The 72,089-nt window shown below is 36.2% G+C and overlaps 1 non-coding gene and 1 pseudogene across 1 annotated transcript; both read left to right on the forward strand.

Annotated features, from left to right (window-relative positions):
• Positions 1 to 20,670: 20,670 nt before the first annotated feature.
• On the forward strand, positions 20,671 to 28,347 carry LOC134478388 (prolactin-like; annotated as a pseudogene).
• Positions 28,348 to 62,956: 34,609 nt separating this feature from the next.
• LOC111756377 (U2 spliceosomal RNA) lies at positions 62,957 to 63,144 on the forward strand. Its single transcript, XR_002790865.2, has one exon. It is a non-coding gene; the product is annotated as a U2 spliceosomal RNA (small nuclear RNA).
• Positions 63,145 to 72,089: the final 8,945 nt, after the last annotated feature.

Genomic DNA, 72,089 nt, shown 5'->3' on the forward strand with positions numbered 1-72,089 from the left:
TTTGTCCAACTTTATAATATCTAATGAGATAGACAATTCTTTTTAAGGAAACAAGAGACAACGTTGATAACCATTGTTGATAACCTTGTACTCTGTTCTACACCATGTGCTATGTCTATCCTTGGTTTTGACTGACAGCTTTGTTTTGCCATATTTGACTGTATTCTCCCCCCCCCAAAGTAATAAGAACTAAGGAGTAATAAAATCCAAAATGTGTAAATTTTGTTGTAAAAAAGAGAGGGGAAAAAAAGAGCTCTAATGGATATAACAGCAAGTGTGTTTAGGGGTGTTAAATAGCTGACTATATTAATGTTTTTGGATCATTGAACACAGCTGTTTGCAGTCTCTCTGAATGTCCACTTTGTATTCTTTGATACTGTGATTTGAGCAACTATTTTCAAGATGATAATATGTAATCTATTAACAGGTGATTTCTTACTGTTATGTTTTTTTTTTGTAGTTCTATATTACGTGTACCCTTACACCGCTTTGTTTTGTTTTGTGTTTTTCTCTTTTCCTCTTAAATAAAATTTTAAAAAATAAAAAAATTAATTTATTTCTTATTATTTTTAATTAAGGGAAAACTAAATTAAAAATAGCAGAATGGTATCAAGTTTGAGGATAAAGGCAACCACTTTAAAAGCAATAAGATTCACTAAGATGCCCATTATTGTTTGACTATTATCTTTTTTGAAATCCTGTAAGGTCTCCAGTGTAGGTATTATTGGTCTTGTTCTGTACTGTTTTGATCAATTCTACTATACCTGAAGATACAGGCAACTTTTAAAAAAAATAGCAAGAGGCACAATGGTAACCATTTTAGATCACCTGATATTCTATTTTTACATCATGTACTATGCCCATCCTTTTGTTCTAACCGACTCTGTTTTGTTTAGCCACATTAGGTTTTATTCTCTCCAAAAAAAAAAAAAAAAAATAAGAATTGTGGGAGTAAAACACCCCAAAAAGTGTAACTGTCATTAAAAAGAGAGGAAAGGAAGGTGGTCTAAGGGATATAACTGCATATATATTTGAGTGTGTAGGATGGAAATCCGTATTACTGAACTTTTTTTCGATAATTGATCGGCACTGTCTGTAATCTCATTGTATGAATGTTCACTTTACATGCTTTAATTTTATAATTTCGACAACTATTTCAAAGATGACAATATGTAACCTATTAATTAGTGATATCTTACTGTATTTTTTCCTTGAAATTCTGTATTATTTGTACCCTTTTACTGCTTTGGGTTTTTTTTTCTTTAATTTTATTTCCTTTCTTTTATTTCTCTTTAAATAAAAAAAGAAAAAATAGAGGGATATATTATAGTAACTTTTTTGTTTTCCTATTAATCTGGTTTGAATGGCTGTATTGTTCTCCACATCTTGTTCTGACTGATTTTATTATATTCTGTTTTGTTTAGTAGTATCAAGTTTGAGGGTATAGACAACTACTTGAAGGCAACAAGATATTCTATGGTGCCCATTATGATTTGACTATTATCTTCTTTGGAAGTCCTGTAAGGTCTCCAATGTGGGTTTCATTGGTCTTGTTCCATACTGTTTTGTTCAATTCTAATATAGCAGATGATACAGGAAACTATTTTTAAGATAGCAAGAGGCTAATGGTAACAACTGTTGATCACCTGGTAATATCTTTTTGCATTATATACTATGTCCATCCTCCTGTTCTAACTGACTCTGTTTTGCTTTGTCACATTGGGTTTTTTGTTCTGTTTTGTTTTGTTTTCATCTTCAAAAAAAGTTATAAGAACTGTGGGAGTAATAAAACACAAAATGTATGATTGTTATCATAAAAAAGAGAGGAATAAATTGATATAAAGGTTATAACTGCATGTATATTTGTGTGTATAGGATAGAAAACCATATTACTGAGCTTTTGTTGGATCATTTTGAACAGAACTGTCTGAAATCTCACTGTATTAATGTCCACTTTGTATGCTTTAATTTTGTAATCTGGACAACTGTTTCTGAGATGACAACATGTAATCTATTAACTAGTGATTGCTTATTGTATATTTTTCTCTTGAAATTCTGTATTACTTGTACCCTTTTACTGTTTTGTTTTGTTTTTCTCTTTAAATAAAAAAAAGATACTCATAAGCCGAATTGAACAAATTGTCAAGAAGACTATATACTATGAGCAAATACGATTCATCCGAGAAAAGCAGGGATGGTTCAACATATGTAAATCAATAAATGCAATGCATTGTGTTAACAGAATCAAAGTAAAAAAATCACATGATCATCTCATTAGATGCATAAAAAGCATTTGACAAAGTCCAACAACCATTCATGATAGAAGCCCGGTGAAAAACTACAAGAGATGGGCCTTACTTCAGTCTGGCCCATCAAAATTCATTGATTACAAGCCAACAGCTAATACCAGACTAAAGAGTTAAAAGCTAAAAGCCTTCACTCTAAAATCAGAAACAAGAGAAAGATAACCATTATCATCATTCCTATGAAAATAGTCTCATTATTCTTTTAGGTTTCAAGAGCTCTTAATTTTAGAATCACATTTGGATTATAAAAAATAGTGAGTACAGGATTTATTTTTTCCGATTCCCTAACATTTTCATTTTATGAAGACATGTTAACTTTGTCTTCCCTAATAAAATAGCAATGATGTGACATCCTGTGACATCACAATGTCACAATGATGTGACATTACAGGAGATGTTTTAGTTTCCCCAGTTTTTCTATAGGGTTCCATTTTTCTCAATGATTCAATTTAGGACACCATGTTGCACTTTGTCAATATGTCTTCTTTTCCTATTTTTTTCTTTAACAATTCTCAGTTGTTTATAATTTTTTAATTTTTATAACTACATAGGACAGATATTTTGTTGAATGTTGCTTAGCTTTGGTTTTTATGATATTTCCTCTATTATCATACTGAAGTTTGAATTTTTCCAAGAAGTGGTGTTCTCTACTCCAGTACCATTGAGAATAGTTGCATCAGTGAAAATCCCATCTGTAGCTCCTTGGTAGTGAGCCCTTTCTTGCACTTTCCACTTTTGCTAACCATTGATGCATTGTTTACTGTACAGTTTTTTTCCCATATTTCCCATATCATATAAATGAATGACACATATCTCACATTTTCTTTGACTTCATTCACTCTATAATACATTTATACTGCAATATATCCACCCTTATTTAAACTGAGTTATACTTTCTACTTAGAATTTTCAAGGTTTTATTATGCATAATAGCAAGTACTACTGTTTCTTTCTTCTATTTTTTCTGTATATCATGTAAATGAGTGGCATTGTATATCACATTTTCTTTTGCCCTCATTCATTTGGGAAAATACTACTGCAAATAGTATTGGAAATTTATCCAATAATATAACTACTTTCATTCAACCAAAATTATTTATATCTTTGGGATTAAATTGCTTTTGTCTTTTAATCCTTTACTATTTTCAATATCTAGTAAAAGTGTATATATGCTTATTCTGATTATTTTTCCATTTTTCTAATGATTATCGTGACTCGCAATCAGAACTGTCAGCATAACTGAATTAGGATATTCCAACCAGCACTTCCAGGTATGTTTGTAATATGGTCATAGCGATGGTTCCCATATGGATTAGGGACGCGAAGGAGGAAGGACATCCCTGGTGATAGATAGCTTTGTACAACAAGCTTGTAGCTTAGATGAAATATAAGAGAGAAAAACCAAAAATCAATCTACATTTTTGAACCTTTACTCTGCTTGAAGGGTGTTTCTGTCACTACCATTGTGACCTGTGGACACTGCAGTCCAGTTTCATCAGGCTTTCGAGGCAGACTTAGATCAGAGATTCTCCGTGCAGCTCGAAGATCCTCAGCTTTGAACTGGCACTGGTTCATCAATCCCACCTCTTCTGTGACTCTCACTTCTTGGCCTCGGCAGCCACTGAAACAACTTACTCTTCTGCATGGAGACATCAGAGTACATTCTGCCGCCTGTGATCTTTAAAGCCTCCCTGATGAATACATATATATTTGATCATTTATATTTGTTGTTACCCACAATAATTTGTTTCCAACCTGAATAATGTCTTTTAAAATAAATCTTATGATATATCTACTAACATCTTCCATATTTGCTTATTTAAAATAAACTTATGCTTTTATCTTTTAAACTTGAAGTGACTTTTTTATTATAGAAAGTTTTCAGAGAGTTTAGAAGGTATTTGGGATTTCTTGTACATACGTAAAATAACAGCAAATACACACACACACATACACACACAAATATATTATCCTGTATTCCCTATTGTATAAAATACATATATACATCCATTATAATTTGTAGCCCTCTAGCTCACCTTCCATAATATGGAATTCAATTTTAGAAGTGTTTTGCAGAAAATCAAAGGAGGCATAGTTTTTCTAATTCATTTATTGGAGCCAGGAGCAGGATATTCTTAGTAAATATGTTGCCAAAGCAAGCACAAGCAGGGTATTATTATGAGTCCTGTATTTTGATATTTTTTGCTTCTTATACAGACAGTGAGGACAATATTTGCTGTGAGCTATTTGTAGAAATTTTCTCTAGGTTCACTGGATTTTTCCAGTTTACTAACTCTAAGATTCAAGGGAATCAAGGGATTTAGTGATCCAATACACAATCACTTTGAACATGCTTAGATAATTAGGTAGAGAGTAATATAGAGTTATTTTAGGTAGCAATGACCCAAAAAGTAATGAAAAGAATGAGTCTTAAAATACCATTACCCTGCTTCAGATAAGTAGAAATGATCTACAGTTTCTAACCACATCCTTAATTGAATCTTTTGTCCTGTATCCATAGGGATGCAGTTACCCAAAGCAAAGGTAAACCATCATCATGTGATGAATTATCAGCACCAGTTTAACTATCACCTTAGAAAGCTATCAACAAGGAGTGCGAGGACAATGATAGAAAAACAAAGGGATTCCATATATTGTATTTTAGGTATTTTTTAGAAGCATGAGGATGTTGAATGTTGAGTTTCTAAACTCTGATAAGTTCATTTTTCCAGAGGAAGTGAATTCACTGTCACTGTGGCAGAGGCATTGTTACCCTTGCCCTTGTGGTGTTGAAATATCAATTTCTGCTTGAATTAATTCTGTGTTATTATGGATTAAGGAATGAGATTTCCTGATGCGGTCACCATGAAATACAATGCTAGGACAGGAATCTCTTCAAAGCCCTCATTTCAAATAGGTCTGTAATCAAGCTTAATTTTTAGTACACTCCTAGAAGCGAGATACATTGTGAGACTCATGAGAAGGTATGCACCTTGTGGTCATTTTTCAAGGATTAGAAAGCGTACTTAAGATGGAAATACTCAGAACTGAGTGGATAACCACATTGGTAACCTAACCTGAGGGCTGAAGTTAAATATGATGGAAAGGCAAAACAGAAGCCATGATACCTGTCTCTTCCTGGGAAAGAAGAAGTGGGTCAAACTATGTCACATTTCTAGAGAGACTGCAGAGATTGGTACTACTATGAAAGAGTTTGAAAGTGTAAAGGAAGTGGGTTGCAACACATGCTCATTTAACTCTCTCATTAGGCATTTATAAAAGAGGGGTGGATCTCACATGACAGAGGGATAGTGTGAGCTGTCAGTGGGCAAATACAGCATGCACTTGCATTGCCCTACATTGTGGGTAAATCATATCTCCAGCCTTGTGTCAGAATTCAGTTTGCTGTGATCTTGATCATTTTTCTCTTTCATGAGGAATCATCCTGTTTCCTTATATGCCTGCTACTTTATTGATTAGACCAAGTGAGAAAGAGGTTGCAACCATGCGGGATTTTTTAGAAAAACGTTAGTATAACATGGCAAACAATAGCAACTTAAATCCAAAGCCCTCCAATAAAGATAATTTCTAGTGCAGTTTCTTGGTGCACAAGGAGATATTCTTTAGAGGTGAAAGATAGTGTTCTGGGAGCTTCTTACTTCCAAGTATCTGCCATGACCCTAGTGGACCTAGTTGCATTTTGCATACAACATATTTCTTACTTGGACAGTAACTCCAGGCAATTCACTGAATCAGTGAGCTGTTATTACCTCTTGGATCCTGAAATGAGGAAAGGTTCCTCTGCAGATACACTGCTTTGCCAAAATGGGGGTTATTGTCCAATACATTCAGTGGAACTGGAGAAGTCACTAGGTGCATGGATACTGACCGTATTGCTGGCAAGCCCACATAGGGGAAGGACTGTGGAAATGCTTAGGAATTTTCAACAAACCCTAGCCATCATTTAAAGACCACTCCTCCTTGTTAAACAACTTCTGGGCTCCTGCTGAAACTCAGAACAAACTGAACACTTGGTCATGGTACACTAGGGTCTCAGGCATTGTGTGATGCCCATCACAAACAGGAGTTATCTGACTAACTTCACAACACAAATAGGTTGCTCCAACATCATTAGTTAAAAAGGCACATAGTGGATCAGATTTGAAAATGTTCCTAAAGCATAAGCAAGGTTCAAAACATGTGTTACATGTGCCATGGTTCTTCCATCTGTGGAACATTTTTCTGTCCCTAGAAAAGCACCTAATAGCTCATGATGTTCACACTATTATTTATAGATACCAAACGTGAAAATGAGGACCAGGCCTGTAGGTTTCCTTTGCATTATAATTAACTACTTGCCTGTGAACAGCTGTTGCACTACCGCCCTTATCCAAGATGTCACTGAAGGATGGTGATGAGGGGATGCTTTATGGTGAGGAGAACTCTGGGAAATGAAACTAGTCACGCATTTTGCTTTAAAGTGAAAAGATTGGAAAGAACATTTCATGAACCAGAGCTGATGGGCTGTCAAGAACATCAGGGCTTTGGATGGCATATTATCTGAAAATTGGTATCAAACTTTTCTGGAGTAAATATGTGGGTTGGGTGTTTCCTTTGTGTGGTGGATGTTAAGATAATAGTGTGGTACCGAAACACTCAGGATGCCACTAACTCAGAAGAAGAAGGCTTCAGGAAGAAACCCATGCCGAGAACAGCCTAATGCTTTTAACTCAGCCACTCCTACCACTGCCAAGTGGTAGCACAGTCAAAGGGATACAATGGCAGAGGTGGAGGCCATGAGTGGCCTCAACCAAATGACTTTCATCCATCATGACTGACTCGTGAGAGTTCAATCGGCCATCAGGAATGGCCATCAATGGAGTCTCGTACCGTGATGCTCGCTATGGTGATGAGCGTGTGCCATCATGTCAGGGTGATGATATCTGCCAGCTTTCACCATGGAATAAGCAGAACTTCTACTTACTGTATGTACCTGGTGTGAATTTATCTTTCCTCCTTGCAGTGCTTCTTCTAAAATGTACACGTATAGACCTACAGATGGCTTCCCCCACCATGATCTCTTTCACTCCTCATATTTTTTTTTTGACTCAGGGATCTGCTTCACAGCCAAGAGGATTAACTAATGCTCTGGGCTCATGGAATTCTCTGGTGCTTACGTGTTTCCCTCCATTCACTTCCAGCAGGAAAACTGGAAATATGAGCGTACCTTTGAACAAGCAAGCATATTTATAATGTCCTTGCCTCAATACCTTCAGAGTTGTTACATGACTCTTCAGCAGACTCAAAACTCTTAGTCAGTGTCCAATATATGGTACTGGTATTTCCATACCCTGATACATGGTCTATGGATCAGTTAGATAAATAGCACGGGCTCTTCCCCTTAGGGACTCACTAGTAATATGATTACTTACTGTTTCCACTACTGTTTGCTCTCCTGACCTACAGATTAGTTCCAAAATTGTAAACAATTCTACTGGGAGAAAAAAGCTGATGAGATTTAATTGGAATCTGAGATGTTTTCCAGACCCTTTGGGCCCTCAACGCTTCTTAGTCAACAGACAGACATGGAGTTATGGTGCTCTACAGGTGCTTTATCTCAAGTAACATGGAGACTTAGACTAATTCTCCACAATGGAAGGAACACAATGTAGGACTGGAGAGCAGGACTTTTTTAGGGCCACTTCTAATATTTCCATATCCTTTTATTAAGGTAAATCAGAAACTACATCAACACAATCCAGGTAGCATGATTGTATTCCTTCAAGAATCAAGAGGTGGATTATCCCTAGAAGTGAAGTAGTAGACCTTCTGAACTGATTGTTGAATATGTATAATCTCCACAAACCATATGATTTCATATATGATATCTTTTTCTGATTTGTATTCCAATACTATGTAACATAACAGTGATTTACACAGTACTAGCACTAAAATTTTATTAAATCTATTTGTCATTATTAGTAATGTCATATGAAGTTTAAACATCATCTAAAGTAACTTTGTTTGTTATTGTAGAACAGGAACTGTGCAATTCCACTTCTATGTAGGTTAGTAGTATTATTTTAGGTACAATTGTCAACTTGCTACTGCCTTTATTTGAAAGTTTAGTATGGTTTAAGAAGATGCATCTTGTCAGGAAGTTGGTATAGGTTAACAGTGACCATTAATCACGGCATGACAACTTCAGAGGATTTTGAAATATCCAGCAGATTATCAAAGCCCACTTTTGCATATGCCTGGAATATATGTGCAGATATGATTGGAATGTTATCCACTCCACTGGGCACGTTAAAACACCCAGATTGGGTTGCAGGATCCAATGGTTTTGCAGTCTGTGTAGAATAAAAGTGGTGGACAGAGCCAATCTCCCGCATTTGACAGGAGCTCATCTTCCTCAGTGACCCATATCAGCCTCACTACAGTGGCTCTGCTGTTCTACAACTCCTGTTCTACAACTTCCAGCTTGTTTTGCTGTTTTGTTGTTTTGCTGAGCAGGTCCTGGACACTCCAGCTTCCTTGCCCTCAGACAGCCTTGTGGACTCTCCTGCTGCCATACTGTAAGCCCAAATCATGTAAATCCTTGCATAATTTTACATTTCTGCGTGCTTAATATATATTATGTTGATTCTGTCCTAAGGAAGTCCTATCCAGTTAAGATAATAATAAATTTCCTGATAATATTGATTGATGCAGAGATATACACCATGAGAAAATAAAATGATCATACTTATTTCCAAATTGTATCTAGTTTGATTTTCAAAGCATTTATCAAAATATTTAATTTTTATTTGCTTAATTATAATCAAGGAAAGCTAACAATCTGGTGATCCATCTTAGCTATGTGTATTCCTCCTTATCTTGAAACACAAAAGATTATCATTTTAAATTTTGATGTTTTGATAGATTACTTTATCAAGAAATAAATTCTTCAAAAATATATCCATTTTGTCCTACCATATCAACTGCCAAAGTAGGAAGCTTTACCAATAAATTATCACTGTAGGTAATGTCTATGTATACAAATATTGTCCTAATTTGAAAAGGTATATTTAAAAAATAAGAAATGGTAAATGATAAATACTTTTGACATAACAAAGATATTTTTGACAGCTTATAATAAAGAAATATATTGAAGAGTGTGGTGCCTGCATAATAAAATTAGAGGTAGCATTTGTACTTTAAAAAATCCTTATTTCTCAATCAGAACAATTTCTATGTATGCAAAATTTTAGCAGTATAGGAAGGCAGGTATTTCCATGTGTCAACAAATATACACTTTTATGAACTCTTAAAATACCCAAAAGATTTGTCTGTTTATATCAGCACAGTTTTTTACTTAGACCTCCAAAGGCTTTGATTTTCATAGATTGTTTCAACTTTTCTCTTGAAATGCCATACATGTTGGCTAGTATAAAAAGATACCAGTTACCTCTGGGGACCTCAGTAGCTCTGATCTGTGTCTGTGAATATGCTATTTTGTTAGGTGGTGCCTGTGATAGTTAAATTTTTGGAGTGTAAATTTTAAAGTTTTCTCCTGAAACTAGGCATAATGAAGTGTCTCATTACCAGTTAGAAAACTATAATGGAAGCATGGTAGATGGGTGATTGAATGGATGAATTTGTGTATGACCAGATGTTCAGAAACCTGTAATAATAAATATGCAGATGGGGGATCAGTGGATAAGTAAATGTATCAAGAATAAGGTAGCAACCTGCACACACTACAGAGATACCTAATCTTATAGGAACATAAATAGATGACTTATAGATGTTAAAAAGCACTATAGAATATTTCCAACTGCTTCCACTGAATTTTCACACTTAAGCAACAAAAGCCTTCAAGGTTCTTCAATAGAATAAGGATTTGGGTCCCAAAGAACAAGAAAGTGATGACCTCCTATTTCTTAGCAGAAGTCAAGCTTTGAGAATGGTCATTTCTGAAGAAAATATCTTAAAATGTATTGTTAATCTAAATAATGTGATGTGCCAAATAATTACATTGGGCTTATTTTGAAAATTGCTTATTTTGAAAATTTTGGCAATACTCGATTGAGCCTCTCTCCAGTGTGTCATTTGAGTCTTTCATATTATACTGAAAGTGACATATTCTATTTGAAATTTTGGCTCAGATTCTGAAAGGTGATAATTTTAAATTTGTAAATTAAAATTAAATATACTTCTAATCATTTGCAAATTTTACTTTATTAAAAGCAACTTACTAACAATATAATTTAAGTATTCTTGTGATGCGTTTATTTTGCAGATTTTTAAAACTTTATCTACCCTTTAAAAACTCTCACTGCATCCTACAGTAGACAATTTTTAAATTATGTGATGCTTTTTATATATGAATTATATCACAAAGGATAGAGAAAAATTAAATTATTCAAAATTTCAATGTGAATAAGTAAAAAAAATTATACATAAAATATAAGTTCTATTTTGAACTATTCACGTAATCACATAAACCAATTGTATAACTTTTAGTGTTAAAAATAGAGCCCATATATGTATATATATATATATATATATATATATATGTATGTATTTATGTATATCAGATGACAAAACAACTTATTAATCTTATTTACAAAAATACAATGAGAAATTTACAATAATTTGAGCTACTTATTCAGCTATTTGCAAAACCTAGTCACCAATGCCCCGTTTAATCATGATCTAGGAGATCAAATATGTTGAACATGGCATAAACACCTGCCTTGCAAGCAGGCACTCATGAGTTTGATCCCTGGTACAGATAAAAAATAAAAATAAAAAACATATGGTGAACAAAGGGAGTTCTCTTCATAAAAGCAGATGAAACCCCGCTTAGTGAATTTCTTCACTGTTTTAATTTAACAACACAATTTGACAAAGAGAAAGGTCCAGTAGGGAGCACATAGAATATTAAGGTGAAAGTGGTGAAAACAGAAAAATAGGGCAAATACATCTTATGTGCAAAAATCCTTTGGGTTTGTTTAGACATTTCAATACCCTGTTCACAGGAAACGTGAGCTTCAGAGCATCAAGGAAGCTTATAATGCATTGTACTGAGAATTGTACCTCTGTGGTCCTATGAGTCAACGGACTCCCAAAAATCCTGGGAACACACAGGACTTGAGTTTTCTTAGACTGCTCTTCTCCTGGCTATCTAAAAATGCTGTAACATTTATTTTAATGTAACTGTCGATGTCAGTGTTTTATTTTGTCTTGCTTTGTTTTAATACTGGGAATTGAACTCACAATCTCACACTTGCTAAACAGGCCCTGTGTGTTTAAGCTTCATTCCCAGCCCCTAATGTCAGGCAGATTTTCTTACTCTTGTGATTTTGAGAGGAGGGGATGAAATACTGTATTCATTTCTCTATAACCCAGCTTCTTTTTCTTAATAATTCAGATTTTCTTCATCCAAGGAAAACAGTAGCTACTGATCACAAATGCATACAAAACAATCCTAGGATACAGATTGACAGAGCCCTGAATCACCATATTTAGTGTTTAAGATTTGAAATTCAGTAGTGCTTTGAGGCACAGTGATTAAAAGACCAGGTTACAAAGAGTTCAAGTTTTCTAGTCAGATCTTTGACAATGTAGGTATGTGGTATTAACAATGTTGGCAAAAAGAAATGCCTTAGGAGGAGACTATTTTTTAAATTACCTCAGTATCCATATAATTTCAGTCAATAAAACAGAAAAGAACAGTCATAAATGCATGGAAATAAAATTTACAGAGCATGATTGTGAATTCATGACTATTCAGGGTGCAGATTGATCTATGTTAATTACAGTTTTTCCACCTCTATCCTTGGGAGGAGTGGAAGTAACAGGCTGGCATCTGTGTTCATTACTTCGTTTTAGGTGTGAGTATGTATGTTGCCTGTGTGTCCACCTGACTTTAAAACCTTGCAAAACTCTGTGTTCAAAGGTGATACGGGGCACATCTTAGGGATCTGTGTGCATGAATATATTTTAAAATGTTCATTTAATGCTTGGAGTGGTGGCACACACCAATAATCCCAGGAATTGGGAAACTCAGACTGGAGGATAGCTGTGGTTTTGAGGCCAATTTGAACTCCATAGCAAAACCTTGTCTTAGAAAGACTACAAAAATGTAACTAAAATATTTATTTACTTACCTTGTTGAAATCTATCCCAGCTCTTCTTGTAATCATTCTTGTGGCACCCACCATGAAAATAGAATAATTTATATAACTTCCATTTAATTTCTGTAAACCTGTTTCTTAATCTGTAAGCTAGGGTTGATAACACAAATTTATGTACATGCTAAAATCAAAAGCAACATGAATTTTCAGTTTTTTACACTAGGGAAACAATATGATGTTACATGTGTGATTCTGATTTATGTCACTTTTTAGGATGGTCTCCAGTTACATCCATTTACCAAGAAAAACCTTGAGTTTGTCATTCTATGTAGCTGACTAGTACTCCAATGTACTAAGTAGTACTCCATTGTATTAAGAAAACCCTGAAAGAATAAGTAAGATCCAAAATGCACAACAAATATTTTGAAAGTGAAAGGGGAAAAACTGCTCAAAAAGAAAGAACATGGATGGTGAAAGGAGAAAAAAAAAAGAAGGGGAAAATGTATTATATATATACATATAATATTATATATATATTATACTATATATATATACATATATACAAGGTAATTACATTATTAATCTGTTAGTTCTTCAAAAGAACAGTTTGTGCTTTCATTGTTTGATCACTTTTTTGCTTATGCTTTTTTATTTAGATAGAAGAAAAAAAGACATAAAAAACATTGTAGTAAAAGAGTACAAATAATACAGTATTTCAAGAAAAAATATATACAGTACGAAATCACCAGTTAATATGGTACATATTAACTTCCCAGAAACAGTTGTCCACATCACTAAAAGCACATAAAGTGGACATTCATACAGTGAAATTGGCGACAGTTCCATTCAACGATTGAACAAAAGCTGAGTTATATGGTTTTCCATCCTACACACTTGAACATACCTGCGGTTATAACCCTTAGTCCACCTTACTTTCCCTTCTTTTTTACAATAGCAATTAGACTTTTAGGATTTTACTACTCTCATGGTTCTTATTACTTTTTTGAAGAGAATAAAACCAAATGTGGCTAAACAAAACAGAGTCAGTTAGATCAGAAGGGTGGGCATAGCACATGATGCAAAAATAGAATACCAGGTGATCAAAAGTGGTTACTATTGTGCCTCTTGCTATTTTTAAATTGAGTTGTCTATATCATCAGGTATGATAGAAATGATTAAAACAGTGCAGAACAAAACCAATAAAATCTACACTGATGACCTTACACGACTTCACAGAAAGGATAATAGTCAATCCATACTGGGCGTCATAGTATCTTATTGCCTTCAAAGTAATTGCCTATACCCTCAAAATTGATACTATCAAACAAAACAGAATATATAATAGTCAGACAGAACAAGATGGGGAGAGCAATACTGGGGTTCAAGTCAGGTTGATAGGACAACAAAAAAGTTACTATAATATGTCCTGTTATTTTTTATTTAGTTTTCCCTTAATTAAAAAGTAAGAGAAAATAGATTAATTTTAAAAAGGGAGGAGATTGAGATAAGAGAGGACATTGTAATAGAACAACGCACGGCAGAACTGAGCAATTCAAGCATCATTGTGTTTCACCACCAGATAATCTAACATAATAGTAATCACCATAGTACCTCTGTCCTTAAATTTTTTTGAGTGTAACTTCACATATAATATAATATCAAGCATATCTAGACAGTGTGAAGCCTTTCCAGAGAGTGCAAGAATTACAGGGTATTTAGAAGTTGCTAATAGAAAGTGAACAATGGTTTCTATATTATCTCTTTGCCTATAAAGAATTTTGTTTATACGATAGCATATGGTAAAATATTGTAAGATACAATATGTTAAAACCAGTGGAAACAGATGTACTACAGTTTGATGGGACTTCAAAACAAGATGATATTAAATCAGCACTAGCTTTTACATTGTGTTGCTTTCTTCAAAATAGCTATTCGTGCTATCATAGATACTAAAATCAAACAACCCAGGTTAAAACTATTGCAGGTAATGAGTGAAAACATTATATGGCCTGAAATAAATATGACTGGGAATCATGATTATCACATACTTCTATGTATTCTTATCATTTCTTACACTAGGGACACTATTCGGTATTTATACACGTGAGTTTGATTTATTTCACTTATGAATATGATCTCAAGCTGCGTCCACTTATTTATAAATGTCTCAATGCAGTCATTCTTTATAGCTGAGTAGTACTCCATTGTATAAAACTACCACAACATTTTTATCCATTCTTCAGTCAATGGACACTTAGGTTGTTTCCAAGATCTGGCTATTACAAATTATGCTGCTATAAACATGGGTGCACATATATGACTGTGGTATGATGCTTTCAATTCTTCTGGGAATATGCCCAGAAGTGGTATAGCTGGGTCATATGGGGCTTCCAGTCCTAGTTTTCTGAGAAATCTCCAGACTGACCTCCACAATGGTTGCACTAGTCTGCACTCCCACCAACAGTGCAGGAGAATTCCTTTTTCTCCACAACTTCTCCAGCATTTGTTATTGTTGGCTTTCTTGATCTTGGCCATTCTTTCAGGAGTGAGATGAAATCTCAATGTGGTTTTGATTTGCATTTCTCTAATGACGAATGATGACGAACATTTTTTCATATATTTATTTGTCATTTGTATTTCTTCATCTCAGAATTGTTTATTCATCTCAGATGCCCATTATTGGATTGGGTCTTTGAATTTTGGGGGTCTGATTTTTTTTTATTTTTTATATGTTTTAGACAGAAGTCCTTTGTCTGAGGGGCAGTTCACTAAGAATTTTTCCTAGTTTGTGGATTTTCTTCTCACCATGATGGAGACTTCTTTTGATGTGCAGAAACTTTTTAATAAGAGGTGGTCCCAGTTATAGATTTTGGGAAGTATTTCCCATGCAGTCTGAATCCTGTTCATGAATTCTCTGCCTACTCCTATATCTGCAAGGTTTTTGCCCAATTTGTCTTCCAATAGATTTAGTGTTTCTGTTTTAATATTTAGATCTTTGATCCATTTATATTTTATTTTAGTACATGGTGATAGGCATGGGTCTAATTTTAGTTTTCAACATATGGAGAGCCAGTTTTTTAAGCACCATTTATTAAAGAGACTATCGTTATCCAGTGAACATGTTTGACCACCTTATTGAAGATAAGGTGGTTGAGTGTGTTTGTAGTTGTGGTTCTATCTTCTAATCAATTCCACTGATCTTCAGCTCTGTTTTGGTTCCAGGTCTATCTTGATATTACTCCAGTTGCTTTGTAGTATAATTTCAAGTCAGGGAATGTGATAACTCCTGCCTTGCCTTTGCTGCTTGGAACTGCCCTTGCTATTCTAGGTCTCTTCTCACTACCAATGAATTTTAGGAGTGATTTCTCGAGTTCTATGAGGTATGTTGATGGTATTTTTATCAGGATTGCATTGAATCTTTATAGAAGTTTTGGGAGAATGGCCATTTTCACAACATTTATTCTTCCTATCCATGAGGAAGGGATTTATTTCCATTTTCCGAGATCATCTTCAATTTCATTTTTCAGTGTATTATAATTTTCCCTGTATAGGTCTTCCACTTTTTTCGTGAGAGTAATTCCTAGATATTTCATTTTTTGGTTGCTAGTATGAAGGGTGTGGCTTCTCTTATTTCCCTTTCTGTGACTTTGTTGTTAGTGTACAGGAATGCTATTGATTTTTGAGTATTGAATTTATAGCCAGCTACATTACTAAATTTATTTATTGTATCTAGCATTCTTTCAATGGAGTTTTTGGGATCTTCTGTATAGAGTATCATTTTCTGCAAATAATGATACGTTAATTTCTTCTTTTCTTATCTTTATGCCTTTTATTTCTCTCTCCTGTCTAATTGCTCTGGCTCATATTTCCAGTACTATATTAAATAGGATCAGTGATAAGGGACATCCTTGACTTGTGCCTGATTTTAAAGTAAAGGCCTTCAATTTTTGGCCATTTAGTAGGATATTGGCTGTTGGTTTGTCATAGATGGCCTTTATTATATTTAGGTAAAGACCATCTATTCCAATTTTCTGCAGGGTTCTTATCATGAATGAATGTTGGACCTTATCAAAAGCTTTTTCTGCATCTATAGAAATGATCATGTGGTTCTTACTTTTGACTCTATTGATATGGTGGATTACATTTATTGATTTAGGTATATTGAACCATCCCTACATGCCTGGGATGAATCCCATTGTGTCATGGGTATGATTTTCTTGATGATTTGCTGCATCCTATTTGCTGATATTTTATTGAGGATTTTTGCAAGTGCTCATTAGGGAGATTGGTCTGTAGCTCTCCTTTTTGGTTGGCTCTTTCTCAGGTTTTGGTACTAGAGTAATATTTGCTTCCAGGAATGACTTAGGGAGGATTGCTTCCCTTTCAACTTCATTAAAGAGTTTGAGGAGTGTTGGTATTAGGTCTTCTTTGTATTTCTTATAGAATTCTGCAGTGAATCCGTCTGGGCCTAAGGCTCTTCTTTGTAGGTAAGGATTTAGGTACGTTTTCGATTTCACTAATAGAAATTGGGCTATACAGTAGTTTTACATCTTCATGACCTAGCTTTGGTACTTCCTTTGCTTCTAGGAATCTGTCCATTTCCTCTCTGTTACCAAAACTTAGAGAGTAGAGGTTTTGGAAACAGGTGTTGATGATATTCTGTATTTCTCTAGGGTCTGTAGTGATTTCTCCTCTTTAATTCCTTATTACATGAATTTGAGCTTTTTCTTCCCTTTTTAAAAATAAAGTTGGCCAAGGGCTTATCAATTTTATTTCTTCTTTCAAAGAATCAACTCTTTGATTCATTGATTTTTTGGATTTTTTTTAGTCTCTATTGCATTGAATTCTGCTCTGATTTTTATAATTTCTTCTCTTCTTTTGGCTTAGGCTTGACTTGCTCTTCTTTTTCTAGATGTTTGAGGTGTAACATTAGGTTATTTATTTGTATTCGCTCTGTTTTCCTCATGTGTGAACTCAATGCAATAAATTTTCCTCTTAGGACAGCTTTCATTGCATCCCACAGATTCTGGTAAGTTGTATTTGGGTTTTCATTTTCTTGTAGGTAGTATTTAATTGCTTCTTTGATTTCCACTGTGACCCACTGATTACTCAAGAGTGTGTTATTCAGTTTCCATGTGTTTGTGGGAATTTTGTAGTATCTTTTATCATTAATTTCTAATTTCATAGCGCTATGGTCTGATAGCATGCAAGGCATGATTTCCACCCTTTTGCACTTATTTAGATATGTTTTGTGAATTAATATATGGTCTATTTTAGAAAATGACCCATGCACTGCTAAGAAGAATGTGTATTCTGTTGTTGTTGGGTGGAATACTCTGTATATGTCTGTTAAGTCCATTTGTTCACAGGTGCGATTGCGTTCTTTTATTTCTTTGTTGATTTTCTGTCTGCTTGATCTGTCCATTGGTGTCAATAGTGGGTTAAGATCTCCTGTTAGAATTGTGTCACTGTAAACCTTGTTTTTCATTTCTGTTAGTACTTGTTTTATATTACTGAGTGCTCTAGAATTTGGTGCATATATATTTAAGATAGTTATCTCTTCCTCTTGGACTTTTCCCCTGACTAGTATGTTTTGACCATTTTTATCTCTTCTGATCATTATTGGCTTGAAGTTCACATTTTCTGCAAACAGAATAGCCACCCCTGCATTTTTGGGGTTCCTGTTGCATGAAGAATTGTTTTCCATCCTTTGACTTTCAGTCTGTGGATATCCTTTTGGGTTAGATGGGTTTCTTGTAGACAACATATGGTTGGATTTTGTTTCTTGATCCATTCTGTCAGTCTGTTTTTTTAATTGGTGCATTTAGACCATTTACATTAATGGTTATAACTGTTATATATTGGTTTATTGTTGACATGTTATCTTCTGCTGTTGCAACTTTTTCTTTCAGTTCTGTTTAATTGTCTGCTTTGTTTAGTGGTTTTTTCCTAGATATATCTAGCCTTTCAGTATTCTTTGCAGGGTTGACTTGGTGATCATGTAGTTTTTCAGCTGTTCTTTGTCATGGAAGTATCTTATTTCTCCATCCATTTTGAAGGACAGTTTTGCAGGATACATCAGCCTAGGTTGGAAATAACTTTCCTTTATGATCTGAAATACTTCACTCCATGCTCTTCTTGACTTTATTGTTTGTGCTGAGAAGTCTGCTGTGATTCTGATAGGTTTTCCTTTATATGTGATCTGTCTGTTCTCTCTTACAGCTTTTAATATTCTATTCTTTTGTTCAATTTCTGGGATGACCATTACTATGTGTCTGGGTGTAGTTTTATTTTGGTTATGACTATTTGGAGTTCTTTATGCTTCATTGATCTTGATATCAGTTTCCAATCTCATGTATGGGAAATTTTCAGCTATTGCTTCTCTAAATATCCTCTTGACATACTTTATGTTGTTCCCTTCTTTTTCATTTATCCCTATTAACCTTATGTATTTCCTCTTTGCATCAACTTGCAGGTGTTGAATTGTTATTTCCTGATATCTTGTTATTTTTAAAAGATCTTTCCTTTCCTGTTCAATGCCTGCAATCTTGTCTTCAAGGTCTGAAATTCTATCTTCACATTCATTGAGGCAGTTTTTAAAACTTTTTATTGAGTTTTAGATTTCTTGTATATCTCTTTGCATCTGTTTTATATATTCTGTTTGGTCTTATATTGTTCATCCAGGGTTTCTATCCTTTTGTTTATCTCCTCAAATTTTTAAATTGTGTCTTCTTTAGATATGTTCAGCATCTCCTTCATTTCTTTTATCATTTGTTCTTTTACCTGAGGGGTTATTACTAGTTTGATTTCCTTTAAGGCTTCCCAGAGTTGCTTCTTTATTTCAGTTACTATTATTTTAGGTTTTTCAGGTATGTGGTATATATTTTCTTCTATGCACATGGCTCCTAGGCTTTCTTGAGATCGGCTGGATGTTTGAGACTGAATTTTGGTCTTTCAATTTGCCATTTTCCTATATTTTTGCGCTTCAAGTTTTGTTCCAAGTGAGGTAGAGAGTTCAGCCAGGCTGGGACAGAATTCCCTGCCCCCTCCTTACTCACTGATTTTGACAGGAAGCTGGACCCTGGGCCGCAGGTGAAGAAAACAGTTTGCCAGACATGGGCGGGGTTCCCTGCCTCTTGAACTTACTCCACAGACAGGAACCCAAAGCCTGACCCCCAGACAAAGAAGAGAGTTTCATGCCTCCACTGGACTTACTTGACCCACAGGAAGCCAGATCCCGGTCCCCAGGCAAAGAAAAAAGTTCACCGGGCTAGGGCAGTGTTTCCTGCCTCCTCTGGCTTACTGGACCAACAGGGAGCCAGAGCCTGGCCCCCAGGTGGAGAAGAGAGTTCCAGGCCTCCACTGGACTTACTTGACCCACCTTTTTTGCTTATACTTGTAATTTGAGCAACTACTTACAAGATAACAATACAAAATGTATTAACCATTGTTAATTTCCTATTATGTTGTTTTGAATGTCTATATCATTTTTATTTTTTTCATTTTAAAATAAAAAAGAAACATTAAGATGAAAATATATACCATAAAATAAATTAGCATTAATATGTCATTTTGAATTGAACAACATTGAATGTGCAAAATCAAGGGAAAATGAGAGAAAGCAAAACAATATATGCCAGGCAACAAGAAATTCATCTTTTATAGTATTTATGCAAAATACCTCCTAATGTAAGTGTAAACATGTAGAAAGTTTTAATTCCTCTTGTAATTTTGAATGAGAAAACTTCTAATTTATATTAAATGAAAGTAATTTCTAAGTAATACACTAAGATATTATAGAGATTAAAGTAAAGTTCAAAGTAAATGACTTCAAAAATCCTGAAGATCTTCTAACCAAAACTGGTCCCTACTTCTCTCCTTCATTGTTTTTAACATTTTAATTTAATTTAATTAATTAAAATTTGTTTCTGGCTCACATGCAGTGGTTCCTTGGGATATGAATGTAATTTATTTTATGATTTTGGGAAAGAGATCTGTTTGTATTTTTATGAGGAAGGTGGCTGTGCTTTTTTTGTCACACAATATGGAGTATGTGAAGGGAAGCAAAATTTTTCAAAAACCTTTGTGAAGTGGTATGTGAACAGCAGCATTTGTGATACAGTTATTACTATATCTTCCTGATTATGAAAAGGAAATACAACACTATTTGATGCTGGAAACTAGGGAGGCTATGAGACATATAAAGCACTAGGTATAGCAAAGAGAATCTCTGATCAAATATGTTTGTGAATTCTTCAAAGGTCAAGAATCAACATCTGAACTTGGACCAGGGACAGCCGGGCCTACTCCACTCAAGTGTGCTTCCTGTCCTGATCATCACCATGAATGCCAAGGTGACAGGTATGTGCAGCAGGCAATAAGTGCTGGTATTGCTACCATCCTTCGTGGTTGGTGTGAAAATGTAGCTAATAGCAAGAGTTGCCAGGTTTATATGGTTAGGAAGTACCACCCAAATGTTTTCCTGGAAAGCACTTACACAGGACACAAGAGAAAATTTCTGAGGCCCTCTAGTGGTAGAGTCCTGCTAGTTTTTGACACTTGGCTATCTTTAGAGACTTTTGAATTAATGCAGGAGCATATGAAACAGTGAGGGAGCTTCTGGTGTCTATGAGGTGGAGGACAGGGGACTGCTAAGAACAAATTCCAGAATAAGAAATTATGTAGCTCAAAAGCAAGCAATGGTGAGATTGGGGAACTCTGCACTAGCATAGGACCACAAATTATTGAGTCCAATCCTCTCAACACCAAAAGGCAGAACCTAAGTTTCTGGTTCTCAGGTTCATTATGTGAATTATGTGACTTTGGTCAACCTAATGAAATTTTCAGTTCTGAAGCCACAATCAGAAAGTGATCGCAGTGGTGTACCTTACATGGTTTTGTTAGTTTGTACAATGTCCTTTCAAAAGGAAAAGCAGGACAGTGTTAAGTAATTGCACTGAGTAAGTGACCTTTGTCAGAAAAGTAAATTAGAATTGATCATAAAATACTTATGATATAAAGAAGAAATTTATTAGTCTTCTTTTTGCAGACTGTAAAGCTCTCTGACAACAAATACATGTGCTAATTGGTAAGTGCATGTATTGACTGATGAGCTTCTTAAAGTTCCAACTCAGTTTCCCCATATCTAAGGCACTTTTATATTATAAATCCACATACAATTTTGCATTTGGTTTTGGTCAACCTAATGAAACTTTATTTTATTAACATATTAGTATATCAGGTATACTAATATATTAGTATAACAAGCACACATTTACATTTTTGAATCATTGCAATAAGTGATATTATATATTAAAAATATATATGGAAAACTATAACACGTGAATGACTGTATGTTGTTTTAATTTTATAAATCAGTTGTTATTTATTTCAGCACCAAAAGAAATATATTCATATTTGTCTCGTTATTTCTTTACGTATTTACTTGAGTAATTATTCACATATAAATCTATAATACTTTCCTAGATTTACCTTGCAGAATTCCACCTCCATTTATCAAAGTTTATTAGAATTCAAGTTGTTGATGATAAGACTTTAACATAAGCAATTCTCTTAGAATAACATTGCTGAAGGTAAAAAGTGTTTTTAATTTTGTAGCTGCCTGTTGCCTCTTTCTGTTTGGGTTTGACAAATATTGCTATGCTAGTGCTCTACATCATTCCTTCAGGCCCACCTCTGATCACTGTGAAAGATTGTGATGTGAGAGTTATATAGAGTGGAGAAAGTGGATACAGTTAAACTTCTGAGCATCCCTGTCACTGAACACCCTAGAACAGAGGAGTTTTTCACAAGATATAATAACAATGGTCCGTGTGGCACAGGTGCAGCCTAGAGTCCCACAGTTGTGCATGACACAAGGGCAAGGACCACAGCATCAGTATGCTGCCTCTCCTGCCTGGTAATAACAGAGTGTGGAAAGTCACTTACCTGTGATTCATCTACATAATTTGATGCTGTTTACAATGAAGGCTCATTCTGTCTCCCATGATTATTGTAAAACCCAAATTAAAAATAATATCTAAAACATCTGGCACTTGCTAGCAAATGCATAAGATTTTTATAATGAGTAAAACATTCCTATTCATGCCACCATTTTTATAACAGTATTCTGTTCATTCTGAGTAGTAGCAAGCATATATGTTTTCTTCAGAAGCATGAAAATAAAAGAAGCAAGTGCATTGTGGTGTAGGTATCATGTCAAGGTGTGAAATACAAACATCAGATAGTGAGTGAAAGAACTTTAAGCTCCTACAGTGCCTTACAACTTGAAATTTACAGGAACTCCCTCCAAACTGAGCTATGTTAAGAGGTGACTAAGCAGGCCTGACCATAATTCACCTAAGTTCCTATAGTTTGCAAACCACAGAACACTCCTGGGAGAAACATAAAAAAGCAGAAAGTTCCTCAGTTTTCCAACTCTCTCTCCATGCTTGTGTTTATGTAAATGTAGTGAATGGTGCTAAGTCTTCCAGTTCCAGGAAATTAGAGAGCCAAATTAGAGAGCCAAATTAGTGAGCCAAGAGAGGTTAAGATTCCAAAATAAGGGTTATATGATTATCAAGAGAAGTTTGTGTCTCGGTTTAACCAGGGTAACTTTTAAAGCGGCTCCTGATGTCAAGCCTGCTACTGTGGAAAAATGTAGCCTCACAGTCTAATTATACCAATAGCACTGGCTCCAACATGACCATCTCGAAACTGCTTAATCATGCGATCATTCTGTCAAGCCACATCAGATTCCTCTCTTCAGAACTGCACAAGGAATTTGTAAGTACCTTTCTGTTTGCTCTTATTAATAGGAGACATCTCAATAATGTTGGGGAAAGACTACAATTTAAACAGACAACCTCATCATTTAAATTTAAAATAATAGTGATTAATGTGTTTAAAGAAAGCAGGAAATCAATGAAATGTAGAACACCAAAGAAGAAATGTTCATAGACTTATGAATTGCAAAAAGTGTAATGATTTTTGAAAGAAAACCATCTTTACTTCACTTCATCCTTCAAAATATATTATTTGGACATACAACCTTTTCCCTGGGGGCTTTGGAACATGCTGGTTCCTTACTCTAGTCCACAGAGACAATCCATGAGCTACCTCACTGAGTGCACCACAGATATCTAAAAATGGGAATAGCATAACAGAGAACTAAGTAGATCAAGTAGAATTGAACTAAAATGATTTCTTGTCAGATGGAAAGAAATCTAAATTTTCTGAAATACAAAACACACGGAAGCAGTGAGCCAAGATTTCTGCTTTAGGATAACAGAAGGTTTGGTTTAGTAGTGAGCCTGGTTCTTGTTTCCAGATAAAGTCAGTTTTAACTGTGTGTATTGTGTCCTACAAAGTCAGCACTGCAGTGATGGCAGGTTAGGTCTAAGTACACAAAGCGACTGTACAGAGAAATGGCTCATGTTTGTAATATATTCACATCACATAATTCTGTTATGCATCACTGTCATCTCTTTTGGCAGATTTGACTTGCCTTGAGTATTACTCAAAATCTTCCTAAAATTTCCTCTCAACTTTCACAAAGCTTGCCTATTTCTAGTCTTTGTAATCTACTGGTATTGAATCTCAATTTGTTCCTGAAAATTTCATCTAATGTTTTGTTTGTTTTATGATTTAAATTTTTTACAATAAAATCTTGTACTATTAATTGGTGATAAATTACAGAGTTAGATGTATGTAGAATAAGAAATAACTGAGAGAAAACTATATTGTTTATTTTTACTTAAGGAAAGTATACCAGTTTGGACCCTGGAGAAACAAAAAGTTAAAGAAGTAAATATAGACTCATATGTATCACTACCTTTGGGTTAAATTCTAGAAAAATGTGTTACTTAACAGGTATCTTTAGCAGTTTTGCTGTTTTTCATGGTTGTGTTCCACATTTTAAGTTAAAGGAAGACTGTAAAATAAAGGCATAGAAATTGAAGACTGTAGGACGTCAAAAAACAGTATGGGAATCGAATTTCCAGAGCTAATGGAAAATTAGGTAAAAAAGGTAAGTTCCTAACTCTATTTTTAGTCTTCTTGCAGCCCTCCTTTGGAGCCAATTACACATGCCTTAAATGTAACATTAAGTGAATGCATTCCTATTTTCACTCTTAAACCCAGCTCACTGGATTTCCTGTTGGTTCCAGGCAGCCCGGTACTCTCTGGACACAGACATTTCAGTGTTAAGGAACAGGTGCCACACAGCCTCAATCGCCACCCCGGGTGACAAAAAGAGACCCTGAAGATGAAGGTGAGTTCCTGCACAGCACCACCAGCAACCAGGAGCCAGTGTAGAGCTATTCAGGCTGTAGGCTTTAAGGGGCGCTGTGGTCTGTGGTGACAGGAGCAACACTGCAGAGCAGAGCAGCTGGATAGGGAGCAGTGAGAACAATCACACTGTACCTGGAAACCCAGGGGAAACCCAGTGCTGAATAAACAATGTACAAGATCTGTAAGCTGGAAATGCAGACGATCTCAACCAACACCCACATCTAGGATGTTACATGAGAAACGCATGTGCAGTTTATCCAGTGCAGGGTAGCGTGGCTCCTACGTGGGTGGCGGTCCCAGTACTGACCCTGGTACGCTGCACCATCTCTATGGCTCTGGCCTCTCTTCCCTTCTGCTTCTGCTCCTGAAGTGCCCACTCCTTCAGTACACACTTGCTTTGGACCCTGGCCCTGTCTCCCCTGAGAGTCAAAGCACTGTGACTGTACCCTTTGATATCACGACACCATGCTCACAGGTGCAACTCTGGACTCTGCTCTGATGATAGCAGAGCAACCCTATCAAACCTTTATAATTTATCCGGGATCTATTTTCTCCTGTTAGAACCATACTTTTTGGATTTTCTTCCATAGACACAGTGTTAACAGGATTTTAAATAAAACGTGAAATTATAGAGGGAAAACAATATTGGGAAATTGTTATCAATTCGAAATCCTATTAAAATATTTCCTCTTATCAGCTACTTTCATGTGATTGTTTTACTGTAGCAACTTTGCTTAATTTGAAAATTTTGAGAGCATCTATAAGGTTAGGGTTTAGCTTTGTGGTGTAAGCACCAGTTTAGCAAACCAAACCAATATCGTGAGTTAGATCCCTGGTACTAAAGCAAAAAAAAAAAAAAAAAAAAAAAACAGCATCTATGACCTATAGAAAAAAGTTTATACACACTGGAAACTTCTATCAGTTTTTTAGTTGGCCTTTGTGAGCAAAGGTCACCTGTAACTAACTGGTGTCTCACTTCTCTTATGGAGTGCTCCAACCTGGTGATCAGGAGAGGGACCTGATCATCCTGATGATCCACTTGAAGCTCTCCTGGGAAGACCCTATGTGTCACCTCAAGGCCCAAGCAGTTCGCCTGCCAAACATTCCCCTGAGTTTCATGTAGAAAGCTGAGTTCATCCAGCAAAAAATACAGCAACTTCTACAAGGACTGAAGATAATCGCTAGGCAGATGGGTAGCTCCTGATAATTCCTTGGTTTTCAGTGTCCCTGCTGCATTGGGAAGCAGAGTGACATCCCTTGCTGTGCAGAAATAATATTTAGCCTGAATGTTACACCTTCCAGTCTGCTAATCACCAGAACCAGAGGTATACGCAGCAGTGTAGAACCCAACTTCAAGGGGTCTCAAGACCCTCAATGCTGAGGGGGCCACCCCCACTGCAATGAACAGGAACTACCCTGGACTGTCCCTTCATGGTTGGTTACACATTTCCCCTGAGTAGAAATTCACACAAGGACACCTGAAAGAAGTGTGTCCCTCAAAGTGTTCTAGGACTCCAACACTGAAATTCTGTTTTAATGCTCACAATAAACTTCAGTGAAACTTTCAGTGACCAGGATAATTTCTTCTGTTGTTCACCCAGCAGGGATAAGAGAAGCAGTAGTGATCCGGTGATGTTTGGGGATACAATGATTATATTGCAAGGCATCACTGCTTTATGGGGTTGAAATTCAGCAGACATGTTTGCTCATCTTGCAGAATACTTGCAGGCCAAGCTAGTCACAAGCAAAAGTGTACTATATTTAGTGGGAAAGGAAAATAGCCATATTGGTTGCACGGTAAGTCCAACATCCTTAATACTGAAGACAATGAAAAGGCGATACCATGAATACTTTAAGCCAGTAAGGCTTTTTCCCTGAAATGTGCTTTATTTTATAACTCATACAGTGTTATCTTAAACTATTTTGGGGTTTGTAAGTTAAAACTCATACTGTTGCAGTAAATCACCTCAGTCAATTTGTCATAGCTTTTCTAAATCACATCTCCATTCAAGTAGGACAATTTTAACAGCAGTACAGCAAGCAGCTTTATGAAGTTCTCAGAAAGAATTATTCATGAAATAAAAATTCAGGATTACAGCAATGATAACATAAGCAATGATATATTTCACTGTTTATGTTCTAAGTACTTGATAATAGCACCATGTTGTCAGTATCATGAAAGACAATTACCTACAACTCATAAACACACTATAATGGAATGAATATATTAACTGAGGAAAATACAAACTAAACAATTTTTCTAGTTTATTTCCTTCATTACTATAAATCAAATTCAGTTATCACTAATTTGTTCTGGAATGCTTCATCTTCTGTTCATTCCTCCTCTCAATTATTCATTTGTTCCTGTTTGTATCTTGACACAGTTTGTAAGAAATTTTTCTGTTAGGAACCACACAACAAAAGTAAAAACAAAAGCCCACAGAAACAAAACAAATTTAGGTCATAAACACATAGGTGTGCACAGACACACACTCTTTCAACTGGAATAAAAAGTTTTTGCACACTTTTGGAGACAGTTCAGTAGATGAGGATCTGCCATTAGCCAGATTTGTTCTTACAAGTTTGTTCTTACAAGACATTTCCTGACATTTCTGCAGAGTTATGGATGGACTCAGGTCTCAGAGATCTCTGGGTATTCTCACATTGTAGAGGCTGTGAGTACAGCACTAATTTTATGTTGCACTAAGCTGCATTTTTTGGAAGCAGCATCCTGTCGCCATTCATACAGTGGACTCTTGCCAGGCAGGGCCTATCCCTGCACCCTCCTTCCCTCAGATGTTAATTTCAGTGTCTCAATGGAAAGCAGCTGCTCCTCCTTGAAACCTGGAAGGGGACATATTTGTATGGAGTGAGACATTTATAACTTCTTTTTCCAGATTGAGTGCCTGTACCTTAAAGCACCAAATGCTCATCATCTCTAAGTTCTTTATTTCTGTCGACACTGTGAGAACAATAGATACAGTCATAAGAAACAAAACTACACAGTGAGCTACCAGAAGAGATAAAATACCCCACAGGGTCATGTGGAACAAATTTCACGAAATGTCAGAATTCCTTGAGGTAGAGCATAGCAACTGTCCAATGTATTGTCTGTGTGTCAAATGCACCCGCATTCCACCAGCACCTTTCTGGATGTCCATTTCTCTGCTCCTGCAGAAGCTCACTTCATTTTCCATTACATGCATTGAAGGAAAAGGACAGATGGCTTCTTTTTCTAGCTTTTTGATGGCTAAAAGCTTTGTGATATCCTGTGTGAGATACATGAAAACCAATGCCTTTGTCAAATGTTTTAATTGTCATCAATTTTCGAGTCTTAACTAATAATCAAAAGGTTCAAAGACAAAACGTATCAATATTGTGAGCAATATGTTGTTTCTATCTTTGGTGACTAGATATCTTTGGTGTTCTATCTTTGGTTGACCTTCAATTCAAAACTATGGGGAACATGCTCTCTGGAATGAACTCCTGCTACTGATGTCAACCGATGCAAGTGTTTTAAGGCAAATTTTCACCAACTGTGCCACTGCCTGCATAGGGATACTGACAAAGTTCACACTTTCCTAAGGGTCTTAAATTACCAAATCACCCATGAAAGGCAATCCTAAACTCATATCCATTCCTAGTATTCTGAGATGACTCTTAATGATCCATGTGTTGGAAAGATTCTCATATTTTTACATAATTTCGTGTATGCTTTGGAGTAATGGTGTAAGTTGTCACTTCTCAAAAATAAAAACTAAATATTTCACACTGTCAAAATATTAGAAGTCAGTGTGTCAAAATTGCTTTCCTTTGTTTAATTGAAACCTCCCCAAAATATAGTACTACAGTTGAGAAGTTGATATCAATTGATACTGTTTCTCTGTGAAAAGGATCTACTTCACTACTTCCAATTTTCTAACTTAAAAGGAGGGAGAAAATTGATAAAGGATGAAAAAGAAGGAATTGGGATGTGTTACATTCACACATCAAATACACACAAGGAACCTAGTATTGCACACATGTACTAATAAACTACACTTAAAAGACAATTCTCACAATTAAGAGAAATTAATCTTGCAACTAAGATGATTAACAACTTATGTTACATTAACAGTGAATGAATGTGAGTACATTAATTGATTTTGTGATAATCAAAGTGTGAAGTCATTCCACTCATACCATAAAGCCCAGTTAGCTCTCAAACCATTTGTGAATTTCAGCTAACATTTCCAATATTTTGAGTCACAGTACACGCTTTATTGTAAATGCCCCTAAATAGCATAAGACTTGATGAACAGAAGTTCAATTTGCATGTCACAAATGTGATTTCAGTAACATATGCATTCAGCCATGTTCCACTGCACTCCTAGTTCTTCCACTTCTGCTTGGAAACACTTCATGTGCTCCATTCACTCTGAGCCTACAGAGGCAATTCAGTCAAGTTCTAACTCCATCCTACACTCAGTTATGAGTGTAACTCCCTCTGTGGTGGCTTAAGGATACAGCAGAGAATGCCAATGTAGTTTATTTCGACAAGATTTCCACCCTCGTTCTTAAATTCTTTTTCTCTGACTGAGGTGAAGTGGAGTAGACAGGCAGAAGAAATGAAAAGATTTGGTATCACAGACATGTGCGGAGGTTTCATACCCCTCCCATTGCTGCCAAATACACACTTTGATATCCCTCTCAATGGCAAGTGGGTATCATGTGGGTGGCACTTGTGGGTCTCCAAGGCTCTCAGCAGTAGAAACATCTCTTGTCCAGTATCTGCACCTACACAACTCTGACACCTGAAGAATCCCTTCCAGTCTCTAGTAAAGTGCTCCAAGCCTGAAGATACCAGGCAGAAGACAATGGGAATGAGATCAGCCAGGTATCACTGGACTCCCAGGAAAGTCACCCATCATCTCCACTCCAAGCTATGAAGTGGCATGCATAATGGAACCCTTTCGGGTTTCACACATTCTCCTCTCTCCTTGTTCTTGTGGACATTCAGGGAATCCAGATGTTGAATTCAATCACAGACATTGAATGAGAATGAGATGGCACTCTGCTTTTCTGTCTAAACCAGTGAATAATTATTTCCTCCAACAACTACCTAGGGTATCAGCTTTGAACATGTTTCATTACTAGACTTAACTATATCATGTCCTCATCCACAAAATGCCTGTCTTTTACTGACTAAGCTTGTAAAGAGTTGACTGGAAAAATGCAGTTTGGCTTTGAGTGATCTGATAGGAGGGCTTCACCATGGACATCTCTCCTTGGAATGAAGAGTGCATTGTATCTCTGCTGTATTTCTTAAGTGTTCCAGACAATAGATGATGGGGTTCATCCAATTCAACATCTTCATAGACCAGAAAGTACATAGGGGGAAGAATTACAGGAGAAGGATAGGGATGGGAGGAAGGAAAGCAAGACAGACAAATGAAACAAAAAAGGAAAGCTAGGTTGAGACAGATAAAACACTGTTAGGGATCTACACTGATGGAAAACACAAATCTATATTAATATTATCCCTCAAAGCTAGTACCATCCCATATCTTCCTTTATCTTTTATTCCCTTTATTGTTTATTTCCAAATCTTTTTGTTCATGTTAGAAACACAATGCTAATCAGCTGAGTTTCTACAGCTCAAGAGAGAATCACAACTTTCCACCTTTACACATTGGAATTCAAGGTAATTTTTGAAAAATTATTTAAAAACTGAAAAATGATATTTTTCCTGTAATTATAGGAAGATTTTCTAGTAATCGTTCCCTCATAGAAAAGTTTATTACTACTGAGTTTTGCATCTATCTTTGAATTCTATGGCTCAACGTTTCAGAAAGCAGCAGAATCCTCTGCCCCCACCAAATTATCACCAGTCTCATTCTTCCTGACAGTGAGAACATTGTTTACTTTCTCATATTGTTGTCTTTTTACTTTAAAATTCAGAAGAGGAAGAGTAAACATGAGTATACTTTATTTTTCGGGTTTTTGGGTATTATTTTTCTGATTTTACATCACTCCCATTAATTTGTAAATATTTCCAAAATACAAGAAAGACTTTATAAGGGGCTAAATTAGGCAAGAAATGACACTGTAATAGTACAAAATCTAAGTGTGCTACCTTAACCCAGCTGCAGCATCATGCATTATGCTCTTGTGAAGTGCTCATTTCTAATACAAATGGACAACTTCAGGTAATCCATGATAGGGTGCTGACAAAAGACCTCTACTTGCCTTTGACACAGAAATGCAGCAATCTACTGTTAAGAGATGCCTGAGCAGGTCATGGGACTTCTGTGGAGTTAACATGTGACCAGAAAAGTGAATGTTTGAGAAATGGACAGCAATGACCCTTTCAGTCAAGTGATTGTGTTTTCCTTCTCTGTGGATTTGCAAGAACAGTTAGTTTTCAGCATATGAATCTACTATCCAAGAGTCCCAGTAGTGTTGTAAACAGAGTTAGGGTTACTCCAGAAAATCCATGGTGCTCCAAGAGCAAATCACACCTACTGGGCAGCATAAGGTTTCAAACACAAATAAGCAAAATCTGCTTTCCAGAAGACTGTTCTCAGTCTTCTGGAAACAAGTAAGCAAAATCTGCTTTCCAGAAGACTGTGGCAAAGAAGAGTTACAAAAACATAAATTGCTGGTAGATAAAGTTCGGTGAGATGGTGTAGAAAACCCCTGACTGGTGCAGGGCTGTCCCAGCCATATCCTCCAGTGCAACTGAGAAAAGGTTACAGGGAAGTTGATAAAATTGCTCTGGAACCAAGAGACTCTGCTGGAGATGGGGACCAAAGTGTCAGACAGGGGTGTGAAGCAAGGGGTGGAGCTCGTTGTTGGTGCAGAGCAAGTGCCCAGCCTTCACAGAAACCTCACTGCAGAGTGAGCCAGAGACAGCAGGATTAATCACGCTTAAGGATATTTAGTCTAAACAACAATACAGGACGTTCTCTTCACGGGCAGGTTTTTTTTTTTTTTTTGTTTTCTGCATTTACTATGCTCTCACCCCTGTCTTACCCTTCCTTTTCTCTCCATATATATATATATATAGTGTGTGTGTGTGTGTGGAAATGTGTATGTTTAAATCTACAAGTTTCCTTCTTCAGTATCATAATCTCTAACCTTTTTAGAGATTATGATATGTATCAACAGTAGGTTCTTAATGATATTTAATTTTCCTTTAATATTAGTTGAGTAGTTGGACGGGGTCACTTATTTTCTTAGTCCTCTCAGTTATACTGCATCTCTTACTTTCAACTTCTGGGCCCTCACTTCCATCCATTTCTCCATGTGTGCTTGCTCTTCTGTTTTACAGTTTCCTTTTGTATGTTACTCACTAAAAATACAAAATATCTCAGGATTACACTTAAGAAATTGAATCTAGACTTTTCCTAGCTAAAAGAAAACATGTTCTAGGAAAAAAAAACAAATCACTATTTGGATATGTGTTCTCCCATAGTCAACATGTTAAAGAGTTGGAAGCCAGCATCATGCCATGTAGAAATGTAAGAATTTTGTCTTATTTATGATCTCTGATGCCAGATCCAAGCAACTCCTCTCCACTCCAGTTTATTAGGCCTTTTTTCTCATTGGAAATGTCATCTTGTTACCTGATCTTATTATAGATATCTGTAGAGCTAGGAATTGAAGATTTATCCTAAGTGATAAGATCTTTGTGTATTCATTCAGGCAGTTGACATCCTCCTTCCATGCTCCAAGATCATTAATATTGTATCATCAATACATGAGACGGGTCTGGTAAAAACATCTGCAAAAAGCTACAATAGAATATTCTTTTAAAAATAATTTTGTAGAGAATTTATTCATTTCTCATGGCATAAAACAGGGCTTTGTCCTCTAAGAAAATGCCATGTGAAATTAATACATATTCACACAAGGAGTAAACCGTTGAAGTCAATGAATAGCTCTTTCTGATAAACACATAAATCCAAGAATGATACTTACTTATCTCTACTGCTACAATTCAGTGTCAAAACTAAGAATCCATATTAAGTTCCCTAGGTTCATTCTCTTACGTTACCCAGTAAAGCAGCCTATCTTCCAATCTTTATTATTCACGTGAAAACAAATTTGAGTGTACCTTACTTTGCATATTAAACATCTTAGTTTGTTCATGGGTACCATGTGCCCCAAGATTTTCCTTATTCTCTTAGCATAGTGCCAGATACCTGGAGAATTGCAGTGAACAATAAAATGCCTTACTCTGTCCAACCAGGAAGTAAGAATTCAAGAGCACAGTGGCCAAAAATTGCCTTAACAGAAACTGAATAATTTATCTTTTTCTGATAACTCTTATTAATTATTTCTTATTTCTATCTTTCTTTATAGTACTGAAAAAATGGTTCTATGCAGCCAATGAGTTCCAACCACCTCCTAAGTTTCACTTTTGTGCCTGAGAAACACGCTCTTCTTAGATGTGTCACTGACAAATGTGCTCCAGGCTGGCTCTGATATTACTGTTAACAGCCAACTATTGATTTCATGTGTCATCATTTCTACTGATACTCCTTCCATATAGTTTTAAATACTTGAGGTATGAAAATCAATGTTACCATCACACAGAACCTCTCAATTGTCTCTGTTCTACTGAAATGTGTTCCATATTTATAGATGTTCCCCTATAACTGAGCACTGAGCCAAAAATATACCACCTATAGTATTAATGCTTACAGTTATTCACTAGGGCAAATAGACTGAGCAATAAGAAAAATGGATTTGAAGTATGTGAACATAACAATACTCTGTTTTTGCCGGGAAGAAAGATTGGCTGCTGTCTTCATGGTAGTCTGGGACAAACTTACTGATATTCTGTACCAATTGATTAGGCTAAGACTTCCTGAAGAATATTGTTCTATGAGGGCATCAATGTACAGAAGGGCAATATACAGAATAAAACAGGTGCCAACAGCAGGAGGTGACCAATATAAACTTTCAATTCATTTCTTTTCTTTAAAGAAAAAAACAGTAACAAACAGTAAAAAAAAACAAAAACAGTATTAGTAGTGCTAATACAGAATTTTAAAAAAATCTTAACACTAAGAATTCACTAGTTGATAAGTTACATATTGTCATATTGGAAATAGTTGTTCAAGTTACAACATTAAAGCATAAATAGAGGACAGACACTCAAACAATGACAGTGCAAGGCATTTTGTTCAAAGATGCAACAAAAACTTAGTAACATGGTCATCTATCTTACGCACTTAACCGTGCATATAGTTATATCTTTTAGAGCACTTTCCCTCCCTTTCACTTTTACAAAATCTAATACACATTTTGGATTTTGTTACTCCTTCAGTTTTTATTATTGTTTACACAAGAGAGAAAATATGATATTTACAAATTTGAGTCTTTATTATTTCACTTATGAGGATAGTCTCGAGTTGCCTCCATTTACCTATAAAAGCCTCAAGATCCTCTTTTTTTACACCTGGGTAATATTCCATTGTATAAAAATACTACACATTTTTCATCCACTCTATGTTTCATCAGCATTTTGGTTGTTTCCAAGATTTAGGAATTACAAATTGCGTGACTATAAACATGGGTGCACATATATCACTGTGACATGAACTTTTCAGTTTTTCTGGGAAAATACCCAGGAGAGGAATGGCGGGTTGACTGGAACTTCAAATCCTAGTTTGTTGAGGAATCTCCAAACTAATTTCCATAGTGGCTGCACCAGTGTAAACCCCACCAAAAGTGGAGCAGTGTTCCTTTTTCCCCATAGCCTCTTCAACATTTGCTATCAGTTGATTTCTTCTTGGCAGCCATTCTTTCCGGAGTGACAGTACATTTCAATGCTGTTTTAATTTGAATTTCTCAAATGACCAATGATGTTGAACATTTCTTCATGTATTTATTTGTGATTTGTACATCTGCATCTGAGAAATGTGTGTTCATCTCGGATGTCCATTTCTTGAATGGGTCTTTGAATTTGAAGTGGCTTTTTTTTTGTTTGTTTGTTTGTGGTTTTTTTGTTGTTATTTATACATTCTGATATAAGTTCATTCTCTGCTGTACTACTGTCTGAAATTCCAATTTAGGGTTTTCATTTCACTGTGGTGGTTTCCTTTGAAGTGCAAAAACTTTATAATGACATGAGATTCCGCTGATTGATTCTTTACAGTAGTTCCAATGTGATTTGCATTTTGCTCATGAATTCTCAGTTTATGCCTAGGTCTCCAAGGATTCTACTTAACTTGTCTTCTAGTGGATTTAGTGGTTCTGTTTTAATATTTAGATTTTTGATCAATTTTGATTTTAGTTTAGTGAATGGTTTTAGACAATGCTTTATTTTCTCTCTTTGGCATGTGGAAAACCAATTTTTCCAAGACCATTTATTAAAGAGGCTATCCTTCTTCCAGTGGACATATATAGCCCCTTTGTCAAATATAAGGTGGATGACTGTATTTGTACTTGTGTTTGCATCTTCTAATCTGTTCCATTGTTTGTCAGGTCTATGTCTTTGCCAGTATAATGTTGATTTTTATTACTGTGGCTTTATCATATAGTTTCAAGTCAGGAATTGAGATGCTGCCTGCCTTGCCTTTTGGCCCAGAATTGCCTTTACTATTCTAGGTTTCTTTGGCTTCCAAATGACATTTAAGAGTGACTTCTCTAGATTTGTGAGGTATGCAAATGGTATTTTGGTTGGGATTGCATTAAACCTGTATAGCACCTGGGTAAACCTGTATAATATGGCCATTTTCACAGCATTGCTTCTTCCTAACCAAAAACCTGGAATACCTTCCATTTTCTAATATCCTCCTCAATCTCTTTTTGAGAGTAGTATAATTTTCAGTACATAGGTCTTTTACATTCTTGGTTAGGTTGATTAATAAGAATTTCATTTTTTATCTATTTTGAAACCTGTTAATTTTCTATTTCAGTGCACTACGTATATTAAGCGTGGGATAATTTCAGTCCCTTTACATTTACTTAAAATGTTTTATGTGTTTATATATGGTCTATTTTGGAGGACATCACATGTACAGCTGAGAAGAATTTGTAATTTGATGTGGTTGGGTGCAGCACTCTGTAAACATCTGCAAAGTCAGCTTGCTCACATGGATGATGTGACAATATGATATTAGTGTCACTTATTACATTTGCATTCTCGTGTGTTTGGTTTTTCATGTCCATTCATATTTGTCTTATATAGTTGGGTGCTCCTGTATTTGGTGCATATATATTTATAATTGTTAGTTCTTCTTTTTGAATTTTTCCACTAACAAGTATGTGGTGACCTTCTTTATCTCATTTGATCATTTTAGGTTTGAAGTTCACATTGTTTACAAACAGAGTAGCTACCTCTGCTTTTACCTGGTTTCCTGTTGCATGGAATACTGTTTGCCATCCTTTGACTTTTATCTATGACTTTCCTTTGGAGCCAGATGTGTTTCATATATAGAGAATATCGTGGTGTCTTGTTTCTTGATCCATTCTGTCAATCTGTTTCTTTTTATAGGGGACTTGAGACCATATACTTTGATGGATATAACTGATATGTGCTGGCTCAACTTTTTTTGTGTGAAGTTCTTGCTGTTGGTTCTCTGCTTTTCCCTTCGTATTTAATTACATGTACTGTCTTGTGGCTTCTTTCTGTTGTTGCTCTGGAAATTGCTTATATTTATATCTCCAACTAGTGTGTATTTCAGTACTCTTTCTATATTTGGTTTGGTGGACATGAATTACTTCAGTTGTTCTGTGTCATGAAAGTATCTTGTCTCTCCCTTAAATTTGAAAAAAAAAAAAAAACATTTTTTCAGGATACATCAACCTGAAAGTTGTTTTCTTTAAGGGCTTGAAAAAGTTCATGCCAAACTCATCTTAACTTGAGGGTTTGCGGTGAAACATCTGCTGTGATTCTAATGCACTTTCCTTGATAGATGAGTTGTGTTTTTACTCTGACAGCTTTTAGTACTGTTTTTATGTAGTATGTTTGTGATCCTAATTATTGTGTGGCTGAATGTAGACCTTTGCTGTTTGTGACTCTTTGCTCTTCTTATCTGTGTATCAGTTTTTTTGCACCTATTTGGGGAAATTTTCTGCTATCACTTCCTGGAGTGGTTGACTGATGTTATTTGTGTTGACTTCTGAATCTTAATTGATGTGTATTATTCTTATATTGTTACTCTTGGCATCATCTTGAAGCTCCTGGGTTGTCATTTGATGTTCCCTCGTTATTTTTAAAAGTTTTATCCTTTGATGATTCCTAACTGTGCTCCTGTCTTCTAGGTCCAGTATTCTGTCCTCAGCTTCATTTAATTGGTTTTTACAGCTTTCAGGAGAATTTTATATTTCTTAGATATCTCTTCATGCTCAATTTGTGGATTCTGCTTGTTTCCATTTTGTTCATTCAAGGTTTCAATCAATTTCTCATGCTCCTGTACTTTTTTTTTAAAAAAGTATTTTTCTTTCCTAGCTATGTGGAGCAACTCTTTTACTAAGGTTGTTATTTCTGTCTTTACATGAGAAACTATTTCTAATTTGATTTCCCCTAAAGCTTCATGGATTTGTTTCTTTATTTCACTTGCTATATTTTCAGAGATTTCTCTCAAAGGACGTTTATAGTCCTCTATTTCCGTGTCACCTATGTTTGCTCCTCATGGACTAGATGTCTGAGATTGCATTTTGTTCTTTCATTTTGTCATTTTCACTTTATGTGGTATATTTGGTCTTTTGATCCCACTAATCTCAACTATCAGTAATGTATATCTTAGGGTCCTACTGTGTGGTCATGTTTGTCCATTTGCTGGTTACCACAATGGAGAGGTTGACCAGTCACCTTAATTCTTCCTGCAGTGCTGGTGAAGTGAGTCCCATATTCTTTCTTGGCTGACTAGCCTAGGAGAATTGAGTTAAGTTACTCCTTAGTTCCTGCTGTACTATGTCTTCAGATTGTTCCATGGCACAAGATCTACATGTCTATAGTGTTTGTCTTGGCTGAATCACTAATGTGTCCTGGGTGTCTCATAAGTTGTTTTAATTTTCTCCAAGTTGGGAAGGTCTTATTGGTACACTCCTGAACTTGCCAGATGTTCTCTGTGTGGTGGAAGGAGTCACCCACACACATGTCAAGAATTTCAAAGTTGTAATGTTGCAAGAAACTTTGCTCTTGCTCCTATTAATCCAGTGAAGACCTCTATTTTACAGGAAAACTCATCACAATGATTGGAGCCTGTTGAGGTCTTCTGTTTTGGTGAGGGGTTACTAAATCGCCCATCCAGCTAGCCTGGTTAATCCACTGTGGTCCAAGGTTCTAAGTAGAGTACTGACAGGTACTCTACAGCAGTTTTTGTCCAGGATGCTGAGGGCATCCTTGAATGTAGCAGGCTGAGAGTGGGTCATGCAGGAAGCTTTATGCCCTTGCATGCCTGTGGACATAGACCATCAGAACCTGAGGCCAGTGACCAGCACCCTCTATCTCTTTTTAGAAACTGAGTTCATCTTGGCTGAAATCACATAGATTTTCAAATTCCATACATTACTGGTAGTAAGCTAGTGATACTGATGCTGCTGTACATTAGCAAAAAGTCTTTCTCACACTGTGTTATGTTTGCCAATGCCCAAGGTATATGACCAACTCATTGTGAGTTCCATTCACAAATGCAACTATTTTTAACAACTGGGAACTCTGGGACACCAACCACATTGTTATAAAATAGCTGTAGCACCATCATATTGTTCTGTATGCACCATCCTCTTGGGTAACCTAATTGATATGTTAACCATTGCTCCCCTCTGCAAAGTACCATAAATTCCTGGGAATCTAACCTGATTGATATGTTAACCATTGTTCCCCTCTGCAAAGGATTGTAAATTCCTGTGAAACTTCTCTGTCATCAAGCAAAAGGAAACGAAAGTCTTCTTAATTGTACTTTCTATAAAAGTCTGTCAAAATTTTAAGCAGGTTACCTAGCTTTGCAAGCTCCAACTGCGCTGTGTCCCTTGTGCCAAGTTAAATAAACAGCACTCCTTTTTCTTCAAAAGATGTCTTGTCCCATTTTTGGGCACAGTTGTGTGGAGCTTGTTTTGGGGGTACCACATTTGGGGGCTTATCTGGGATTTCCAGGGACCCCTCCCCAAATTGTTTTTTCACTGGTCAATCCATCATACATCTGTAAGTATTTGGGACTTTTGCCTGTTTGTAATTTGGGTGCACACATATGTAACTGCAGATGGAATGGGACACCTTCCAGGGGCTTTTCTTCCACTTGTAATTTAGAGCTTTTGCCATTCATAACTTGGAGCTTTTTGCCAATTTATGATTTGGGCTTTTTGCCCATCTGTGATTTAGGCTTCTCACCGATTTGTGGTTTTGGGCCCATTTGTGCTTCGTGGCTTCTTATCCATTTGTGCTTTGGGGCCCTTTTGTGCTATGGGGACATTTGTGCTTTGGGGCCCATTTGTGCTTTGGCACCCGTTTGTGCTTTGGGGCCCATTTGTACTTTGGGGCCCATTTGTGCTTTGGGGCTTCTTGCTCATTTGTCTTTATGTTCAGTGTTTTTGTACTTTGCAGTTGTCCATCTGTTTGAATCTGTTACTAATGTTGGGATTTTTTTTTTGCCCATTTGAATTTGTTGAATTTGTTACTAACTTAGGGGCTCGTTGCCCATTTCTGTTGCAGAATCCATGTGGCTTTTTGGACTCAGGGTTCATAATGAAAATTTTTTCCTTTAGCTCACCAAACTGTGGACACAAAAACCTTTATTTATGTCTTTAATATTGGTCTTTTGTGGCACCTCATTTAATATTTTAGTCCTCAGTTGATTACTTGCAACCTCGAAATGCCTTTAAAGGTATTTTTCTTTCTGTTTAAAATGTAACTATATATATATATATATATATATATATATATATATATATATATCAGTTTTAAAAATTATATCAACTTTACCAAGTGAAACCAGGTCATGCTGTAATTGAGCCAGTTAAGAAAGTTACAGTTTTTGAAGTGTAGCATTTTAAGATGGTAAAAAGACATAAAATGATTAAATATGTTTTAGACTACTACAAGAAAGTCATTTCAAGGATTTTGTTAAAGATTTTAGTGTTGCCTAAAATGCGAGAGAGGAGGTAATTGACTGGTAATAAAAAAAAGAGAAAAAGAAAAAGACGGACAACAAAGTGGTTTTGTCTTAAAGTAAAAAAAGTCTGGATTGCCAGAATGTGAAAGAGAAAATGCTTTCTGTGGCATGACTATTGTTGGGGCTCTTAGCGAGCTTTATGTTGCAAATCAAGAACAATGAGCCCAGCTGGATAATTTACATACTGTGAGTTTGGCCAGAAGGAAAAGTTTGGCCAGGAGTGGTGTACATTGTAAGGAGAGTTGAGATTTTGATTGCTAAGCAGAAACAGAGAGCTAAGAAAGATGGCCCTGGGGCATCCCAGGAATTTGGGGTTCCCCACTTAATGGAACAATTGGTCTTGTGCTGACTAAAGCTGATGTAAATTAAAAAAAAATAACTATTGTGCCTAGTGTGTTTGATGATTTTCGAGATAAAATACAAATTCTTGAATGTGCTGTGGACATCTGGCAGATTATGTGGTGCAATTAATTTTGTTGCCTATGGAAAGTCCTCTTTTTTTAAGTATATAATTTCAATAGAACAATGGCCTGCCATGTGGCACCCTGGGACAAAAAAGCAATGTGCCATTCAGAAGAAACCTGTCCTCTGATCCAGAATATGAGAGCCATGTTTTCCTTTTGTCCCACCCCAATTGGACAGCCAGAGGTAAAGAGGTTCTCAATCGGTATTGCTAGTTGTTCTCAGTAGCCATTAAGGGTATCCCAGAAAACCCACCAATTTGTTCAAGGTAGAAGAGGTGAGACAATTGGCTAATAAGCCTCCTTCGGGGTTTTCTGAAAATATTGCAAAAGGTTTATCACTTTTATAAACCAGTAGCACCTAAAAATGTAAGGGCCATTAATATTGCCTTTGTAACCCAGTCGGCTGCTGGTATTAAGCAAAATTGCAAAAGTTTGAGGGATTTAAGGGAATTCTCCTCAGTCAGTTAACAGAGATTGCTTAAAATGTATTTGACAACCAGGAGGACCATAAAGACCAAAAGCCAACAAAGTCACCCAGCCCAATGCGAAGTCTCATCTTCCCCTAGATAAAGATCAATGTGCTTATTGCTAAGAGAAGGGGCACTGATGAAAGGACTCTCTGAAGATCTTCTGTGGGCTTTAGAGGATCTGGGCTATAGGGTCTCTGCAAAAAGTCCAAACTATGCCAAAAGTATGTGACCTAATTAGGTTACCAAATCCATAAAGGAAAATGAACTCTTTTCTCCCAACAGATGCAAGCTATCCAACAGGTTCCAGTACCTGTGACTAAAAAGCAAATGTGAGAATTTCTAAGAGCCATAGGACTGACCCAAAGTTTGAGACCCTGGCAGAAGCCTGTTGCCTGTCTTTCCAAGAGACTTGATAAGGTGGCATCTAGATGGCCACCTTGTCTGAGGGTGATTTCCTCAGTGGCCCTCCTGGTAGAGAAGGCTCAAAAATTAACTTTTGGATGGAAACTCTTAATTGTCCCCTCCTATTCACTGGAGACTCTCATTAAGGCTCTCCGGGACTGATGGCTGCCCCACTCCTGAGTCAGGCTTTATCAGGCTTTACTTCTGGATCCAACTACTATGAGTTTTAAGGGGACAGTGGCTTTCAATCCCACTACCCTGCTGCCTGCTGATGACCCCTCTTTGCCCCTCCATGACTGTATTGATGACCAGAATTGATAGATGAGCCACTATTCGAAGTTCCTTTTTATTTCTCTGATAGAAGCAGTTACATTTATCAAGGTAAGTGAGTCACAGGAACTGCCATTACCACAGACTCTCAGATTCTATGGGAATGATCCCTGGACTCAGAAACATCGGCCCAGTTGGCTAAATTCTTTGCCCTAACTGAGGCTCTCAAGTTCTCAGAATATACATTTGCTACTGCCCATGCTCATGGCCATTTATCAAGAATGGTGTTTATTGACTTCTGAGGGCCAGAAGATTAAAAATGCTCCCCAAATTTTGGGCTTGTTGGCTGCCATCTGGATGCCAAGGAAAGTGGCTAGTATCCACTGTAGAGCCCATTGTGCAATAGATGTCCTTGTTATATAAAGAAATAATTTGGCAGACACCACTGCTTGAAAGGCAGCCATAAATCACTGGGCATTGAGATAGCCCAGACATTACTGCTGATCCCACCTACTGTTTCAGAGCTCATTTGCATGTGAAAAGATTTGCCTCTGGTGGCTCAACTTTGAGCAAAGCCTAGTAATCCCGGGGTTAATACCAAATCTTACCAAGTCTGTGAGCCTCAAATGCTCTCCACATTAATTAGTGAGCCCAAAGTGACTGCAACAAACAGAAAGCATATGCTACTGTGGGAACATGCCTGGAGAACACTGGAAAGTAGATTTCACAAAAATGGGAAAGCCTGGATTTCTAGGGAATAAGTACTTGTTAGTAATGATAGATATTTCTCACTGGATTAGTCGAAGCTTTAACCACAAAATCAGTCAGTTTCTCTGATTTGGCCTCCCCTTATCCATGAGATCCCAAAATGGCGTGGCTTTTATAGCCCAGATAACACAATAACTAACCTAATTTTGCAGACCAGTTGGAAACTCTGTTGTGCTTACCAGCCTAAAGTTCAGGACACGTAAAAAGCATAAACCAGACTTTAAAAATGGTAACAACTAAGATAGCCTTAAGCACTGGTGAGAACTGGGTGAGCATCCTTCTTTTTGCCCTCTTGCACGTGCGATGTGTGTCCTATGTTGCAAGTATTTCCCCTTTCAAGGCTTTCTATGTGACACCCCCTCTTTTTATCCCTACGATTTCTGAGGATAAATTAGCTGATTTAGCTAATCAAGATCTTATTAAGTCCCTCCAGGCCCTTCAGCCAGTTCTGACTTCCATCCACTGGTTATTCCACCAACAACATCCTCCACCTGCAGCCCACTGAGAACAAATGCCCTGCAGTAGAGCCTGGGACACTAGTCCTCATCAAGACACATCACCATGAATCTCCTGAGCTGCAATGGGAAGGTCCCTTACACTGTGGTCCTCAGCACTCCAACTGCTGTCAAAGTCACTAAAAAGCCCACCTGGATTCATCGTACCCACTTCAAGCCAGTCCTGGCCTATGATGTGATGAACCTACAGATAAGTGGACTGTTGTACCCTCCAAGGACCTTTAATGCTTAAGTTTGCCAAATGTATCTGATAATCTTGTTCTTATGTGTTCTCAATTATGGAGACCCCAAGGATCAATATCTTTTCCAGGAGACCCTGTATTCCTACACTGTCAACCCGTGTAATCTTGTGACTTTTGGATTCTTTAAGTTCATTGGCTGAGATGGTTTTACAAAACCAGTGGAATCTGGATCTCCTGTTCCTAAAAGAAGGAAAACTGTGTCTGGCTTTAGGAAAAAAATGTTGCTTGTATGCCATTCATTCTAGAATCATCAGTCAGAGCATGGCTAACCTCAAAAAGCAATTGAAAGAACAAGCCAGGCAGGCAGAACAGAGCTAGTTTAAATGTTTGTTTCTTTCTTCCTTTGGTTAACAGCTTTAATAACGGTGACTTCAGGACCTTTGTTAATCTTCCTATTGGGTCTTGTATTATAAACAGATTGGTAAACTATGTCAAAATCGGGTTCAAAGTATAAAGCTCATGATTTTAAAGACACAAGGTTATAAACAGATACCTATGTCTGGAAACCCCATGAGCCAATGGTTTGGATCAATGACAAAAATCAGTGGGGAATGCTGTATACTAGCAAAAAGAACTTCATCACCCTATGTTATGTTTGCCAATGTCCAAGTTACATGACCAAATGACTTGTCAATTCCCTTCTCAAACACAATTATTTTTAACAACTGGACACCCTGGGGCACCGAGGACATTGTTATAGTTGTAGTGCCATTGTACTGTTCTGTATGTACCATCTTCCTGGGAAACCTAATTGATACATTAATTATTGATCCCCTCTGCAAAGGACTGCAAATTCCTGGGCATCTGATCTAACAGATATGTTAATCACTGCTCCCCTCTGCAAAGAATTGTAAATTCCTGTGAAATTTCTCTGTCTTCAAGCAAAGGGAAACAAAGGCCTTCTTAAGTGTACTTTCTGTGAAAGTCTGTCAAATTTTTAAGGGAGTTACACAGCCTTGCAAACTCCAACTGCACTGTGTCCCTGGTCCTAGGATAAAAAACCGCACTCCTTTTTCTTCAAAAAGCCTGTCTTGTCCAATTTTGGGCCCCATTTTGGGGGGCTCTTTTTGGGTACAACAGTGCCACAGAGGGCTGTTTGCTATCATTGAAACCTAAAAGTTTTGCCATTGCAACCATATATCATACCACAATTGGAACTGAGAATATTGTACTGAAAATCTGGGTCACATTGGTTACAGTTGTGAGCACAAAGTGGATACTGTTACAGAGGAGAGAAAGATAACTCTAAAGACATTAGTCTGATATTTTGAAAACAAGCTATTGACCACAAAAGCAAAATAAAGGATAGATCTCTTGCAAGTAGGAAAATATCCAGGAGATCAAAGGTCAGGGAAAGTTGGAGGTAAAGGGGATGTAAGAATTGAGATCTGCCATGTACAGATACTAAAGTGACAAAATTAAGGTAGATATTTTATATCATAAACAGCAGTTAAGCAGAGAAACAACTAAAATGTGAACGGGGATGGAAGGTTGAAACAGACAAGGGGAGGTAGGAGGGCAGGAAAAAGGACTGGAATAGAAAGAGCCCAGTTGTGTACATGCACCCATTCTCCAGTGAACATATACTTTACTTCCTGCTCCCATGTCCTAATGCAATAAAGTTTAAAATGAAAAACCCTAAGCCTTTATTCTGACTTTATGCAATACCTACATGACATATTGAAAATTCAAGCATACTTATTGTTTACTTTATTTTCAGCTTTGCTACTACAGAGATGTAAATTAGTGAAAAGAGGAAATGGATAACTTTCTAGGAGTAAAGCCCCCTTTTGGATTGAAAAGCAGAGTGCTCTGGACAGGCAGGAGACAGAGTCTATGCAGCACAGGCAGTGTTGAAAGCTGAGGAGGGACCACTCCTGAGACCACACTGGAGTGCTGAAACAGGAGCAGAAAGATTAATGTCCTTGTTTATTTTCTGGGCCCAAATGTGCCCCCAACTCAGGGGAACAATATGAAATTCAATGTCTGTGCTTCAAAAGTAAGGAGAAAATGAAATACTTGCCAGTATTATGTTTTTCATTGTTTCAAAAATGTTATAAAATATATGCTAATACATTTATTTGATGCTACTTTCTTTTGACTGAAAAATGTTATATACATTTGCTCTTTCTATTTATAAAGTCATCTGTTTTGTTTATGAATTGTATTGTAAGTAACTTTTAAGCCATTGATATATATTATGTTACAGTGTTTGTAAACTATTTTTATTCTTTACTTTTTTATTATGAATTTGTTAACATTTTCAAAAAGTAAGAACAGCTTTTATATTTTCTTCATTAATATCCATTTGTTTTACATTAAAAAAACTTTAAATATATGGAATTTGCCAGAAATTACTTCTTTTGGGTAATTATTCACTACTCATACACTCATCATCTGCTTCCTCTGAGAGAAGATCAGTGGTAGTGTAAGGGAACACTCTGTCTGTGGCTCTGGGGCACAGAGGAGCTGTCAAAAGAGTGGATGCATGGAACATGTTTCAAAAACACTTTTATATTTATCTTAATCAGAAATACACATTCTAAAACTGCTAGTGGGATATGTGGTTCTGGTTTCATCCATTTATTCTATCAGAAAATTCCTGAATAATAACTTATATTATAGTTTTCCAGATATAAATGTTACAATGAACTCTTTGGCAAAACAAGGACTACTTACAAATATTTTTCATGTATTATCAAAACATTGCATTATCAAGTCACTAAAAATATGATAAATATGTCTGTTTCTACCAAAAAATGAGGTCCAGTAATATTACTATAAATATTGCTATTTAGGGAAAAATACTAAGAAAAACTACCAAAAATGAGGCCCAGTAATACTACTATAAATATGTTCATTTATGGAAAAACTCTAAAAAAAATTAAGTCTAAGCTATAAGTTTGAAAGCTATGGCCCAATTCTCTAATGATAAGAAAGCTCTCATGTAAAAGTCCATATTCCAGTGTAAAAATTTACTTTTCTGTTTGGGGTCCTGATATCAACCATTGGTCCTCTATCAGCTAAATCATCAGTTATAAAATATTTGATACAGCTTCTAGGATTTTGTGATGCTTTGGAATTCTTTTGGAGGAACAAATGGTTATGTAGGTTGAAAGAGTACCATGGATAAACAGAGAACAGTAGCAGACAACTTGTATATTTTTTACTAAGTGGCATGCATTGTTTCAACTTCTACCAGTAAAACACTGAACATTCTCAAGATGTCCCGCAAGATGATTTCATTCTTTTCATTCCAGAGAAGGCAAAACTGAGAACAGGTATATCAGACCAGCTCTGTAAGGTCCCAAAGGTAGTCAATAAAATCTCTAAGACTGTGATACTTTAGAGTTCAATTGGATAAAAGAATGTTTTTCTAGGTTCAAAGAGTACCATGGATAAACAGAGAATAGTAGCAGACAACTTGTATATTTTTTACTAAGTGACATACATTATGTCAAACTTCTGTCGTACTAACACTGAACATTCTCAAGATGTCCTGAAAGATGGTTTCATTCTTTTTATTCTAGACAACGCAAACTTAGAACAGAAAGGTCAGATCAGCTCTGTAAAGCCTCAAAGGTAGTCAAACACACATAAGGGGCTCTGTGCTCATCCCTGAGCCTGCTTCCTGTCGTCCTGGCAGATTCCTGTCATCCTGCCTTTAAAGGCAAACAGCAACTGCACTTGAGGGCAGAATTCAGTCCTGTTTAAACACTTTGCCTATTTCATAGGCCTGCTAGGAGGGTTTCTTCCCGTAGGCCTTTGGGTGGCTGCTTCCCTCTCATCCTTCAGGCATCATGTGAAACCCAGGGCTCAGCCTTGATGCCTCTATTGAATGTCACCACTATGCACAGCCAACTCTGCTTTTCTTCCTGACATGCACAATACTGTCAAAATATCTAACTGATTTGTTTAGAGTCGGCATTAGAAAAATGTGCCGGAGGTTTCTAAATGCTAAATATGTCTGATAAGGTTGTCCTTAGCCTTGCTCACACAGATACAAAATTCTCATTTTAGTAGCTATGAACTGACCACTTCATTCTTTTTTTATTCTTTTGTAGTTTTTTATCACCACAATTGTATGTGGTCTTCCTGTTTTTCTTATCCTCTCATGTATCATCTGCTCTCACATTCTTCAGACCTAAGGAGTCATTGCGCTTCCTGCTTACTGTTTGTTAACTCCTCTCAAGGGCTCTGCCCTTATTCAAATGCACAAGATCCTTTTTCTCCATACCCACAATTCCACCAGCAGGAGGAGGCTGAGCACAGTGAGGACAGGTAGCTCTTCTGTGTGATCTACCACCAAAGAGCTGGTTCTCCTCAGGAGCTGTAGAAAAAGTTGGGAAAAACTTTAGATCTAATATTATTCTGAATCCTTCACATCCCAGTAAAGCCTCTTCTGATTTAAACAGATACAGGATGCTTTTGCCATTTATGTTTTTTTTTAACATTCATTGAAATTTTCTGCACATACAGAATTAAGTACATGATTACAGATTTAAGTAAAGTTAGAATAAATAAATTTTCTTTCTGTGTTAGAACATCTCTCTGTGTCCCTCTGTTTTTGTCTATCAGTGACTCTTTCTCTCTCTGTCTCTCTCTCTTATATATATCAGCTCAATTTTACAGATCTCAATTGCTTTGCATAAATACAAACATTATATTAGAAGATACAATCACAACTACAAACACATGCAACCACCTTATCTTTGAAGAACCCAAACAAGTTCACTGGAGGAACCACAGTCTCTTTAATAAATGGTGGTGGAAAAACTGGCTCTCCATTTGCTGAAAACTAAAACTAGACCCATGCTATCATCATGTACTAAATTAAAATGTAAATGGTTTAAAGATCTTAATAGTAAAACAGGCACACTAAATCTATTGGAAGAAAAATTGGGTAGAAACTTTGAAGATATAGGGGTAGGTAGAGAATTCATGAACAGAATTCAAACTGCATGGGAAATACTTCCCAGAATCAATAACTGGTACCACCTCTTATTAAAAAGATTCTGCAGTCAAAAGAAATCTCCAGCATAGTGAAAAGAAAACCCACAAACTGGGAAAAATCTTAGTGAACTCTCCCTCAGACAAAAGACTTCTGTATAAAACTAACAAAGAATTAAAAGAAATTAGATCCTCAAAATTCAAAAATTCAATCCAAAAATGGGCATCTGAGATGAATACACAATTCTCAAATGAAGAAATACAAATGGTAAATAAATACGTGAAATAATGTTCATCATCATTGGTCATTAGAGAAATGTAAATTAAAAGCACACTGAGATTCCATCTGACTCCTGAAAGAATGGCTCGGATCAAGAAAACCATCAACAAAAATGCTGGAGAGGCTGTGGGGAAAAAGGAACTCTACTGCACTATTGGTGGGAGTGTAGACTGGGGCAATCATTATGGAAATCAGTCTTAATATTTCTCAAAAATCTGGGATTGGAAATCCCATTTGTTCCAGCTATTCCACTTCTAGGCATATTCCCAGAAGAACTGAAAGCATCATACCACAGTGGTATATGTGCACCTATGTTTGTATCAGTACAATTTGTAATTGCCAGATTTTGGAAACAATCCAAGTGTCCATCAACTGAGGAATGGATAAAAAGTTGTGGTATTTTTATACCATGGAGTACTACTCAGCTACAAAGAAGGATCACATTGGGATATTTATAAATAAATGGATGCAACTTGAGACCATACTCAAAAGTGAAATAAATCAAACCCACATGTATGAATACTGATTAGTTTCCCTACTGTAAGAAATAATTCAAATATGTAAAAGAATGTGGTAATCATGATTCCCCATTATGTGGCTTTGAAGCCTTATAAATTTTTCACTCATTAATTGGAATGACTGTATTCTGGTCTGTTTGATATTATTGCCTGTAATGAAATGAACAGCTATTTTGAAGAAAACAAGACATGATAATAGCTAGTGCTGATTTAATACCATCTTGTTTGTTTTGAAGTCCCACCAAACTGTTGCTCTTCTGTCTCCATTTATTTTATCATGTTGTATCTTACTGGATTTTAATATATGTAATAGCATAAACAAAAATTTTTATAGGCAAAGAGATTATGTAGAAACCATTGTTTGTTTTCTGTTAGCTGGTTCTAAATACCCCATAATACTTTCATCCTCTTGAATGTTTCACATTGTCTTGATATGTTTGATGCTATAGTATACAAAGTTATATTCAAATATTTCAAGGAAAGAGACACTATGGTAACTAGTATTAAGTCGGGCTGTTTGGTGGTGAAGCACCGGTTGCTGAAATTGTCGTGCTTTGACCTGTATTGTTATTTTGTTATGCCCTCTTTTTATCTCAGTCTCCCACTTATTCATAAAAAAATTATTTATTTTTATTATTTTTTAATTAAGGGAAAAATTCCAAAGTTAGCAGAATATGTTATAGTAACTTTTTGATTTCCTATTATCTTGATTTGATGTCCTGTATTATTCCCTCTATCTTGTTTTGACTGATTTTACTTTGTTCTGTTTTGTTTGATAGTATGAAGTTTGACAGTATAGGCAACTAATTTGCAGGCAATAAGTTTCTCTATGATGTTAATTATGGTTTGACTATTATCTTCTTTTGATTCCAATGTTTAGGTTTTATTGGTCTTGCCCTATACTGTTTTGTTCAATTTTATTATACCTAATGATATAGGCGATTTTTTTAAGGAGGCAAGAGGCATTAGGTTAACCACTGTTGATAACCTTGTATTCTGTTTTTACATCATGTACTATGTCTATCCTTTGTTTTGACTGACTCGTTGTTTTGTCATGCTTGGTTTTATTCTCTTCCAAAAAAAGTAATAAGAACTATGGGAGTAAAAAACCCCGAAATGTGTAAATTTTGTTGTAAAAAAGAGAGGTAAAAAGTGCTCTAAAGGATACAACTGCAAGGGCATTTGGTTGTGTTAAGATAGATGACCATATTACTGAGTTTTTGCTGGATCACTGAACACAACTGTTTGCAGTCTCACTGTTTGAATGTCCACTCTGTATGCTTTAACTCTGTAACTTGAACAACTATTTTTAAGATGACAATATGTAATCGCTTAATTAGTGATTTCTTATCTTTTTTTGTAATTCTGTATTACTTGTACCCTTATATTGTTTTTCATTACCAGTCTTGATGAAGATAGTATTATTCTACCATAACCAAAATATCTCTACACCAAACATGTAGTAATCAAGGTTCCAGAAATTCAGCAAAAGAACAGAATATTAAAAGCTGTTGAAGAAAAGAATCAGTATCTTCCATATAGGAAAACCAATTAGAATCATGGTAGACTTCTCAACAGGAACATCAAGTCAAGAAAAGTTTCATGTTTTTCACATCTGAATGAAAATGACTTCCAATGCAGATTGATATACCCTGCAAAAGGAACTTTCAAAATAGATGAAAAAATATGTTACTTTCACAATAAAGAATAACTGATGGAACTTATGAACAAATAATGAACCCTACAATGAGTGCTAAAGAATATTCTAGAGAGCAATAAAAATGACTATGATGGCAGGGACAGCAGCCAAGGAGGCCTGCCAAACAAGACAGGCAATTTAATGAAAGGGAAATGTAGAGGTCTGACAGCAGAAGGATAGCATGGCAGACAATGTATGCTGGTTATAACCATTAATGTAGGTGGCCTCAATTCAGCAATAGAATGAAACACAGGTAGAGTGGATTAAGCAACAAGATCCATTAATATACTATATGCAAGAAACACATTTGACTACAAGGGAAATTCATGGACTGAATATCAAAGGAGAAAATAAGTGTCCCATGTGACAAGAGACCAGATAAAAAGCTAGGGTAACTTGTCCATCAACTGCAGAATGTATAGCAAAGATATAGTATTTGTGTGCAATGGAAAGCTACCCAGCTATAATGTAGAATAATCTCAAGCCTCTTGAAGATAAGTGGATGCACCTGAACATCATGTTATGGGCGAACTGGTTTGAATTCATTTGGCTGAACCCTTGCATGGGAAAGAGGGAGAATTACTGGAATGCAAAGGGCACAAAGATATTGTGAAAGTGATAGGGGAAGAAACACCTGAGAGGAGAAGGTGGTAACTACTGTTAATTTCTTATTGTCATGTCTTGAACTCTTGTATTGTTTTCAGAAATTTTATTAGCCTTGAATTTTTTTCTGTCTTGTTTTGTTAGATTTTACTGTGTCTAATAGTATGAGCAGCTATTTTCAACATAAGGGAATGTAGTACGGTAATCATGGCTGTTTTCCCCTTACTTTGCTTCGGAGTTTTATAATGTTTTCATTTGTTTGTTTAATTGGTTTCAATCTGTTTTGTTTTGTTTGATTTTACTATTTGTGATGCTGTGAACAGCTATTTTGAAGAAAATGAGTTATCATGGTAGCCAGTGCTGATTTTCTATCATGATTTTTTTAAGTCCTATAATGTGTTTATTCTTTTGTCTTGATTGATTCTATTGTGTTGTGTTTTATTTGATTTCATTATTATGATAGTACAGACAACTATTTTGAAGAAAAAGAGATATTATAGTAACCATTATTCATGTCCCATTGTCTGGCTTTTAAGTCCTGAAATGCCTTCATTCTTTTGATTAATTTTATACTATGCTATTATGTTTCATGTTATTGTGCATGAAGGTATGAACAACTATTTCAATGCAAACAAGAGATTTTATGTTAGCCATTGTTGATATCCTGTTCTCTTGTTTTGAAATTCTGTGTTGCTTGCATTGCTCTGACCTTTTTTGTTTTATTCTATTTAAAAAAAATTAAATAATAGCATTATTATTTCTAATTTTTGTGTCATACCTATGAGAAATTCCATGAATATTCTCTTGATTAAATATTAAATATGCTGGAAACACAAAATCATGGCTATTCTTGATAGGCAGTGGGGCACACACAGACTAAGCTCTCCGAGCATTAATGGGCTCATGCACTCTTAATCAGGGGTAGAAGCCCAGCTCTACTATTTATGAGGTGTGTTCTTTTCAACGTTATTGACCCGTCTGCTCATGTTTCTCCAGGAAAAATGGGAATGTGAAGGCTCCTCTGCCACTAGTGTGTGTTGAGGAAATGATCTGAGGCAGCTGAAATGTCTTCAGCAAATGCTTGAAGACAGCCCTCTGCTCAGGTGTGTGAGACAATTCAGCTGCCACCTCAAGCTGGAAGAGCTCTGCTCCTGTGCCATTCTCACTGCAGGAGCCACACTGAAAAGAGCAGGTGGAAGACAACCTTTGATTCTACATAGAGATGGGAAGGACTATCATGAAGATAGTTAAGCAGAACAGAGGTTGCTGTTGTCAATGAAGAATTCTTGTAAGAAAGAAATAAGACTTTAGTCAAAACAGAAAACATCTTTCCCCTGTTTTATTTGTCATTCAGAATTTCCTGCTAGATGCTGTCGTTTCAGCTCAGTGTTCTTACAGAGAGATGATGAATTTGATAATAGTCACAGTTCTTTAACAATAGTAAAATACACAAACACACACATAACAAAAGCAAAATCAGGAGGCAGTCTAATAGAGTACAGCTATCAAATAAAGCATCAATCTATGGATCTCATTTCCCTCTAGTTTATTTTAGTGTAGGATAACAGCATCTATTAAGAATTTCCTGAATTTGCTAACAGCACACATTAAGAGAGCCTTCATGCTCGTCCTTTTCAAGGAGGCCCTTTCAGCCCATTGGGTAGCACTCTTGTTTTTTTAGATGTACCAAAAGATTTTTAATTTTTTTTTTTCTGGATGTAATTCCAGCAGTCAGTGATAGACTATTGGGAAATTAAAAATGAAAAAGGATATATCCATAATTAAAATAATTTAGATTTTTGGAGAGGGGTAATGATGTGTTAAATGTGTAAAATGTGTGAAATGCTGAAGCTCCCTAGAAGACAAACAGTTTCTCTATTTTGTCAGAGTTCATGGATTAGTGCTACTATCAAAAGACAGATGAGCAGAGAAAATGATGTGCATTTATTTAATAATAATTACAACTTGCAACAAGTGGTCATGTATGCAATTGAAGAACCAAAGAATCAGAGAAACATATTTTATGCAAATTTTGATCAAAATGGGAACCGTCATGAGGAGTATGCTTGAGGTAGAAGTACGATAGAATGATGGTGAGCTGGAGCAAAAAATGTCAAGACCTGTGTGTCAGATTCCTGTGTCCTCAGAGATAAGGATGCTCCTGTCCCTCAGATATAAGAAAGCCCATTTGGGATGTGTTTAATGACTGCCCTCTGGGGAGATGGAAAAAGCGGTCACTGTCCCATGCTCTCCAGAAATAAAATTTTTATGATGCTCCTTGTGGAGAATGGAAAATGGAGTGACTTCTTAAAGAATTTCATGATGGAGAGTCTTAGCATCCTCCCTGGGGAAGATGGGTAATGAGAATGACTTTCCTAATCACACTTGGACTAAAATTCTCATGATCCTTCTCAGATAAGAGAAATTTACTTACTTTTTCAAGCACCTCAGGAATGAGAATCCTATGATCTTCCTTCAAACAGTTAGGAAAACTGTTTTAATTCTTAGGTTCTGCTGTTTTCTCAAATGCCAGGTTACTATTTATTGGGGAACCATGTCTGGAACCATGTCAGAACTACAGAAAAGAAAAAAAAATGGCAGTAAATGAATAGCATAAGGAGGTATCAAACATGAAGATGCTTCCTTAGTGTTTATAGAAAGATCAAATATGTGTTATACTCTTTAGTTTGTTTTCCCTAGGAGGAAAAAGCTTGTGTTAGCAAACAGAGAAAAATGATAAATAAAATTGAAATACGTGCATACATGTATTATTTAGTATGCAATAAAATTACATTTGAACTCTGCCTGTAAAGTGCACACTATCTGAAGTCTACTCACTCACTAAGCTGAATGTGTGGTTAATATTCTGGAGTGTTTGCACCCCAAGTTTCTTGGTTCTGACATACTGCCCCTACTTTAGTCCCTAGCCCTCTCTTAGCATTCTCTGCACCAGTTGCATGCCATGCCCATCATCAGCGTGGTGGAGGTGTGCCCCTTGCCCACTACTCCTCCTGCCCAGTGTCCTGCTCAGCACTGTCTGGTCAAGAAATAGCTTACTGATGATGCTCCCACTTGCCTATCGCGGGCATAGGAAGAAACTGTGGTTGGTTTGGTTCCTTTGTATCTATGTATCCACTGTAACTGATGGCTCTCAGTGAAATGCATAAAGAATAATTAAATGGCAAATGTAGATAAAATGTTATATTCATTTGTAATGAAGTACTGTACTACTCTATATTTCAAAAGTCGTTATCTTTGCCTATGTCTTCAAGAGTTTAACTTGTACATATATCAGCCAATTTGTTAAATCTCCTTCAATGTTGATAACATTAAACTTTGTTTTTGTATATCATGAGAGATGTGGGGCTAGACTCAGTCTTTGTCTGCTTGTTATCTGTATTCACATAGAAAGTGTTCTGAAAGGCTTCCCTTCTCCTAGACCGTGCATGAGTACTCAGGTGACTTGATGTGCCTGGGTTTCTTGGGTATCCTCTTTTATATTCCATGTTCCACATGTCTGATTTTGCCAGTACGGTGCTGCTTTTTATCACTATTTTTGTGACCTAATTTGAAAGCCAGAACTATGATACCTCCTTCTTTGCCTTGATTGACTGATACTGCTTTTAATAAGCTGGTTCTTCTCTTTCCATATGAATTTTAGTAGTGTTTTCTACATTTCTGAGTAAATGGCTTTGATATTTTGTAGGAAATTAAATTAATGTGTTATTTAAGATATGAAACAAGTAGCTTGAAAACACAGTATTGGTTCTGTCAGTAACAGTGGTGCCATTCAATTTTTTTAGCTCCTCTTCAATATCCTTTTTTGGAATGCTGTACTGTAATTTTGTGTATAGATTTCTCAGCTATCCTGGTTGAGGCTAACTCCTACAAGTAAAAGTTTTCTTGAAGGCACTGCAAAGTGATGTATTTTTCCCACATTTCATTATTGGTGTAAAGGACATTATTAACCTTGTGTGTTGATTTTGTATCCTGTTACATTCATTAATTTGGTTATTAATTCTAGGAGTACTGTAATGAAAAATATTGTGTCTTCTGTATTATCATACTATCATTGGGGATGGGGCTGGGAGTTTAGCTCAGTAGCATAAGCACCTGCCTGTCAAGTATGAGGTCCTGAGTTTGATCCCCAGTACTACACACACACACACACACACACACACACACACACACACACACGCATGCACGCACACACACATGCTATCTTAGGGGAATAACCACAGCTTGAGTTCTTCCTCTCTTAAAACCAAATGTGTATATTTCTTTTTTCTTGCATGATCCCCTTGGCAAATATTTTGAGTATCATAATGAATAGGAATGGTGTTAATATGGCTTTTTGTTTCTGATTTGAGTGGGAAAGCTTGAACTTTTCCTTTTTAATATGATGTTGGCTATAGCTTTGGATCTTGTTGCTATACAGTCATTCTGTATTTATTTCCTGCATAGTTTATCCTGGATAGATGCAGGATATCATCAAAGGTTGTTTTCTGCATCTATTGAGTTTTCTGGAGATATTTGCCTGTTTCATTTTATGTTATATACAATGTGCATTGAATTGCCCGTGTTGATCATTACAGCAATCCTTGCATATACAAGTCAAGTTTATTTGTTCATGATGTATGATTTTTATTATTTGTTAAATTTTGTTTTCCAGTATCATTTTGAGGATATCTACATCTACATTCAATAAAAAATTGAGCTACCACTTACTTTTCCTTGGTCATTTTTCTAGAATGTACTGGAATATGCTAGCTTTGAAAAATGAATTTGGATGTACTTCTATGCTTTCATCTCATTAAAGAGTTTAAGAATTTGGACATATGATATTTTCTGAAATTATTTTAGAATTCAGTTGCAAGTCAGCCAGTACTGGGATTCACTTAGATGAAAAATATTTTGGTAATGTCTCAATTTCATAGCACATTTTGGGATTGGTCAAGGTTTTTAAAAATTTTGATCATTGATAGCTCATCTATGTCTAGTAGCTGCCAATGTTTTCTGGATTTTCCATTACATTTAAGCACAGAGTTTCAAAGTACCGATAATCTTTTGTATACTAGGCATGTTCATTTTGATATGTTTTCTTATTTTTTCTCCATTGATACAGTTCATTGCTTTCGTACTTCTGTACAGTTTAGCCAAGTGTTAGGCTAACTTGGTGGTACTTTTAAAGAATCAGTTCTCAGTGTATTGCTTTTACAAATTTTATTCCATTTCACTACTTTCATTTTATCTTTATAAATTCCTACCTTCTATTATTTAGGCTGTACTACTATTTTAGGAATATGAGATGCATCATCAGGTTATTTCCTTGTGTTTGCTCAGATATTCTGCAGTGCACCTTAAGAAGAATTAGTTTTCCCCTTAGGACTTCTTTCATAGAGTCACATAGCTTCTTATATGTTTCACTGGCATGAACATTTGGTCCTCAAATCTTTTTTTAATTCAGTGACTTCAGTGACCTATTTTTTTATTCTTATTTAATCTGTATGCATTTACAAAACTCCTGTTAATTTTTTTGCCATTAGATTCTACTTTTGATTTCTGAGGTTTGAAATAATAAATGAGATAAATTTGATTCTCATGTATTTGTTTTACTATATTCATAAAAGAGTTTGCATATTTATGTTCTGTGCTGTGGTAAAACAACTGGATGCTATTATTCCAAGAATCTCTCTAAAAGTATCTATTAAGTTCATTTGTGTGAAGTTGTTAAATACTGAAAATTTTTGTTAAATTTCATGTATAATATTTGTGAAGGGGAGGATTGAAGTACCCCTCTATGATTACATTGATGCTTATCTGATATTTTATGTTCAGTAATCTTTGTTTTATGAAGTGTGTTGTGCTGGTATTTTCCATGCACATATTTATAAATTTTTTTCTATTTTTCTTGAATTATCCCTTTATAATATGTAGTAGTGTTTTTGTTTGTTTTCTTAAATCCTGGATTGAAGTGTACTTTGCCTGAAAGTAGGAGAGCTGCCTCATGTTTGCATAAAATGGAACTGCAAGCCTATAATTGTTTTGGGGTCTAGTTTTGACACTTCTTTTCACCCTATAGAGGATATTTTATTTTTTGAATCCACTCTGTCTATGTCTTTTGATAGAGGAATTGAATTCACATACATTGAGTGGTATTTCTGGATAATACTGACACAGTTTTGACGTTGCACTATTTTTATGGTGCTGATTTTTCTTACCTTTTCTTTAGGGTCATCATGGTTAGTTTATTCATCTCATCAGAGTTTTATTCCTTATTTTTTTTCAATTTGTCTATGTAGGATAACTATTTAGAACTCTCAGGCTGATGTTGTACTCTTCATAAACTCTTACAGTTTTTTCATCATGATATATCATTATTTCTCCACCAATTTTGAAGGTGTTTCTACAGACTACCTTGTCAATATTGCTTTCATTAAGATCTTTAATTACTTTAATTCAAACTTCCCTGATTTGTATTGATGTGTGCTTTAATTCAACTGGTTTTACCTTTAAACACTAAATGATGTTTTGTTTTTATCTGACATCTTCAAATATTCTGCTTCTGTGTTGGCTTTCAGAGCCAACCAGGATGTGCTACAAATATTTTTCTCTTGTGTGAATTTCATGTTCTGTGTGCCTCACTTAACTATGTGGAAAGTTCAGTCCTACTACTGAAAAATCCTTTCACTGTAATTCCTGGAAACACATTTTTCTCCCAGGGTGGCTATCATTTGAGTTGGTTCTACCATCACTTTTTCTTAATCTTCTTCATGACCTTAGTAGCGATATTCTCAGTGTCATTTTCATTAATAATTCTTCAGTGCACAGAGATTTTGAAAACTTTTCCCTGTACTTCTTGTGCATTTGTATGTGTCTAAGAAATGTATATTCATTTCAAGTTCATGTGTTCTATTTTGGTTGAGTTTTATTTTGCAGTGGTCTAATTTATTAAGATCTGTATGTATTTTAAAAATGTGTATTTCCTCCAAGGAATAGGTGGCAAGATTTTTAATTCTCTCGGTTGTTTCTTTACTCTGATTGCTATTTCCTTTTTTGCAGAGGTTTGTTTATTTGACAGAAAGTAGTTTGTTGATTGGTAACGATACTAATTCTTGACTCGATAATTTATTTTTGAGGATTTTTGATTTCATTTCTTGTGTAATTTGGATTCAGCTCACAGTGTGTGCCTTTGCATAATTTGAAAAAAAAATTCTCTTTTGTCCTCCAGAATATTAATTTTCTATTTAACTATTTAGATATTTGATCCATGTTAATTTCAAGGTATAAAGATTTCCAATTCTTTTATCTCTTCTCTACGAACCTTGGAGCAAAGAAGACTTACCTTATTCTCTCTTTCCCTCTTTCCTGTTCTGTCTTCCATCTACTCTCTTGTACTCTCTGACTCTCTCTTCCTCTTTTGGATCTTTTGGTTTATTTTTAGTTTCTTCGTCTGAGAGGAACATGCAGTATTTGTATTTCTGTGTCTTATTTCACTTAATGTGATGCGAACCAATGCTTAAAATTATTCTACAAACTACATGATTTCTCTCTTTATGATCTAAGTTAATCCTTTGTGTTTGTACCAGGATAATTCTCTGGTCATTCATCTACTGAGAGTCATCTACGTTGACTCTGTACCTTGACTTTTGGAATTGCACTGCCATAAATGTGGATGTGTGGGTATCTCTAGAGTATACTGACAAAATTACAGAAATATAGCAATGAATGGAAGGAGAGGATCTATCTTTTAGCTTTTTGAGGAAACTTCATGCTGATTTCCATGGAGACTTCTCATGCACAGTGCCAACAACAGAATTAAAGTGCAGTCTTTCCTGTTCCTTGCCAGCATTTAGTGTTTATGATTGTATTATTGACAGCTGTTGTGGGTAAGGCATTTTATAAATTTCATCACATTTTATTATAATTGATGTATATTATATAATTACTAATATTTTAATGTTGAGAAAATAGAATTTTTAGTACTGCTCACACAGTAATGGTCCTTTCTTAAGTATACAATAAAAGAATGATTGACAAACTGAAACACAGAATTGACAGTGATCGCAGGTTAGGTTGGAATTAAACACCCTAATTTTGTATCTAAAATTATATTATTATCTTAGTGAGATGATTGGACTAAATATGAACTCTACAAATAATTCCCTAATGCAGCATTATATTCTCAGGCATAGCGGTCAACATATTTTTCCTTGGTTCAGATGAAATGAGACAAGATAGATGCAAAATATAGTGTTTTGGTAAACAAAAGTATGTACATGATCTTATTCCACAATGTAATTGTGATGGAATCACTAATTGTCAACTTGTGACACCCAGCTGAACTAAAACAGCATGGTGCTGGGTGTGAATGGCTCCTAGGATTATTGTGAACAACATAGAAAAGCAAACTGGAGGAGAAAATTGTGTGCTATTGATTGTCCTGGAGAAGCTCATTAAGTTGGCTTTCCTGACAGGAAATTAGCATTTCTGATCATCAGTGGAATTCAGGGCCTTGCTGTTGTTGAGAATGACTACATTTATTTGTAGTAGCCTTTACTTTGGAGCATCTCTTCCTGGTTCCAGTGTAGGTCCGATGGCATAGTGGCACAGATTCTTCCTCCCACTGTCACAGACTTACAGTCTTAAAACACTGACCTTTGGAAACCCCTAGTGTAGATCCTTGATACAGATTTCACATGAGACATGGTCTTAGTTTCATGTCCTCCAGATGGACACATGTAGGACATTGTCATGGACTCTAGGTCTTCAGATGGATTTGTGCAGGGCATTGACATGGGATCCAGGTCTTTAGCTAGATTTTTTGCGTCTCTAGTGTGCATAAAATTTGACTTCTCTCTTTTGCATTTGGTAAGTATTATAAAATAATCCTATAAATCATGTGTACTATTTTAAATATTTTCCCTTGTAAAACCATGAATACAACAAGTAATCAACTGTGTAACATAAGGAATTCTAAAGAAAGTGTTTTAATCTTTGTAACAAATGATATCAAAAGCAAACTTAGATTTCACAACATAATTTAGAATATTATGCTTGGTAAATATATGAAAATGTTAAATTTTACCTATCAAATCTGATTCTTAAAGTCATACATTGCTTTATGAGTTGCCTTTAAATTAAAATACTAACATAATGGATGCTGGAAGTACAGTGACAATCTTGCCTGTAAACTTTTACAATTTATGTGACATAGAATAGTTTTAATGGGAAGTAGTGTGATATAATTTTGTATATTGTAATCTCTAGAGCAAATGCTAAAAAATAGAGTAACTCTAGTGCTATTGTGTTCATTTTCAAACCATTGATTCACTTCAACAAAATGTGAGGTCTTTAAATTATTAGAAATAGAATATCAAAGCCATTGCACTTTAACTAAACTTTTTTGCATTCATTTTCACACTACATTCAGAATGTGTTTTCCCAAAAATGTGTGATAGAAATTTGAAAAATTCAATGGAAAGTGTAAAAAAGCTGATTTAGTTGTACCTATTCCTGAGATTCCAGATGCTTTCCTGAGATTCTAGGAAAAGCTCATATCAAATTAAAAAGCTTTTGCACAGAAAACGGAACAACTAAAGAGTGCAGAAACAATATATTCATGAGAAAGACTTATACTAGCTGTTGCACAGACAAAATAAAGAATTAAAAGGAGTATATCCTCAAATTGAAAGATTCAGTAAGGTTGAGCAACTGAAATGTGTAGATACTTCTCAGAAAATGATATTCAAATGGCCAAAAATACATTATAATATGCTCATGATCCATCATCCCTGAACAATAGAGAAGTGCAAAGTAATATTGTGCTGATCTCATCTTACTTGTGAAAGTTTATCCAAAAGTCATTTAACGATAACAAAGTGAGAATAAGAGGGGGAAACACACTCTCCACTTTGCTTGTTGGAACATAATCTATTATAGCTATTGTGGAAATCCTTGTGGAGACACTAAATATTCTAAAAATAGAAATTCTCACTGATTTATCTAGTCCCTTCTAGGTATCTTAAGAAAAGAGTAAAAATCAGTGTATCACAGGAAAACGTGCATATCCTTGTGTATAAAGCAGAATATACAATGGATGGATTTTATAAACACTGTATACATGCATCAAAATTATCAGGAAATTGTGAGAATTTTACACAGTGGAGTACTGTGCTATCATAAAAAATCTGGAAGCATTCTTTGGTAAACAAACACATTTTGAAAAATAATATTAATTGAAATAAAATGGAAACATATGCAGAAATAATCCATTGTTTTTCTTATATGAGAAAAACTATAAAAAGAAGAAGCAAAATAAAAAGAGATAAAAGTAAGTAATGAGGATTAAAAATATCTTCCCAAATTACAAATTTCATTGTTTTAAAATTATTGCCCTATGTGTAAACTAGATGGTACCCTATATGTTAGTATATCTTACTTTGTTGAAAAAAGGTTTATGTTTATTTTGTTTCTTTTTTATATAAATGATGTTTGGATAAAAAACCTTGATATATATATATATATATATATATATATATATATATATATGTGTTGTATAACATTTTAGTTAAATAAAACCTGTCCTATTTTCACTTGGACAAGTGTTGCTTTCCTGTATAGTAACCATAATCTCAAATAGTACAAATTTGTTTAAAAAAACAAATTTTTGGATTGCTACAAAATTTAAAGAAAGAAGAAATACACTATGGAAACAATATGAAATTTTCATATGTGAGTTTGATTTATTTCATTTATGAGTGGGGTCTCAAAAGTTGCATCCATTTTCCTGTGGATGCCCCAATGTGTTACTTCTTTATAGCTGAGTAAGAAACTAAAAAAGTAAATAAGATACAAAATCTTCAATGAATATTGTAAAAGGGTAAGAAACTGCTCAAAGAAAAAAATATCTCAGAGAAAATGAGAAAATAACAAAGGGAAAAGAAAAAAATATATGTATTAAAATAGCTAAGATAATTGTACTAATAATTCTATTAGTTCTTGGAACAAAACAGTTAACATTTCAGGACTATGTCAATTTTGTATGATTATATCTGTTAATCCAATTTTTTTAAATATAACTATTCAAAATAACAGCATTAGTTATGTTCCTGCCACTTTGTTTTGAAACCTTTATTATTATTTGGGGTTCTTTGTTATTGTTATTTATTTGTCTCTTCTGTTTCCTGTTTTTCATGTATTTTTTCCCCCTAATACAGTAAGGATTGGTGTACATGTATAGGCTTATACATGCCTAGAACTTCTAAAGAGTTTATAAGAATTGATTTTATTATCTGTGATGGTATGAACATCTATGAAACATTATGATAGGCATTGCTGATATTCTATTCAATAATGCTTTTCTCCTTTGTTTTGATAGGTTTTAGCTTTTTTGATGTCAATATGTGTGAAGATATGTCAGTTACTTTGAAGGCAACAAGAGACATTATAGTAGCCATTGTTGATTTTCCAATTGTCTGGTTTTGAAGTCCTGTAATGCTTTCATTCTTTTGTTTTGATCATTATTGTGCTATTTTATTTTGTTCAAATTCATTGTATGTGAAGATATGGAAACTACTTTGAAGAAAGCAAGAGACATTATGGTACCTGCTGTCAGTTTCCTGTTGTCTTGTTTTGAAACCCTCTGTTGATTGCATTGTTTTGTTCTGATTGGCTTTGTTGTTTTATTTTATTCTCTTTAAAATAAAAGAGAATCAAAAAAAGAAGAAATAACGACAAGCAAATCAAGTAAGTAGAGGACAGTACTAAAATTGACTTTGAAATACAAAAATTGATCTTTTCATAAATACTTTTTCCTTCTTTTCTGGTTATCTATAGATTCAGATTCCTAGTAGTTTTATAACCTAAACTACTGGACAGCTTGTATGAAAAGCATATTGATTAATGCTTAAGTAATTATTTTCAATTGAAATAATAATTGTGTATTGCTTCTGAGCCTATTGGTAAAGATCAAATGTCGTATGTGTTCTTATCAGTTTAGTATCTGATGTGTCCTCTACTTGATGACAATTTATTGAGTGGATTTTTGGAGCTGGCTGAAGCACTAACTTTCTGTTTCCACTCCACGCATCAACCTGGTACTGACGTTATACTAGGAATGGTGCAACAACAGCAACAACAACAGCAACAGCAACAACAAAGGAAAAGAAATGTTTTGATGAGTAGTGGGAGAACATGGGGGATTGATAGCAGCAGCTTCAGAGGCTCTCTGAGAAACCACATTCAAAATCCAAGGATGGTGCCAGGCGAGAAATGCTAAGCAAGGGGAGACACATTTTGCAGACACAGAAACAAAGTAAACTAAGAGAAACCAACTGGAAATGCAATCCCGGTGATATAACAGGAAAAGATAAGGTCTCAGCATGGAAGCTGGACCCCGTGCCATTGGAAGCTGTGATTTGAAATTCCTGAAGCTGCTGCTGTGTCCCAATCTGCATGACAAGGAGAGAGGCATGAAAGGTCTGAGAGTGGGAAGTGATAAATGGAGTTGAGAGCGGGACTGGCTGGGAGCCCTGCATTGACCTGCAGTGAGTGAGCAGATCGGGGACCCTTCCACAGAGTAGGAGGCTTCAGCAAAGGACATACTGGGACTGGGCATGCTACCTGGAACAGGATGCTGCAGTGACTTCAGTCATATATTCCCCTCTCAAGCAGGATTGTTGGGGAGTGCCTGGCCTGCATGATGCTGCTGACTAAGACCCAGTAGGCGAGCCCCACACAGGTCCCAGCACCTGGAGGTGCACCCTAGCAGTGAAGCCTTTGGTAGGTTGACTGGAGGGGTGGGCCCAGCATAGGCTACCCAGATCTGTGTCTCCCTAGTACACCGCAATGGGCAGGAACACCTAGCTGGTGCAGTTATAACTTTAGAGCACTTTCTTTTCTTTTCTTTTGTACAATGACAATTACACATTTTGGGTTTTGTTACTCCCACAGTTCTTAATACTTTTTTTGAAGAGAGTAAAACCAAATGCGAAGTATCAGAACAGAGTCAGTCAAGTCAAAAGGATGGATATAATAGATAATGTAAAACAACATACTAGGTGACCAACAATGGTTACCATACTACCTCTTGCTATTTTACAAAGAATTGCCAGTTATAATAAAATTGAATGAACAGTAAAGAATATAGCCAAAGCATTGGAGACATTACAGGACTTTAAAAGAAGATAATAGTCAACCAGAATTGGCATCATAATGATTCTTATTGTCTTCAGTTTTGCCTCTACTTTTGAACTTGGTACTATCAGGCAAAGTAGATTAGGGGAAAATCAGTCAAAACAAGATGGTGAGGGCAATACAGTATTTCAAATCAAATTAATAGGAAATCAAAGTAGGTTACTATAATGTATCTTGATATTTTTTATTTATTTTCCCTTAATTAAAAAGATAAAAAGAAAAAAGTAAGTAATTTTTTTAAAAAGGGATTGAGATAAAAGAGGGCATAACAACAGAACAGTGCAGGTCAAAACATAACCATTGAAGCAAAATAGTGTTTCACTACAAGATATCCTGACATAAAAATAGTTACCATAGTGTCTTCTTCCTTGAAATCTTTGAGTATAACTTTGTATATTTGAGTATAACTTTTGTAGCACCAAACATATCAAGACATTTAAAACCATTCAGGAGAATCAAATTAGTACACAGTATTTAGAATCCATTAACAGAAAATGAACTATGGTTTCTGTATAATCTCCTTGTCTATAAAAGTTTTTACTTATATTATCATATATAATAAAATCCAATAAGATACAACCTTTTAAGACTGATGGATACAGAAGAATACAAGTTTGATGGGACTTCAAAACAAGATGATACTAAATCTGCACTAGCTATTATGATGTCTTGTTTTCTCCAGAATAGCTGTTCCTACCATCTGATCTTCTCTGCCTCATTTCTGTTGAGCTCTTTTTCTGTCGTTTGTTGTCAGTTTGTCTTCTTCATTTTGCTTTCTGCTCCATTCATTGTGGCCTCTCTGCCACTATTTCTGGAATCTTGGTATTTTCCTTTTTTACAATATCCTGCAGTATTCTCTGTAGAGTTGAATTGGTGGTTGCAAATTCCGCTAGTTCCCCTTTATCCTGGAAGCACCTTGTTTTTACATCAATTTCTAGGGACAGTTGTGCAGGATATATCGATCTTGGCTGGAGGTTATTATCTTTCAAAGCTTTAATTATTTCCCCCCCATGCTCTTCATGATTTGATGGATTGTGCCGAGAAGTCTGCTGTAATTCTGATGGGGGTTCCCTTGTAAGTGATTTGTTTCTTGTCTCTGATGGCTTTTAATATTCTATTCTTATATTGGATTTCTGGAATTTTGATTATTATATGCCTGGGTGTAGCTCTGTTTGGGTTGTAGGTGGCTGGGGAACTACATGCTTCATACATCTGAGTATCTTTACCATTTGCCAAATTAGGGAAATTCTCTTGGATTATTTCTGTGCATAGCTTCTGTAGTCCATTTGTTTGTGTCCCTACTTCTTCTTTTATGTTCTTAATTCTTAAATTATAGATCCTCTTATCATCTTCTAGCCTTTGTATTGTTGCTGGGTTTTATTGTTATTTTTAAGAAGTTTTTCATTTCATTCTCCCATATTACAAATCTGCCCTCCTGTTCAGATAATCAATCCTTAGTTTCTTTCAAGCTTTCATGCCAGTTTTTGATGGAGTTTTTAGTTTCCTGTTAATCTCTTTGAACCTGCTTCACATACTCTATGTTTTCTCTATTTTCTCCATCAAACAATTCTCCCCCCTTTTTTTTTCTTCTCTTGCATTACACCATTTGTTTTTTCTTGGGCAATGCTTAGCATTTCTCCAACTATTCTACTTACATCTTGCTTCAGGTCATTAATAACTTCATTCCTGAACTCATCTATGAGGCTCAATGATAATATTTTATGATGATCACCTAGAGTTTAATATAAGAAAGTGCTAGAAATGTGTCCACAACACTAAAGACCCAGAATATTCAGCCAAGGGCCTGGATCCCACAGCAATGTCCTGCATGAGTCCAGGTACAAACCTAGAGCCCATGACAATGCCTCCCATGAGTCCAAGTGGAGGTCTAGAGCCCACAAGGACACACATCAGTCTGGTTTACAGATCCATGCTGGAAAGGCTCAAAGGTCAATGGTGGAAGCTAGAAAGTCTACCAGCAGTGTGAAGGCAGTTTGCTGGTAGGTGGAGGGTTCTATAATGAAGCCAATGAGTCATGCTCAAAATAAGAGCCAGGGATGCCCTGAAAAGTACTACAGCTATCCTCAGCAACATGGAATACTCAAGATCCTCTGACAATAAGTACAGTCAAGTACATGCCAGAAAGCCAGCATGACCAGTTTGTCCTTGAGATTAAATGGCACACATCCTTCATTTCAGAGCCAGGAAGTGATGATCAATGTAGGGATTAGAGCTTCCCCAAAGTGAACCACAGCCACTCTCACCAACAAGCTCCTCATTTCTTCTGATTAAAATGGTCACACTCACACTAGGAAAGGTGGTCTTGATGAGTTCCTCCAGGAGAATCAATGGCTCAAACAGCAACACACAGGAGAATACACAATGCCTAGCTTCTCTTTCTCCACGTCTCCATTTATGCTAGAAATTTTCCTCATGTTGAGCATCTACACTCAACACCATGCTGATTTAATACAGCTGGCATTCAGTTGACCATCAATTTTTAATCCATAACAGTCCTAAAGGACCATCTCAGCCAGTGAGTTCAGAGTCTCCTCTAAGTAATGAACATTTTGTTCAAGTGTACCCAGATCACGCTATATTTCTTTGCTCAGTATCTGGCAATTTCAATCTCCCTTTATGAGGGCTGTTTTTCCTAGTACTGTGGAACTGCCTATTCCTAATCCTAAAAGAATGGGAATTAGGCATGGGGCTTCTTTTTCTCTCATGAGGTTTGGTAAACCCATATGTTCCCTACTTCTTTATTCAGAATACCTGTACACTTGGGGAAGAATATGAGTTAAGATACAGAGCCCAGGGTAAGGTCCAGTGAAGACAGCCAGAGAGTGTAAGGGTGAGGCCTATTGTACAGGCCAACCAACAGGGAGACCAAATGTTGGTTTGGGGGTAAGAGACATTTTCTACATACACAGTTGAATTACAATTGTTTTCAAATGTGGAGTGCTTCAAGGGGAATTTTACAGACTTCATGAAAATTCCAGAGCTCTGAATATTTCCCAAAGTGAGGGATTTAGGTCCCTATTTCTATCAACTATAGGGTGAGGAGGATAATCTGTATACATACAAACAGATTTAGGGCCTGCATCTTTGGAGCTTGGTTTTTAAAGTGTCAGAAGACATTTTGGTAGTTCAGTTAGCTGGAGTCTTTGGTCCTGAGGCATGAAGTGGGAGTGATAAATTCAAAGGTTCTTTCTGTCAAGCTTGTGGAGTGTAGCAGTACTCAAGGTGATTGTATAGCATCCTTCAACATGGTTGCCTAGGAATATAGGTCTTCTCCTTTTGGTGTAGATTTGATCACCAGATTGAACTGCCATGGGTCATTAGATCTTTCAGGAACTGTCTTAGTGGCCACAGAAGAGCAGGCAGTGGAGAGTCTGTAAGTGTTAGGCTGTAAGTTTCCCTGTTAGTGACAGCAGCCAAATTATCATCTTGAATATGGGGGAGTAAGAGGGTGGTCGATCATACATTGCATCAAAAGGAGTAATGCCTTGGAGGTGTGGAGTACATCATGCAAGTATAAGGGCAAAAGGAAGAAGACTTACCCTGTTTTCACCAGTTTCAAAAGCCAGTTTTGAAGTAGTTTCCTTTATTCTACTGTTTATTTTCTCTATTTGGCCAGAACTTTGAGGCCAGTAGGCACAATGTAATTTCTAATTGAGTTTTAAAACTGAAGTTAAATTATGAGTGATCTGAGCTGTGCAAGATTGGCCATTGTCGGACCCCAGGGAGGTGGGCAAACTGAATCGAGGCACTATCTCATTGAGGAGGTTCTTAGCTATGATGAGAGTTGGTTCAGTCTGAGTAGCAAATCCTTCATCCACCCAGTGAATGTGTCTACAAGAACTATGAGATTTTTATGTTTCCTCTTCCTGGGCCCATTTTGGTAGTCTATTTCCCAGTGGTATAGAGGTAAGTGCTTGTTGTCTCTTTCAAATGTCAGTGGGGACCTGTTGTTTAGGGTTCACTTGAAGATATTTTGGGAATTTTCAGTTGACCTCTTTGGCCAGGCAAGATAACTTGGTCAAGTTGATTCCTCATAAATGAGTGGCCAGAAGTGTCTCCTAGATGAGCTGAGAGCCCACTGATTCTGAGATGAGAATTAACCCATCAGGTTAGGTCTGGCAGTCTTCTGGAGAAAGTTGGGCCTCTAAGCTTTTGGCTCGTCTCAAGTCTGCATCTGAATAGGATGGTTTAGGTAGCACAGGTGTCGGTTGAGCCATGAGAAGAATTGCAGGACCTGGTGGTTTTAGTGCCACCTTTTTGGCTGTCTTATGATTTAGAGTATTTCTAGGAGCTATTGGGTTGTCTTCTCATTGATGTGTCAAACAGTGCATAGAGAAAACCTTTCAGGTCAACAAAATCACAGCCAGGATGTCTTAAGATATCAGGGATATTCTTGATGTTTGTTCCTGCTGAGGTTAATAGTCCTTTTTCCTGATAAATGTGCCCATGTACATGGATAGTAGCAAAAGTGTGCTATTTGTATATACATTTATAGATTTATTTTGTTCCCATCATAGGGATTGAGTAAGGGCTATCAGTACTGCCCACTGAGTTGAAGTTCCCACTTCTAAAGCTTGGGTCCATATTACCTCAGTTTTGGTGGCCACCATAACTCCTCCCCTGGAGTATCTTGGTGAAAGTAGACACTACTGTCCGAGAAAAAGTTTCAGGATGGACAAGCAAGACATCAACCAGGCCAGCTAGCAGGCTTGAAACCAAATCATATGTATATTGCATTGAGCAATCATTATTTGGCAAGGGAGTCACTGGATTGAGGGCAGAGGTAGACAGGAACTTGATGTGGTCAGAATCTGGTAAAAGGGCTTGGTACTGGAAAATGTGAGCACTGGAAAACCATCTATCAGGAGATGACTGCAATAGTATCTCCACAGCATGTAAGGCCACTCCTTGGAGTCTTTGGCCAAAAGTCAATTTAGAGGCTTCGTTGGTTGTACTGGCTTCAATTATCCATAAGCAATTTGTACACCCTGTAGCTGTGGGGACTACTTGCCAGAAGAGATAGGTGACAGGCTCTTTTAGGGTACTGGGATAAGGCCCCTTTTGTGATCCTATGTCACTCTGTTACATGTAATTGGAAAGGTTCAGGGAGAGCTTGTTCCTCTATCTGAGTTCACGTTAAAATTCCAGATGAGTTCCATTCAGTAGAGATGTAAAGTGGTTAAGCTGTGTCTGCAAAACTCGGGATCCACAACCAGGAGTAGCCCAAAGGCCCTAGAAATTATCTGAGTTGGCACATTGGGGAAGGGATTTTTCAGATGTTTAATTCCCATGGATTTTTGTTGTTGAAGACCTTTTGGGCTACCACCACTAACTGTGAGTGTGTCTTTATAATCTTTTGTAATATATGGGGCTGACTGGGACACAAATGTGATGTTTACAGCATGTTTGTCCTCATGCCTCTGGATCAATAGGTGTATAAATATGATATGGATCTAGGAGCCACTCCAAGAATGTGGATAGAGCCTCTTTAGGCCCCTAAGTTAATCTCTATGCATGCTTAGACTGATTGGTTGACTTCTGAGTGGTCATCTGTTAAACACTGAAGTGTGTCTGATGATACCATACAAAAGCCTCCTTACCTTGGATTTCAAATAGCATAAGTGAAGGGAAGCACTAGGTCCTAAAAGTTTGGGTCACTTCTGGGTCACCATCTGGTACTAGGACCAGTTTTTGTCCCAGGTTGCACATGCATTCTCATTCCTCAGGAGTGAAAAGCTCCCTGAGAAGCTGTCAGTGGGCTCTTCACAGGGAGGGAGTCGGGAGGTAGTCCCAACTTGGAAGCTGAGAAAAAGGGCATCTGCTATGGGTGTGTAAGATCTTTAGGAGGAGAATGGTCCCCATGGAACCCTGGAGCCCTATCTGGACTCCACTCTTAGCTGGGGACACCCTGTGTGTCTGCAGTGAGAGTGCAGAGATGTCTGGGCCTCAGTTTTTCACCAGGGACCCAAAATCAAAATGCACCCTGCTGCCAGGTCTGATGGATTGCTTGATTGCTGCTGGGCCAGAAGTCATCTAGCACAAAAGTGTTAAGGTATTGTGCTGCAGCAAATTATTCAGCACATGGGGAGGAAGAAAGGGCCACCAGGATAGTCTCTGTGGTGTGGGGGTGCACTGTGGGGCCTGCAGGCAGGGGCAAGAACCCTCTCTCCTTGGGGGACTGCTGTTGTGTGGTGTGTTTGAGGTGGTGATGGCACTGTTGTTTTCCAGGAAGTTGAGGTGGGTCTGCTCATACAAAGAGAGGTTATAGACCCCAAAGGTGAGTGGAGTTTCCTGGTAAACTGGTTTGCCATAGGAAGAGACTCCCAGGTGAAATACAAGAAAATGGTTAAGAACACATTGTAGGGGCAACAAAAGAGCAAAGCAGACTGACCAAATCACATGAATAACAGACTAATACAGACACTAAACCAGTGAAAAACATGATTAACAAGACAAAGAGAGTCTGTAAACTGACATCAGGAACTAATTAGACCCTAAGACTGACAAATTCCAGGCCAAAATTTTGGTCTGGGAACAAGTCTTGGAGAATTTTATGTTGTGTCCAACACTTCCAGGGATCTCAAGGGGCACCCTAACAAACTAAAACAATCTTACTGTTGAGGATTCAGATGGCTCACTTTGAATTAGCATCCAGGGTTTTGGTTTCAGTTTCTCTTTGAAATGACAGGATTCGTTCAGGGTGAGAAATGTCTCTCCTCGGTCCCCTTAAGGAATAATTCACCTCTTATAACTCACTTCTTATAAATCCCTAATTAAGGATCCATCCCAAGCAACCCCCAAATGAAGTGGGTGCATAAACAATACAGAAATTTAAGCAGCCAAATTGATAAATTTGGAATTTTATTGGCTGAGCTCAGTCTCCACATGCAGATACCTGTTTCAGAGTCAAAAGAAATGGTACTGAATTGGAAAGTTACAGCGTTTTTAATTCAGAACATTGCCCAACAAGACATCATGTTGGAAACAATTTAGCTACAATCTTACCTTAATTTTGGTTGACACCTGTATCTTGCTTCTTTGTTGAGCAGGAAAATTTTTCTCTCCTGTGGGTGCAGCTCATTCTACTTTTCTCATGGCATTGTGCTCTGAGTAATTTTTCATTCCTCTGGGTTAAATACAGGGCAGTAGTCAAATACAGGGCACAAGATGGCATTGGTTGTGCCAAGCTACCACAAAAGTAAGGACAAAAGTCACATGATGATCTCAATAAATGCACAAAAAACTTGTTAAAATTCAACATTAATTAATGATGAAAAGCCCGAAGTAAATCTGTGTAGGAAATCCTTGCCTCAATATATTGAAAACTGATAATGATCACACTACTATCAACATTTTATTTATTTATTTATTTTGTACCGGAGATTGAACTCACGACCTTGCATGTGCTAAGCGTGTACTTACACCACTGAGCTAAAGCCCCGGCCTCAATGCATACATTTTATTAAACATAGTAAAGATGAAACCCTTCCTTTTGAAACAAACAACAAGGATGTCCATTATCACTATTCTGCACAACATATAAAAACTACTCGCTAGGGAAATCAGGCAAGGAAAAGACATAAAAAGATATATACATAAAAGAATGAATGTACCTTGCAAGCAGGCAGTCGTGAGTTCAATCCCTGGTACCGATAAAAATGAAAAAGACAAAAAAAAAAAAAGACAAAAAAAGAATGAATGGAAAGTGTAATTATATTTAGAGGACATACTCCTTTATTACAAGACCCAGAAAAATCATAAGGGACTCTTAGAATTCATAAATAAATACAACAATATAGCTATATGCAAAATTTTTGATGCATGTATTTTAATTTTATTTTCATTTTAAAAATTAATTT

The sequence above is a fragment of the Cavia porcellus genome, unplaced genomic scaffold, assembly GCF_034190915.1.
Source record: "Cavia porcellus strain 051 isolate PalLab524CR breed Dunkin Hartley unplaced genomic scaffold, mCavPor4.1 scaffold_13, whole genome shotgun sequence".
NCBI classification, from domain to species: Eukaryota; Metazoa; Chordata; class Mammalia; order Rodentia; family Caviidae; genus Cavia; species Cavia porcellus.